The sequence below is a fragment of the Castor canadensis genome, chromosome 15, assembly GCF_047511655.1.
Source record: "Castor canadensis chromosome 15, mCasCan1.hap1v2, whole genome shotgun sequence".
Lineage (NCBI taxonomy): Eukaryota > Metazoa > Chordata > Mammalia > Rodentia > Castoridae > Castor > Castor canadensis.
In genome coordinates, this window is record NC_133400.1 from 46,616,263 (window position 1) to 46,688,351 (window position 72,089).

Sequence of the window (72,089 nt, forward strand, 5' to 3'; positions counted from 1 at the left end):
CAAATATTTCATTTTCCATTATCATTATAACTTAATTGATGTTTCCAAATTATGATTTTCATTATAGAATCATTTGATAACTTTAGGATATGTTGGCAGAAATAAGACTATTTAAAGGAAAAGAAAAATTAGGATATAGGAATGATACAATATTCTTGAATTGTTCTTGTGTTATGTTGTTCTGTTTCAAATATCTCAACCAGCAAAAACCCTTGTTCCTTCCTATTATTGCTTATACTCTCTCTACAACAAAATTAGAAATAAGGGCAAAATAGTTTCTGCTGGGTATTGAGGGGGTGGGGGGGAGAGGGAGGGGGCGGAGTGGGTGGTAACGGAAGTGGTAGGGGGCAGGGGGGAGAAATGACCCAAGCCTTGTATGCACATATGAATAATAAAAGAAAAAAAATAATAACCACAAAAAAATTTTAAAAAAATAAAATTTTGAATTAATTCTGTTATTCTGTGAATTATACAATCGCATAGGCTCCAGGAAAAGGATAATTCAGAGTGGGGTAGAAGTCATTGGCAAAGCTTTAGAATCAAGTGGCAGATGATAAACAGTTAATGGAAAATATTTCTTTAAGAATGCATCAGATGGAAATTATATCTAAAGAATTGGAATATATATGCTCTTACATAAAAGCTGAAGAATACTCTATGAAAATACAAATGTAAAAATATAACCAACAGTATGTAGAACCAGGAGAGAGTACAAAATCATTGTCAAATAAGCTAAGCAAGTAATTAAAAACAGAGTCATAGCAGATTATTAATCTTGTTTATTTGTTTATAAGCATAATTTGTATTAAAACAGGGTAATGAGATAAATAGTATATGATAACTATATAATATAATTTTGGAAAATAACGTTAGGAAATGAACTTAGAATGATAGTCTACAGAGTTTATAGTTCTTCATTTGATTTTATATAGTTAACCTACTCTAAGTTGTTTGTAAAGCTTTCCAATTGAGACAGTTGTATTGTTACAAAATTGGTTGTCAGCATTTTCTCAAATAGAAATATAAACAAACCTAGCTATGGTTTGGATGCCAGTCCCAGTTGGATTGTTTTTTGTGGTGGTCTTTTATAGTAGCTTTTGTAAATAATTGTATTTGCTAATATGCTGTGCAAAACATTAAAGTTTTGCTGATTTATTATTTTTGTAAATAACTATATTTGCAAATATGTGGTACAAAACATTAACATTTTGTTGCTTTATTATTTTACATACAAACTGTTAGGAATTTAATTGTTGAAAGCATGTTACATAGCCTCAAATCCTCAAATTACATAGCTCTACACTAAAGATATCTACAAGTGAGATTCTTAAGTGTTACAAATGTGCCTTTATGAATTAGGTTGTCTAGTAGCTGCTGAGCCCTCAGCATTGCTCTATAATGCAATTGCATCTTCCTAGTTTTTGTACCTCCCACTCCAGCCCCACCTCCTTTTCTGTCCTGGCTTCCTGTGTCAGAAGGAACTGTCTGACTCCAAGTTCTGCTGTAGGGAAGAGAGCTGCTGCCCTGTGTGCATGGAATACATTCTGTATGGTCTTTGTCTGCCATCCTTCTTTGCTCGAGGGAGACCTGGCATGGTCAATTGTCTTCTTTCTTTCTTTGTGTATATACGTCTTCAAATCTGCCATTTTCATAGCTTCATTTACCATCTAATAATGACATCTGTTGTGTCTCTATCTCTAACCCTGACTTATCTTCTGAGATCCAGACCAAGGTGTCCTCAGTTCCCAGTGGGTGACTTCCCTAGAATTCATGTAGGCATTTCACTTCCTTGTCTAATACAAATTGCATCATTTTCTCCCCTAGCTCCATTTCCTTTCCTATGATTTTTTGTGGTGCTGGGGATTGAGCCTGCAGCCTATGTACACTAGGCAAGTGCTCTGCCACTGAGCTACTTTCCTACTCACAATCCTTTACTTAAATATGGTTGTTATTCTAGGTTCCTTTTCTTCTCTCACCCTTTCTCATTCAAGCACATATCAAAGGCCAAGTAGCTCCCTCTGTTATCACTTACTTGTTTTGTTTTGTGCATTGCATACATTCTGACATGTTCCTTTTTTTCTTTTTTGAAATAGAACCACCCTATGTAGCCTAGGTTGGACTCAGACTCCTGCTTTTTTTGCTTTAGTGTCCCAAGTGCTGGAATTACAGGAATGCACCATGATACATGGCTGTTTGTCTCCTCTTGCATGAACTTTTGCAATAAATTCTCACCCCATCTTCTAAGCTCCTATCTTGCCACCCATCTTATACCTCACTATTTTCCTGCCATGAATACTTAGTCATCTTGTTATCCTACCCCAGTTTTTCTAGCTTTTCTTACAGTTTATAGGAGAGAATCTAAGTTCCTTCACCACAGAATGAGCATAAAGCTTTGTGTAACTTGGTTTCTCCAGACTGCCTGCTCTTGGTTCCTGCTGTTTCTAACTCATTATTTAAGTCTCAGAAAAACTTAAGTATTTCAAGATTATTTTTAATATTTTAAAAATAACATAATTTATACTTAGGATAGAAATTTATAAAGATAAAGTAACTTAGCTCATCAATAAGATATAACTACAAAACCTACAAATACATTTTTATCAAAGACTTTTTTCTGTAGGGGGAGAAAACATGAGACCAAGAATTCCAACTCAAGGGTGGAGGAGGCACCCGGATATATGTATCAGACATAGGATTAGAAAGTAGTCACAATTACTCCCCTCAAGTAGACTTTGGTCTAGAACAGCTTCTCTTATCTTCCTGTCTGTCTCCTACATGTCTTCAATTCTTGCTGAAAGCCTGCCATCTCCGTGAAGCCTCTGAATTTTCACAGATAGATTACTGTGTCCTCATTGCACTGTGTCCAGCCTTCAGTACAGAATCCATTACATCAGATTGCGATTGTGTTTTTATCTTTATACTATACTTAACGTTACTTGAGGCAGAAATGGTTGTATTTCCTGATATGGCACAAAAGCTGACATATCTGCCTGAGGAAGACCCCCAGAGACATAGAGAGGAAGCCAGTTGGGTCCAAGGGAGGGGATATGCTAAGAAAGAAGGGTGGAATTTGTTAAGTGCAGTTTGTGTAAAATCTTTGGTGGCAAAATTAAGAATTTCCTGAAGTTATAGCCAAGGAAATGAATGAATGCAGATAGTAAGATAAGGCCTAGAAAGAGTTCTTTTGCCGGATCAGTTCACATGCAGGTAGTGACTGTTCATTAACTGCAGTAGGTTGAGGACAGAAGAGGTGGTTAGCAAATGGAGACCAGTGTAGACAGATAGGATTAGGGTAGTATCTGAGTAGCATCCCCCCTGTTCTTTCCTCCTAATAAGTTATCTTATGTGGAATGCCATGAATAGGCAACTTCTTGGACCATTTTCTCATCATAGGAACCATCTGAGAATGGGAGCTGCCATGTCAAGGTTGTGATTGTCAGGCTGAGGAATATCTCCAGGCAAACCTGAGGATACACTGAGAAGTGCTTCCTGAGGAGGTTGTGAGTTGCAGGACTTTGGGCATCTTTCCTTACTCCACCCCTCCCCCCACATACATGAGCAGGGTTCTGGTATCTTCCAGAGACTGTCAGGAGTGATGGGGGCAGCCAGGAGACTCTCTTACCACTTTTTCACCATCTGCTGCTTGCTGCTTTCATGACCATTCGCATCTGTGTCTCCCCATCCCCATAGTTCCTTTATTCTTAATGAGTGTCAGCTCCATTTTCCCTATAGGTCTTCTTTTGATATGTGATCACCTTCTGTTGCTTCTTCATTTCCCTGAAAGCTGGCCTTTAATAAACACCACAAACCAGTGACAGCCTTTTCTGCTTTTTGTGGGAAAGTTGACATCTGTCCTTAAGCTGTTTCAGCACTGCCCTTATTCTCTCAGCTGTTCTTTAACCCTGGAGCCTTGTTTTGCCTGCTTCTTGCCTTGGCACTGTTCCAGTGTTTCAGAAGTTTTCAGAGGGTTGTTTGGCTTGTCAAGATCTATAGAAGGAGAAAGATGTCACACTACTCTAAATGGTCTAAAATCATGCAGCCTCAGAGTATTAGGAAACGTTTTGTTCCTAGTAGCTTGTACTTAGTGTGGTTCTCTGAATTGTCTAATGTTTTGAAAGACTTTTCAAGGAAGTCTAGTGTTCATTAAAGTACTCTGGATAGACACATATCAGTCCTTTTATGGGACAAATATTTGTACAGTTCACTTCGTGTGGAAACCTCTCAGATGCTCCATTTATCACAGTAATGTACTGATTTCCTCAGGAGTTTCATGTGCCACCCCCTCTACCTCACAGCTTCAGAATTAAGCACATTATTTGAATCTCTTACAATAACAGACCATAGATTTATTACTTTAAGCCTTTTACGCAGGCTTTGAAAAATGAATTGTTACCATTTCATATTTCTGTGATGCTCAGCTTTTGTCAGTCACTGGGATGAGATCTCAAGTGATCTGTAGTCTCACCATAAGCTCAAGACATGAGAGAATTTTCTGGTGCAAATCCATTTGTGAAGTAGAAAACTATGCAAATTATTCTTAGCTTTTGTCTCTGGGAAGCCAACATTGAGCAGAGGAACACAGGCTCCCAGGGGTGCTCAGATCAGACCTTAAAGCACTCTCTCAACTGTGGGAATGAGTAGCTTCTTGGGATGTAAGTCCCTGATGACAGAGGTCTTCAAAAAGAAATATTCAGTGTTAATGTGGAATTTAATCAGCTTTTTTCTTACCAAAGGAAACTTACCAAGGGAAAAATAAACTAATATAATAGTTTTCATTATGAAAGCAAAAATAATGCCTATAATTTTAGCTACTTGGGAGGCTACAATCAGGAGGACAGTAGTTTGAGGGCAGCGCAAGACCCCCATCTCCAAAATAACCAGAGCAAAATGAACTGGAGGTGTGACTCAAGTGTTGAGTGTCTGCTTATAAAGTGCAAAGCCCTGAGTTCAAACCTCAGTTCTACTCCCCTCCAAAAAAAAAAAGCAAAAATAAAAGAGTAAAACACTGTAAGAGTTTAAAAACTCCATTGTCTTTATATTGTGCATATAAGTGTCTTTCATCTGCAGGTCTGTTTGATTGCTTTATATGTTTGTATATTATTATCTTACATTTCTCTCCTGTTAATGTATACTTTGCCAGCAGAATTATTCTATATAACTTTTAATATTGCTGCATATTATTCATTTATTGGCAGTACTGGAGATTGAACCTCAGGGTCTCGCATCTGTGAAGCAGGCACTCTACCAGTTGAGTTACTGCCCAGCCATTTTGCTTTTGGTTTGAATTTTAGCTAGAGTCTTGTGCTTTTACCTTTGAAGGCCTCAGACATGATTCTTTCTACCCTGCCTCCCAAGTAAGTGATTATATGCATATGTTACCACACTTGACTCGTTTTTAAGATAGGATCTGGTACTAACTTTTGTTCCAGCTGGCCTTGAGTGCTATCCTGCAAGTGCCATGCTCTTATCTCTTCTCTCATGATTATAGGCATGGGCTGACTGCATTTTATTTTTACTTGTTTTTTGGGACGCGGTAGTGCTGTTTGAACTCAGGGCCTCACACTTGTTAGGTAGGCACTCTACCTCTTGAGCCCTCTACTCTACCAGCCCTTTTTTTGCGTTAGGTTTTTTCAAGATAGGGTCTCATGAACTATTTGCATAGGCCAGCTTTGAACAATGATCCTCCTGATCTATATGTCCTGAGTAGCTAGGATTACAGGTGTGAGCCTCTGGCACCTTTGCCCATTTTATTATTTTTATGACTGGCTAATGGTCCATAAAGTTGATGTGGTTTGATTTACCTGTTTCCTGTTACACAGGATGTTTGCCTTTTTCCAATTGTAAATGTACTAGAGTACTGAACTTAATGTGTGTCTGTGTACTACCTTTTATATTTTTAATTATTTCCTTTTATACATTGAATTTTTCCTTTACCTAGGGCAAATATCTAGTACCAAATTAAGTTAGAGGGTAGAAACATTTTTAATGGTATTTTACCCAGGCTGCCACACTATTTAGAACAATTGTACCAGTGCACAGAGCTATGAGTTGGTTTTTCTCAGCTGTGGGCTTTGTTAGGTTGGAAAGCTTTTTTTCCTCTCACTAGTTCATATTATATTATTTGAAATGATATACATTTATATATATAATATATATAATATTTTATATATAATATGGTTTATACATAAATATATATAATATATATATAATATGCTTTATATATGTGTGTGTGTGTGTGTGTGTGTGTGTGTGTGTGTGTGTGTGTGTGTAATGTTTTGACAGCTACTTAAGCTAAACCCTCTTTGGTATTCTTTCTTTCTTGAGATTAGCTCAAGCTCCCTCTAAACTTGTGATGCTCCTGCCTTCTGAGTGCTGGGATTACAGGTTCAGGATTCCATATCCTGGCCTTTTCATTTTCTATTTTTGTAGAAGGGGCAGGTACTTCTGCATAACTGTTAGGTTGGGTGCTGCTTCAAGACAGCAAATAGTTAAGTGGGAGGTTTAGCAACATGTGGTCATAGGCATTTTTGAATGCATTTGGTAAGGTATGAATTGAATTTTGAAACTCTGTGAAAACTGATTCAGAGAAGACAGTTAGTAAGCTTAATGATTAGATGTTAGTGTGGTCTATTTAATATACCACTTATGTTTTCTGTAGAGATTCTAAAACACATACCAAGACTCAAGATTCTTTCAGAGTCTTTGTAGTAGGCATTATTATTATTATTGTTGTTGTTGGTAATCCTGGAGATTGAACTCAGGGCCTCTGCTACTTACTGGAGACATGCCCCTCTAACCCTTTTCCTTTTATTTATTTATTTTTTCAGATAGGGTCTCATACTTTTGCCCAGTTTTTTTCCATCTGCCCCCTTTTACCTCTACCTCCTGGGCCCACATGGCCAGTCTTTTTTTTTTTTTTTTGAGATAGAGTGTCTCTAATTTTTATCCAGACTGGCTTCATATCTGGGGATGTGGATATGCTTCACCACAGCTATACTTTTTATGATCTGGAAAATCAACAAATTCATGGTATTTTTTCTGAAAGCCCTATACTGGTGCTGTCTCACCATGAGTAGTGATCAGTGTTCTTTCAAGCGGCTTTACAGGGCTTCATGATCAGGCTCCTGCTGTCCAGAATGAGGGTAGTGAAATGGGAGAATGACAGATTACACAAGGATTTTGAGAGTGTTGAAGTGAACAGAGAGAAGGCAAAAGCATGCAATGTACTCAGCAATTAAAGGAAATGTGTAAAATGGTGGAATTTGAACTGTTACTGTATAAAAGCAGAAACCAGGAGAAGTGGACTTTTTAGCAGATGTTCTTGCTCTTTGATAACTAAGTCTTGCAAAATGTTGGCATATGTAGATGAGCAGTGAAAATAAAGCTGAAGATCTGTTTAATCTTGTGTAAACTATGGTGCATCCATATTTGGAATCATGGTGCCCAGTTGTTCTCTACACATCTCAAAAAGTACATTGAATTAGAATTATTTCACCTTGAATGGGGGTTACCACATGCAAATGTGAAGGAAGAAACTGTAAAGAAACTATTGATAAGTTCAAATTTTGTAAAATTAGCAACATTTTGTTATCAGAACAGTATAAACAAGATGGAAAACAAAACAAAGTTTAACTTCTTTAATATGTAAAAAAATCCATTAAAAACCAATGTGAGCAAGGTACATGAATCATATGAAAATAAATAATGTTTACCAAGTTGTTTGAAATCTTGTTACATTTATGATCATTCAAAATGATAGATTCTGAGATCGTGCCTTTGAATATCATGATAAATGTTTAGGTAGATTAATAGAACCTAGTCTTTTTTATTAAAGACAAGAGAACTATGTCCTTTCATGACTTTGAGTGCCAAGGTGATCTGAAATTATCAATGTTTTTTTGAAGTAGGTCTGGTTCAGCTTGGAAATTAGGTCTGATTATTCATATATCACTTTTATGAATATCGTATCATTTGCCATTGTGATATTTTTTCATTTTTGTCTTCTGAAAGTTCAAGTGAAGTGGCTTATTTTTCTTTTTTCATGACAGGTAAAAATAAATGTTTAAAAGCAAATGTTAAATCATGTGGAGAAGGTATACAAGCAGGTCCAAATTGTGGGTGGGTGGAGCACAAATTCAGTAAATAAGATGGCTTGCATCCATTCCATTTATTCTCTGATTATTAAGTGTTGTCCAATTCTGTATCCTTGGGAAATACTGTATATGAATTTTCACTTGCATCAATTTTATTGGCTAATGTGTGATGGCTGTTGAACACATTGGCCACCAGGCACAGGTGGCTATTGAGCCCTGGAAAGGTGGATGTTACAAATTGAGAACTGCCTAAGTCACAAAAACATGCCAGATTTTAAAAACTTGCATTTAAAAAAATTAATAATGTTCAAATGAGAAATGATTATATTTTATGTAAATATGTTGATCATCAAATTAATTTTGTTTCTCTCCTTTTTTTAATTTTGAGACAGTGTCTCACTTTTATATCCCAGGCTGTCCTGAACTCAACATCCTCTTGCCTTGTCCTCCCCAGTGTTGGGATTATAGGTGTATTCCACCACACCTGGCTCAAACTTTCTTTTTTCTATTGTGCTTGAGATCAAGCATAGGGCCTTATGCATTCTAGGTCCTAGGTTGTAAACTCAGGGTTTCGAACTTGCAAAGCAGGTGCTCTACTGCTTGAATGACACCTCCAGCTCATTTTGCTCTTTTTTGTTGTTATTGGTACTGGGCCTTGAACTCAGGGCCTCAACTTGAGCCACTCCATCACTCATTTTTGTGAGGGTTTTTTCAAGATAGGGTCTTGGGAACTATTCGTCCTGGCTGGCTTCAAACTGCGATCCTCCTGATCTCTGCCTCTTGAGATCTTGAGCTATCAACACACACTGCTAGGTTCTATTTTACTCCCTTCCTCTCCTTTCTTTCAGCATGGCTGCTAGTGTATACATACGTGTATATATATATAACGTATCTTTCAGGCACTTATTAAATTTGTATTGGATAATTTTAAGAAAGCACTACTCATTTAGTTTTCACCATCATTTTTTTGGTTAGGGGAGGTATAAATTAACCTTAATTGTATTTGTTTTAAACTGATAGAGTTGATATGAAAACTACTATAAACCCCTTGAAGTTAGGGTATGAATTTTATTCACTTAAAAATACTACCTTGCCTAACATGGTACCTTATAAATAATGCTTACTAAATTTTCAATAAGTGAATATTTGAATGAATACTTCAGAGCAGGATGTGAGGAGTCACTTTGAGGTCTTAAAATTAATAAACAGAATGAATAACTTATACTAGAAATCAAAAGGTTTATTGATTATCTTTACCCAGGCTTTTGGACCCAAATTGCAAGTGTCTAAATGTAGACGCAAATGTTCAAATGTCAGAAATGGTGTCTAGTGTGACCATTGAAAGATAAAATGAGAGATTTTTATTTCAGAGTTTTTCTAATGACACTTTCTGCTGTCCTCAAATGGTACTGGGGTTAAACTAGCTACAGTGCAGAGAATGTGTGCTGCGGGTTTTTCTGAGGCAAGGCTTATCTAATGGAAGGTCTTCATTTTCTTCTGGGAAATGAGGACAACTCCTTCTTATGTGCTGTTTCAAGTAGAATTTAATAACTTTAATAATGCAGTTTTGCACACAAGGTTTCAAATAAGTGGTGGCTGCTGTTATCAACATCCATTTTATGGGGCTGCAGTTATAAACTATAACTAGTAGTTGAAGGCTATCCTAGCCAACTGTTCTTTAAATAATTTAGTCTTTGAAGCTTGGTGCATAATTCCTTAATTAATTAAGTTTTTTGAAAATGCATAGTAAAATTTTATTTGGGTTTATGACCTTAAGATTTTTTGGATTGGCTAATATTTGAAAAGAATTTAGCAGGATCTTGTGCTTTGGTAGTGATTTAGGTTTGATAATAAGTAAAAATAGTACAGTTTTGACTCAGTTATCCTTTCACTTTCTTTCTCTTCCAGCTGTTTCTGGATTGATGCTCATAAATGCTCTCACGACTTGCATTTTCCTTATAAAATTACTTACAAAAGCTATGGTGAGTTCTTTAATATCTGCATCACATCACACACACAGTGGTAAAGGTAACATCATTACGTTTTTTAATAAACTCTCACATTTCATGAAACACTTGTTCAAAATCTTTACATCTGTAACAGCAGCATTTTTTCTTTATTAGCGTACTTCTTTTTCAGATAGAATTTTTATTTTCATCTAAGTTATTTGAGGTACAGCACATTTTGACTTTATGTCATTGCTGAAAATTTATTCCCTTGCCATATGTATCTATCTGTATACCATTAGAACTTTAAAAAATTTCAAGATAAAATTTAAAAATCTTCTCTACAATAATAGAAAATACTTAAAATATTTTGAAGCTTTTGAGAATAATTACTGTTTGCCTGATTTCTTTGTCTCTGTTTTAAAAATGCCACCATTAGTTGAGATGTATTTAGGCTAATATGGTTTCCCTAAACACAGGCTGTTAAAAATACTATGAAAGGAGAGAGTACTAAGTACTACAGAAGACATGGTAAAGACTTTTTTATAAGGGAAGTTATTAGCAGAATATCATTTGATATTTGGACATTTATATTGCTAATAGCTGTTAATCTTGCTTAACAAGTAATTTCAGTGAAGAAATATAGTTAATGCTTAGGTACTCTAATAATGAACACGGAACATTAAAAATATATGCACTTAGGGCAATCCAGGGAAGGTAATACTTTCTTAGAATTGATTCTGCTTGTTTTTAACCAAAAGCACATACTATGATTTTAATGAGTAGAACATTGTGTATAAAGGCCATAAATTAAGTACACTAGAAGTCATTTGATTTTTGTAAATTACGTATTTGCAATTATAATTATGTAAAAACAGTTTGACTATTACACATTTATACTTTTATAATGATTTTATATATTATTTATACATTTTTTCAAGAAGGAATGCCTAATTCTGCATAGTATGATGATCTAGAAGCCTTAAACAAGAAGGGTTGCCATCCAAATGACATAGAAAATCCGAGAGGCTCCAAAAACATAAAGAAAAATAAAAATCTCACCAACAATAGCAAGGGAACAGCAGAGAATCTCCAGCCAGAAGATATTACTCAGATCCAGCCACAGCAGTTGGTTTTGCAATTATGATCAGGTACAGAAATACACTTCCAGCCTCGTATTTGAGTGTTTGGCATGACCTTTATGCAAGCCTTTTAATCAGCTTCTATAGAGGGCTCATTTTCACTTGTGTACTTGGCAACTCAAAGATGCAGAATAGATTCAGTTTTGGAAAGTTTTTGCAGACTTAACAATTTATAAAACATACCTTGAATAACATTAAGTGTTGCCTAATGTCAGAAGCAAATTTACTTAAAGTCAGAAAGTATTGTTGAGACTTGAGTCTAATGAGTTTTTAAAATAATTGTGTCCATCTTCTGCTATAATTTCATACTTTTAAGTAATAGTTCTTTAAGTATCTGTGATAGTCCACATAAAGAAATAGGCCCTCTTTCTGTCTTTCTTGCTTCCATCCTTTCTCTCAGGAGAATGATAAGTGCTCCCTGTCAATCTACTCTTCAGCCTGTGCAGTGAGGTGTCCACTTCACACTTGCTCCAGCAGAGTGCCACAGTCACCTGGGACCCCAGATCTACAGGATCCTCATCTGGACCATTTATTTCAGTATTTAGCTACCTACATTTAGTATTATTAAATTGATAATTTTTTTTGTCATATTGGCAGTACTGAGGTTTGAACTCAGGGCCTTTCATTGCTAGGTAGTCACTACCTCTCGAGCCACTCCCCAGTTCTTATTTTATTATTTTTAACCCTTTCTGACTCAGATGATGCTTTGAGCTTCTAAAGATGCTTTCATCTCCTGTGGCATCACTCCTACTTGTTCTTCTCATTGCTTACCATTGTTCTCCAGTTTATGTTTTGATCTTTTTTTCTCCTTTCTTTCTGAAGATCATTTAAAAGCTGGTTTTCCTCTCATGTATTTGAAAACTATTTGCTGCAACCACAGACTTCCTTGAGCTCAGTACCTGTTTCTCTAGCTGCCTAGTAGAAATCCATAAGAGAAAATCTGCACATTAAAATTAATAATTTTCATCAAAAGATCATTTTCTCCTATATTTCCTAAGTTTTTTGTTTTGTTATGTTTGTTTTGATTTAAAATGCAGGAAATCCAACCCAGGGCCTTATGTGTGCAGCAGTGCTGTAGCCTTGAACTGCATCCTCAGCCCCTATGTTTTGTAAATGTATCACATTTAACATCTCTTTTATCTTTCTTCTTCTCCTTCCTCATTGTGTTGTTCAGAGTTTCATCATCTCCTTGGATTTTTTTTTCTGTAGCTTCTTAACTAATCTCTTATTTTTAAAAAAGTTTTTGCTGCGTTTTCTTAAATAAAAATAAGATTAAGTTATTCACTTGTATATTGAAGTAGTGTTTTATACAAAGGACAGATTTCTCCCTTTAAATTTAATATGTGAAATGTCAGTTGTGCCTTATGATGTGCTGAGTCTTGCTTTCCCCGGTCAATTCGTGGTGTTTTTTGTATTTGTTTACCTGTCTCATAGTTGTCAATTTGTTAATGTTTCCATTATTGTAACAAGTACTGGAGATTACCACTTTATAAAGAGAAAAGATGTACTCTGTCTCACAGTTTTGGATGTTTCAGTCCATGATTACGTGGCTACTATTGCCTTGGGTTTGTGACAGGTGGCACACGACAGTGGTAGCACTCAGTGGAACACACTATTCACCTCATTCAGGAGATGGGTAGGGGGGAGGCACTCTCTATCTCTCTCTTCCTCCTCCACCCCACAGACCTTTCCAGTGACATAATTTCTCCCTCTAGGCACCACCTCCTAAAAAGTTCCTATCAATAGTGCCAACCTGGGCCAAGCCTATAATGTGGAAAGGCCTGGTATTACAAGTTTTGGTTGAATGAAATTGAGGACTGACCTATAGAATTATTTATAGAATTCTCAGGTTTTGTAAAAAGTGTACACTTAGTTCATTTCATTTTATAGTGCTTACTGTGTAAATCATGTCCATTTGGTTTTTCTCATCTGCTTTTGATTGCTAGCAAGCTGATTTCATTTTCTAATCTCTCTTTAATTAGGGGAGTCACATATGTTTACATTAAAATTCAATAGAGCTGAAGATTAACCCACTGATCTTCACTACTTGTGGACCCCTCATATTCAGTGAAAGATGACCTGGAGAATGTAAAAAGTCTTGGAACTGATCTGATGAATAGAATGAGGAGGATTACTTCAGACTTCTGAATCGGTATGAATGTTTGAAAAATTAATAATTTTCTTATGTACAACACTTCTCAAAGTCCTTTTGTGATTTTTTTCTTTGTTGTTTACTACATATATATGAGATAAATAGGCCACTTTTTAGTCTTTTTCTGAGAGGAAACTGATATTACTATCCTTTATCTAATATATTTTGTGACTCCTTTTTGTCTGTCAATGTATACTATATGTAATTTGACACAAATTTTGCCTCTTGGATAATGAATTGCCCAATTGTTTTCCATTCATCTCTTAGTTTATTTTACAAACCTGTCAAGTACCCCAGATTGTATTTCATTACTAATTATTATTTCATTACTAAGTAGAATTAGACATTCAATTCATAGAACTGACATAGAAACTTACATGTGATAACATACTTTTTAAAAAAATTCAAGTTTGTCTACTCATTCATCTGACCATGTACACTTTTTCTTCTCAGGTTTTGGCTCATTTGTGGAAAAAACTGTGATGCTTTGTACTAACACAACACTAGCACAGCTCGGGAACCATTGCACAAGTGAAGAGAACTGTACCAACCCATTCAACTTCAAAAATGTGCTCAGTCTTACTGATAAAAGAGAAGTAAGTATATAATGAACTTGTTGGTAAACATCACATGTCTGGGAATCTGGATTCTCCAGAAGGTGGGTTTGATGTGATCATCTAGGTTGCCATTTGTGGAATAAGTGCATTTATTTTCTACAAGTGTCCAGTTTTGTTATTTTTGTGGATTTTAAGTGGTTTTACCAAAAGTTACTAAAAACATGACCTTAATTAACACATCATTAGGCCGTCTCTGAGAAGTGTGGGGACTAAATAGAAGTGTTTTTTTAAGAAGAAGTCGCTGAGCAATGATGTGGAGGAGTTTCTTTTAACGGGATCTCTGTTGATCAGCAAGATTATAAGAAGAAAAGAGAGAGATTATGGGAAGAAAAGAGAGAGAACAGAATTAGGTAAAAGTACAATGGTAGCTTACATGAAAAGTAAAAGATTTCTTTTGAGTTATTGTGATCAGTATTTTAAAATTGAAATCTTTTCCTTATGAAGTCATGATTTGCTGGAGGAATGTCACAGTTGCTGGTGTTTTCTACAGATTCTGGGTTTCACTTTGCTGGAGATGGGAAACTTGGAGGCATTGTTTTACCAAATGATGAACAGTATCACCTTGAACACAATGTATACACAATGTGCCATTATTATGTAAGTCCTTACCTAGCTGATGGGTTAATGTTGAACTGTCTAATGTTAACAGTATTGTGGGTAACTGGTTTGTGGGTTGTTCAAGGTCAATGATTTGTTATTCAGTAAGCCTAGACCATGATCTAATGTCCAAGCAATTATTGCTGTTGGCAAAGATGTGTGTTGTGTTTGCTCCTTGCACTCAGACAAGGGTGATAGGTGGATGGAGTGGCTGAGACACCACCTTACTTCTACTTTCAACTAGCTTTCTCCTCTCTTGCATACACATTTGGTGACAAACTTGCTATTATTTCTGAACAAATTATCTAAGGTTACACTTTTACACTGCATTTCTGTTACTTATGCCTCCTACATAGCTGGAATTACAGATGTGCACCACCATGCATGGCTTCTTTGTTGAGGTGGGGTCGCCAACTTTTTGCCTGGATAGGCCTCTAATCACAATCCTCCTGAGGTGGAATTACAGGCTCAAGTCAATGTAACCAGCCTTAATCCTGTTCTTTTTCTTAAGTGGCAGATAATAGACCCTTTAATAATGAATGGTTCTTTAATTTTGTTGTCCTGACATTAATTTACAAAGACTATCTTACTACGTAATACCATTTCAATATGGAGGTTCTTATACATGCATGAAAGTAGATTAGAAAACCAGATACACCCTACCCACCACAGCAGTTATTTGCTTTTTTTATTATTTGAAAGCATTCTTGTCTAAGGAATTCAGTTATATATGCAAATCATTATTGTTTTCATAAGGTACTGTAAAATTCACATACTGTAATCCTAGCATTTGGAATGTGGAGGCCAGAGAATCACAAGTTCAAGATCAGCCTGGGTTATGTAGTAAGCCCCTGTCTCAAAAGATCAAAATACATTAGAAGGATGTTTTACATACTGAATTGTATTAATTCATTTCTTAGGATTATCCTTCCATTATTCACTTTGATCAGAAGCTCAGTGAAAATAATATTCAAAGGATTTTTGCAGTTGCTGAAAAATTGCAGCCTATTTGCAAGGTAAATATATATGAGATAATTCAGATGTTTAATGATACCCATTAAACATTGGATAATAATGTTATTAAATAATCTGCAGGCATTTATAATATTATGGTAACTATTGTGCTTTACATACACCACTATTACAGATCCCCTCCTAATACTTTGGTTGAATTTTAGATATCTTTTACCTTATGCCATGGGGTTTGGAAATGACCAAATGTTTTGGAAAGTCCCATGACAGAGAGGGATTTTGCAAAGGTTTTCATAATTCCAGTTGTTCAACGTCTTTCCATAGCTGCTGTCTGTCCTTGTTAAGAGTTGTTTGTCACTGCAACCTCCTCTGTTTGTCTTTGGACATCTGATATTTTTAAATAGGGGCCATCTTTGCAAGTGCTACCGAGCTCCACTCCAGCCCCTTGGAATTTATCAGTTTTCTTTTCTTTCCAATACTTCATTAGTTCTAAGCAAATTTGTCCTTCAACATTAGAGTAGATCATTTTCTCTGCTCTCTAGAGAGCTGAAATGGGCAGGGCCAGAGGACAGCCATTGCCAGTTGGGAAGGAAACCATCTGTTCTGCAGGAAGCCTCCTACTTAATGTCAGGCCTCTGCACTGTTTTAGTTGAAAAATTTACCAAGAAAATATTCCTGACCATGTATATGTTATTTTGAAGATTGGACTCTTATGAATTAACCTGTTAGTCTGGGTTTTCTCATTACTAAGATATATTGGACTTTAAAATATTTTCTTGCATTTTATGCATTCAGGTGATGTTTTATTTAACTTCCTTATTATGATTAGTGTCCTGCCTCTTGTATTAGCATATATTAATTGTACAAAGGGGTTTCGTTGTGATAATTCCATACCTGCATACAGTGTACCTTGATCAAATTCACCCCTTTATTACTCTTTTCTAAACAATTTTTTATAGATTGCATTATTCTATTTTCACACATGTTCCCACCCCCAAACAGTTACTGTTTTACAGTTGTGTTGTGAGTCAGTCTTTCTTTTAGTCCCTTTCCTCAGAAGTCATTTTGGAAACAGAAAATTGCCAGAAGGAGTAACAGTAAATACCAATTGTACTGTAAGAATGGTGTAAATGGGACAGGAGAAAATGGAAGAAAGTGTTCCAGTATCTCCATTGGAGATGAGGTATGTTGCATAAGCATTTTCTGTAGAAAACAAAAAACTGCTGCTTACTTATAAGCAAATTTTAGTTTAGAAAAGTTTTAGCTTTAAGAAATATTTTTTCAATAGTATGTTAAGTACATTGAGCTTTTTTTTCTTTAAGGTTCAATTTGAAATTATCATAACTTCAAATAATTCTTCAAATAGCAATTCTGAAACCATTAAAATTAAGCCTTTGGGCTTCACCAAAATAGAGATTATTCCTCAGTTCATCTGTGAATGTGAATGCCAAACCACAGGCATTCCTGTAAGTGCAAAGTGTTACAAAGGAAACGGAACTTTTGAGTGTGGAACTTGCAGGTAATCTGTGAACTGTGGAAGAACAGAAAGAGCTGTGCTGCTTTTGAAATTTATAATCACACTGTCTGTTGAGACACCTGTAGAAAATCTCAGTGTGGGACAAATAAATCATGTGTTCCATCCACTATTGCTCACATTGGAATCATTTTGAAGATGTTTTCTGTTGTTTTTTTTTTTTTAAAGAAAAACAGCTTTCTAAAATGAAAGCTTTTATAGCTATGTAAAGAGTTTATTCAACACTGTTAAAATAGTATTTGGAGGGCTGGTGGAGTAGCTCAAGTGGTAGAGCCCCTACCCATCAAGTCTAACAAGTGTGAGGTCCTGAGTTCAAGCCCCACTACTGCCAAAAAAGAGAGTATTTGGGTTTTTCTCTCATGACAGCATTCTCAGTTTTTAGGGCAAAATAAGCTTTTATGAAATATGTTTAGAAAAATGTTTTGGAAAAGTTTATTAAGCTGGTAACGGTGTTTTTTTCTGAGATGTAGCATTAGGATGTAAGTAAGCATGTTTACATTGCACTGCATTAATTTTTTATCACTGGAAATGCTGTAGATTAATTAACTGCAAAATTAAAAAGAAGATGTTATTCTCTGAATGTAGAGTCTACTAACATTTAAGTACTTTCACACTGTGGTTACTTTTCAAATTAAAAATTAAAACTTCATGCTGTTTTTTTGTTGTTGTTGTTTTGTTTTTGTTTAACACTCACCCACCTATTCTGAATAGAGCTTTCTTTTAAATGGTAGAACAGGACATTTTTAATCTAAATGTCAGCCCCAAATGACTATGCTTAGAAGGATTATTTGCCATAAGGAAAATACAAGGTGGACACTGCCTTTTTAAAGCAGCAATGTAAATATTACAGTTATTTCCATATTATAAAATCATTCTTGAAAATCTACAAAATTCTTTTCCTTTCTTCCCTTTATTTACAATATACAGAATCAGTGTATCCATAAGCATTAGGTGTTCTAAAAATATAAAGGGTTTCAGAAAGATCTGGCAGGTAGGATAAATTTATTTTAAATAATGTATTATTAATATTTTAAGTGAATTTCTCTATGTTCTTTCAGTTTTTGGGGGTTGTTTGTACCTTTGGTGTCAATGGTTGGGTTATTGCTTAAAACTTAGAGGCAGTGCATTATAACAGCAAACTAATAGCATTTCATTTGAAAATATATCTTAACATTTTCCTTAAAAATAAGCTTATTTTGTTTTTGCAAATTTTTGTTCACTTCATTTTGTCAAAATGACTACTTTCTGAAGACATTTTTCCCCTAGACCTTGCATGTTCCATAAGAACTTGAATGGCTCTCAGGCTTGCGTTGTTTCTCGGTGTACAGGAGTATTTTCACACACATCTCTGTGGCATGGACATTCCCTGATATATTGTTAGTTGAAGAGATTGTTCAATTTTGTTTCTTTTTCATGACTTGATATAATTAATTTATTTTTATTTTATATGTTGCAATTTGGAAACTTTTCCAGGTACAATGAGGGACGAGTTGGGAGACATTGTGAATGGAGCACAGATGAAGTTGACAGTGAAGAAATGGATGCTTACTGCAGGAAAAAAAAACAGTTCAGAAATCTATAGCAATGACAGATTGTGTCTGTGTACAGTGGTGTTTGTAGGAAGAGGGATAATACAACTGAAATTTCTTCTGTCAAATTCTGAGAGTGGGATAATTTCGACTGTGATAAATCCAATGGCTTAATTTGTGGAGGTGGGAAAAACATTGGAAGTGGTGATAGAATATGATTTCTGCTAGTTTGGTACAACATCTTAAGAGTAGTCATTGATCCAGTAGTGAAGGAACAGCATTTCAGGTCATTCCATTCTTTGTTAAGCTTTTTTTCTTGTTGTTGCTTATTTTTACTTTTAAATCAATACTGTGACTTTATATTTTTTCTAATTTTGAGAAATGATATTTTTGTTTGCAGGAAATGGTGTTTGCAGGTGTCATGTGTGTGAGTGCTATCCCAACTACACTGGCAGTGCGTGTGACTACTCTTTGGATACTACTCCATGCCTGGAGTAAATGGACAGATCTGCAATGACCAGGGCATCTGTGAGTGTGTCATCCCGAAGTTTCAAGGGCACCCTTGTCAGACGTGTTGGACCTGTGTTGATGTCTGTGTTGAACATTAGGAAGTTTCTCCTAATTATTTGAAATAGTATTTACTGTCTGATGACCTAAGTATGTATTATAGTTATCACTAGATCCAGCACACATGCTAATGTATAATGCTATAAATAAAAACAAAAGCCCACTTTTTAGTTCTTAAAAATTCTTACTCACTAAGTAGTGTATGTCATCTGAGACCTGTACTTTTAGTTTGATATGAAATTGGGGATTGCTATATAATTAAATTTTTGTAGTTACCTTCATTGAATTGACATTGCTATCTTTTTTGGTGTAGGACGATGGAGCTGGGAATAAACCCCAGGGCCTTGTGGACTACCACTGAGAAGTAACCCCAGCCCAATTACTATCTTTTGACTCAATAAAATTAAAGCTTTTTTTTCTTTTTTTAATTCATTTATTCACATGTGCATACAATGTTTGGGCCATTTCTCCTCCCTACTTCCCCCTCATGCCCACGCCTCCAGGCAGAACCTGTTCTGCCCTTATCTCTAATTTTGTTGAAGAGAAAACTTAAGCAATAATAAGAAAGACAAGGCATTTTGCTAGTTGAGATAAGGATAGCTATACAGAGAGATTCTTAGCATTGCTTCCATGTACAAAGGTTTTTCCTCTTGAATTTTGATTGTAACAGTAGTACATTGTTTAAATTATGGTTTACCTACATATTTAACATGTTGCAGGAATAGTATTATTACCTCTGTTTCTTTGAGATTTTAATTGGAACTTTAGTAAAATAATAAAATTTTTGTTGAGGAACTAGTGTATTTTTTGCCATCAAGAAATTTACTTGTTAAAAATTCTGAAATTGTCTAGACAAATTTATTTATAATTGTTATAAATTTGCCCTGCTAAAATTGGTTCACTGAAACATTTGGCTCTTGTTAATGCTTTATGCCTTTGCTTTCATATTAAAAATTCACACATAAATGAAAGAGAGAGAACTGCCAATTCCTGATTTCTGCACTTTTGTCCACTCCCAGTTACATACTTCAGTTCTTTTTCCTCTTACTGGAGAAAAGGACATAAAGTTCAGAACTACCAATAGTAGGAAGAAGTTTCATGTTTTTTGAGAATGAAATGCTTCCCATCAGAGTAGATTCTTAAGCCTGTTCTCCATGTTTGCTGCTTGCTACCTGGCTACCTTTAGGCTGTGTGGATAGCACATGGGTTGGTGTCTTTTAAAAGGTGGGACAGAAGTAGTCACTGGCCTCCTGCAATGTAGCAAGAGCTGTGTGCAATTTCTCACACCAGACTCTGGAAAAAGATTTGTCAATTAGTAGTTTAGTGGATTTGTGATAAGATCTAATTCTTGGAACTGGGCAGTACTAGCCTGTAAGAGGAGGCTCTTTCACACTTCAGTAGAGGGCTCACTTTTGCCAGGAAACTTGGTAGCCAGTTTCCTCTTGGGCTCTTCACACAAGTGTAATTTTTGAAGTCATGGAGGAGAGAGCTCCAGAGTGACACCTTTTCTTTTGGTTGAGGCTCCACCAGCCACCTTTGTGCTGACGTTAGTGACAGCTGTGTGGCCACAATTACTAAAAACTAGAATTTCTTGAAGTACACTCCCATCCAAAATTATACTATGCCTCTGTTCATTCAACTTCTTTTTCATTGCTTCGGGCTCAATATATCATGGATTCAGCACACAGAATACTCTTTAAGCAAAACTCATCTTAAGTAATTTATTTTAAATGTACCAATTTTGTTTCAACAGGAAATGTGTTCACTGCAGAACCTTTAATAAAGGAGAAGAGAAAGACATGTGTGCACAGGAATGTTCACATTTCAACCTTACCAAGGTAGAAAGTCGGGACAAGGTATCCCAGCCTGTCCAGGTTGATCCCATAACCCACTGTAAGGAGAAGGTTGTTGATGAGTGCTGGTTCTACTTCACCTACTCAATGAATGGGAAAAGTGAAGCCATTGTTCGTGTTGTAGAAACTCCAGGTAAAAGTCTGATAATGTCACAAATTCTTTTAATTTTCTTTTATGCCTTGTTTTTACCATGCAGGCCTATGGTCAGGTTCCATAATATCCATCAACAAATTCCAGCTCTATTATTTTAGATTCAAGTTGAGAAAATTTTCCTCTCCCAAAGCTTAAAATGCTATTTAACTAAGAAATAAGTAAAAGAGAAATCAAGTTTTAAGGTTTTTTTTTTCTTTTTGGTGGTACTAGGGTTTGGACTCAGGGCCTCACATTTGCTAGTTAAGAACTCTACTAGTTGAGCCCTTTTTGCTCTGGTTATGTTGGAGATAGGGTCTACTTTTTGCTCAGGCAGGCCTGGCTCACAATCCTCCTAGGCTTCCTGCCATTGCTGAGATGACAGGTGAATGCTAACACACCAGCCATTTTTCTGTTAAGATGGGGTCTCACCAACGTTTTTTGCCTGGGTGGCCTGGAACTGCAATCCTTCTGATCCTAATCTCCCTTGTCGCTTGGGATGACAAGCACACACCACTGTGTCCAGCTTTTGATTAAGATAGGACTTGTAAACTTTTTGCCTGGCCTGGCCTTGAACCTGGATTCTCCTGATCTCAGTCTCCCAGGTAATTAAGGTTATAGGTGTGAACTACTGGTACCTGGGCAATTGGAGTATTTTAAGATTAAATGCAATCAACTGCTTAAGACACTGAAAACCTTCCCTGACAATTAATTAAGAGGTGGTGCTCAATTAATTATGCTTAATTTTGAACATGGGGAAAGATAATTTGTTAAAAGATAGTGTTAAGTATTGAATTTGTTCAACTTCTCAGTGATGAAATATTTTGTAATCCTGGTTTACTAGTAGCTTATTTTAGGTCCTTTGGAATTTTCTACGTTCATGTAAAGGTTTTGTGTGAACATATTCATATTTTGTAGAATACATTAAGTGTATGTTTGTAGCAAACTGCTAAAATTTAAAAAAGTTTCTGTACTGTTTTGTATTGGTAGATAGGTATATGGAAATATTGTTGCCCTTGCCGTGCCTCCATATCTCTTCATTTTCTTCAAGTCTTTTGAACATCAAAAACTTTAATTTTTTTCTGGTGCTGTTTCAAACCTAGGTTCCTGGGCATGCTAGTCAAGCCCTCTACCACTGAGCTGTACCACCAGCTCTGGAAGTTTTAGTTTGATTAGGTATAGTTTCCCAAGTTTTTCTTTTATGGATCTTGATTATACTATTCTATTTAAGAAATCTTTTGCCTGATCCTAGTTGTGAAGGTTGATTTCCTGTGTTTTACACTTTCTAGTTCTACATTTCGGCCTGTAAACTATCTGAGCATATGGCATATGGTTGACTAATACAATAGTTCTAGCACTACTTGTTGAAGACTGTCCTTTTCTACTTTGGTTGAAAATAAAGTGACCTTTTTCTCAACTTTATGATCTGTCCTTTACCTTGTGTCTGTCCTTTATTCATTCATTCGGTCATAGCTGTTCAAATAGTCTTTTTTTTTCACTTAATTTCTTAATGATAAATAAAAATTGTACATATTAATGTAGTAATGTGATGTTTTGATACATGTATATGTTTTATAATGTTTAAATTATGTTAAACATAGTTACTCACACATTCATCATTTCTTTCAGCAAACTATTCCAAAGGTTTTATTTGGTTTTGAGGTGCTGGGAATTGAACCCAGGGCCCCAGTTTTTGTTTTGTGGTTTTTTTTGATACTGGGGTTTGAACTTGGAGTCCTGTGCTTTCCTAGGCAGGTACTTTATCACTTGAACTCAGCCTGTTCTTGCTTTCGGGTTTGGATAACAGCTAGTATTTTTGCTGAAGACCAGCCTCAGAGTGCTCTCTTCCTGTCTATGCCTCCATAGGCACTCACCATCATGTAGAACTTGTAGGTTGAGATGAATGTTGGTAACTGTTTGCCTGGATTGGCCTTGAACCATGATCCTTCCAGTCTCCATCTTTCCTGTAGCTGAGATCACAGGCATACACAACCATATCCAGAAGAACCCAGGGCCTTGAATATGCTAGCCAAGTGCTTTACCACTGAGCTGCTTCCCCTAGCCTTCTTAAAGCTATTTGAATGGTGCAACTCATTATTGCTATCTATAGTTGCCCTACTGTGTAATAGCACACAGGCTTCCCCTTACCTCATTGTAGCGTAGTTCATGAACCATAGCCCTTCACCTCTTCTTTATTCCCTTCCTTCTGTCCTCTGGTAACCACTATTCCACTTCAATTTCTGTGGTAGCAACTTTTTTATATTCTGCTTGCATGAGCTCATGTGGTACTTGTCTTTCTGTGCCTGGCTTATTTCACTTAACTTAATGAACACTAGCTCCATCCATACTGTTGCAAGTGACAGGATTCCATTCTTTTTGTCTGACTAGTGTACTGTGTATATGAATCACATGGTCTACCCATTCATCAGTCCTTGGACACTTAGGCTGCTTCCATTTCTCAGCTATTGTGAAGGGTGCAGATGTCTCTTTAACAGACCAGTTTCCTTCCCTTTGGATGTATATTAAGCCCATATTGTCCATGAATTTTTTACATTTGGTTTTGAACAAGTATAAAAAAAAACCCCATAAATATCAAAAGATATTTTCAAGTCAAAAATTTTTAATTTTCCTGCTTGTGTTACATACCTCTGCTGATACAGAGAAGCTCTGTCAGTCCTGCATTAGTGTCAGTTGTGTTTAAATTTTGTGATCTGTTGAGTGTTTCCCTGTCCTGAATTTTGTTAAAATGCATTTCCCACAAAGCAGATGGTACCCAAAAAAGCAACCTAAAAGCTTATGCTTTAAATTTAATTGGTAAAGTAATTTTAGATTTGTGGAAAGCAGCATGTCTTTAGCAGCAGTTGGGAGGCATTATGGGGAAAATGACTTAAGCATCTGCAGTGCAGCACTGAACTCCATGTTGGTATCAATTGTCTGCTCTCTATGCAAGGATGGGATTACTGGATCATATGGTAGTTGTGTTCTTAATTTTCTGACAATCATGTTTTCCAAAATAGCCATGTTAATTTTCTTTATCTCTAAAAACATGTACAGGTTCTCTTTTCTCCACACCCTTGGTAGCACTTGTTATCTTTTGTATTTTTGATAATAGCCACTTTGACTGTGGTGAGGTAATATCTCACTGTGGTTTTAATTTTCATTTCTCTGACGGTAATTGATGTTAAACATGTTTTCATATATCCATTGACAATTTGTCTTCTTTTGAGAAATACCTGTTTAGGTCTCCTGCCCATTTTTAAATTGGTTGCTTTGATTGTTTTCTATGCTGTTGAGTATTTTCAGTTATTTATGTATTCTAGATATTAGTCCCTGGTGAACATAGATTTGAAAATGTTTTGTCCTATGCTATAGACTGTCTCTTATCACTGGAGATTGCTTCCTTTGTTGTGCAGAAGCTTTTTAAAGTGCTCCAATTTGTCTAATTTTACTTTTATTTTTCCTGTGCTTTTGTGGTGTTTCCTAAAAAGTCTTTTCCTATTCCTGTGTCCTGAAGCATGCCACCTATGTTTTCTTTCATTTATGCTTTGATTCATTTTGAGTTAATTTTTATATATGGTGAGAGGTATCTAATTCCATTCTTTTGCATGTTGATATACCCTGCTTTCCCAGCACTGTTTATTGAAAAGACTGTCCTTTCTCCAGTGTGTTCTTAGCACCTTTCTTAAAAATCTTTGGGCTGTAGCTCTGAGGGTTAATATCTAGGCTTTGCATTCTGTTCTATTAGTCTGTCTGTTTCTATGCCAGTTATCACCTATTTCTCTGCAAAAGTCCTGCCAGGATTTTGACTGAGTTTATTGATGGAATTGATAGGAACTGACATTCTGAGAGTATTGTCCTCTAATTCTGAACATGGGTTATTTCTTTTGAAAGTCTTTTTTTTTAATTTCCTTTAGAATTGTTTAGTAATTTTTTTTCAGTACTGGGGATTGAACTCAGGGCCTTCACCTTGAGCCACTCCACCAGCCCTCTTTTTTTTTTGTGAAGGGTTTTTTGAGCTAGGGTCTTGTGAACTATTTGCCCAGGCTGGCTTCCTACTGCAATCCTCCTGATCTCTGCCTCCTGAGTAGCTAGGATTATAGGCATAAGCTTGGTGGAAAATCCTTTCAATGGAAAACCTTGTACATATTTTGTTAATAGTATACATAAGGCTTTGCTTGTTTTGTATGATTATGTTTTATTTAAACTTGCAATCTAGAAATAAATGTATGACTGTGTTGGGAAATACCTGACTTTTTATTGATCATGTATCCTACAACCTTTGTAAACTCACTTGTTAGTTCTAGTAGCTTTTTAATAGTGTCTTTGGAATAGTGTGCATTGACTTATCTTGAGTATTAAGTGCTGTTAATGTTATAAGATTTTGTGGTTGTGATATTGGACCTTGTGCCTGTTAGATTGTTTTTGCTTGTTATTAATCTTCCTGTTTTCTAGTTGTCCACTGGTGCAGACCTCACTCCAATTGTGCTGGTGTAGTTGGTGGACTTGTGCTTATTGGCCTTGCATTATTGCTGGTTTGGAAGCTTTTAATGGTAATTCATGACAGGTGGGAATTTGCTAAATTTGAAAAGGAGAAAATGAATGCCAAGTGGGACACGGTAAGTTGCAAAACATCTAAGAAGTAAGGCAGCTCATAAAGTAATTGCAACTCTTGTTTATTAATGGTAATGCTGATTATTGATTGTTAAATGTCTCTTTAAACATTACACTCCCCAAATATTAAGTATTCAAAGAATTTGCATTTCAAGTATATCCATTGAAATAAAACATTATAAGAATGTTGCTCTGTTGGCGGTGGCCATTGTTTTTAGTTCTCTAGTAAATTTCATCCTAAATGTAGTGTTCTTCCCTTTTGTCTATTGTAAAGTAGAATTTAAAATACAATCACCTTTCTCTATTTGCATTTATTTGGCTTTCTAGAAAAGGCACAAGTATAGGGGCAGGAATCAGAACAGTGTTTGCTAGGGCTGGAGTGGGGAAGGGGATTGTCCAGAAAGGAACTACCATGGTTCTTCTTAGGATTATCTGGGTTGTGGGTGTGTTGATGGATTTGAAAACTCATAAAACTCTTATAGTATGTTTTATCTTATACAAATTATACCTCAGTACACCTTGCCATATAAAAATAATATACGAGCTGTGACTAGAAGATTATGCTAGCATTTAATGTTTTCTGGTATGGAACCTGGTGGGGTGATTAAATGTTTGACCCTCCTGTATTTATCTTTTGATACAAGAATGTGATTTTTCAGTATTGATAATTGTTAATTTTTTGAATGAGTTTTGTAAAACTAAGAATTTCAGAAGTGTAGAAATAGTAAAATTTCTTTTACTGTGTTTAAACACTATGTCACTTTTCTTTGTGATGAAATCATTAGAAACTATTTCTTTTACTTTAGCAAGAAAATCTGATTTACAAGAGTCATATAAATAATGTCAAGAATCTAAGCTATGGATGTAAAGTTGGTCTCTAAGTTGCCTTTCTTATTTTCTTTCACTTCTGTCTTTGCATACGAACTTTTATCTTTTTGGTGCTGCACTGAGTCTCTTTTATCATTGTTGCTATTTTTTTTAAAGTCTGGCTTTATGTATATAGCTGTGTGTGGCATTCCTTTTTGCTTGTTAACTTGATGCTTAGAAGGACTTTTCATTATAAGACATAGAAGCAACAGCTGTGATGTGCTTTGCAGTCAGACAGACCTAAGGTCTAAGTAGAGCATCTCTGACTCACTCACTTCCCAGAGTTGCATTTCTCATACAGGTAGCAGGACATGGACACTAACAATCACATAGCCTTGCTGTAATCCTCACAACACTCCATTTTTATGTAAGGAATTACTTGGTGTAAACATTAGGGTTGAGCACTGAAAGATGTGAAATATAAATGCAAAGTACAAACATGTAGCATGGTGTAACGCATTAATCTAATGTGTAATATCATTGTTATTCGTTCTAGAAAGAATTTGAGATTCTTTAGTTGCCATTTGCAACTTGAAATTTCATTAAAAAAACTAGTAAGACTAGTCAAGTGTGGTGGCACACATCTATAATCTCAGCTACTTGGGAGGCAGAGACAGGAAGATAGCAGTTCAAGAGCCTGGGAAAAGCTAGCTAAACACCCCATCTCAAAAACAAACTAAAAATTGAAAAGGACTGTGAGCATGCTTTGAGTTGTAGAGTGCTTGTCTAGCTAACATGAGGCCTGAGTTCAATCCTCTTACTTCAAGGGGGGGAATATCAGATTGGGGTGTGTGTGTGTGTGTGTGTGTGTGTGTGTGTGTGTGTGTGTGTGTTTGTGTAATAGTTCTGATTTCAAGGCTAAGATTGGAATTCTTTTATATAACAAAACTTTAAAGGGAAAAATCTTATTACAGTCTGAGTTGAAAGTTTTGCAGTTGTACATGTTGTAGTGTTGCACATCTGTTATCCCAGCACTCAGGAGGCTGAGGCAGGAGGAACATGAGTTCCAGCACAGCCTGGGCTGCATGGTGGGATACTATGTCTCAAGGAAACAAAACAAAGACGCTATAATGACAGTAAGGCTTGCTTCTTCTTGTTTCCAAGTGTGGGTGTTTCATTATGGAGAATGTAACTGGAGTTCACACTTACCATTTTCTCTTTTATTGGTTAGTGGGCAGAGTTCTTCTTTAGATAGTTTCAAACTGTTTATATCTAAATTTTTATGAAATGCTTCCACTGTATTTTAATGTAGTCATATAACCCCCTGAAATTCTCTCATAAAAAGTAGTGTTTAGTACCAAAGTATCCTGACTATTGACACAGAACTCTGCTTTCTTCTGTCAAATGATTAAATGTGAGAGCCTGGGAGGATTCAGCTTTTCTCACCTCCCACCTTATTGCATAGAGCTCTTATAATAATGGTAGGTAGTATTTGCAAATGTTCCTTGTTTCTCAGGTCTGGTAAGCAATTCTTAATCTCCATTTATTGTTAGTAGTGAAAATAGTAGGAACTTCTTTTATTACTGTATCACACATGAGAAAACTGAGTGTTAGGTAACTTGACCAAGTTTACATAGCCAGTCATTGGGAGAAGTGAGATTCAAACCCAGGCTGGTGAACTCCAGGGTCCACTCTCCTACTCTCCACAATGCACTATCAGCAGGCCCATACTTCAAGAGCTGCTGTGCTGTTACCTGGTCAGGGAGACGTAGATCTTTTTATACTGTTGAAGATTTTGACAGCTTATTGTAACTCAGGGAAACACTATTGCTACAGCAAATGTCATAATGGAAAATCATTTTATTACATAGAACTCAGCACAGTGGTTATACTTATTTACTCTGATGGGAGTGAACTTAAAAAATGATACTGGTGGGTTTGAAGATGGAGCTCAGCAATAAAGTTCTTGCCTAACATGCATGAGGCCCTGGTTTTGGTATATGATAAAAACCAAAAATATGGAAATGTTTGATATTTTAAGGGATATAAGAAGCATCAGTAATACTTGGAATCATGGTTTGGCAGATCTTCATTGCTAAGTAGCAATAAAACTTTCTCACAAAGTTAAACTTCTTTTTTTATTGTTTATACATTTATTCATATATATCTGGGCCATCTCTCTTCCCTGCCCCACACCCCTGTCCACCTCCACCCCTTCTTCCAGACAGAACCTGTTTTGTCCTCTTTTCCAATTTTGTTGGAGAGAAAACATAAGAGGTAATAATAAAGACATAGCATTTTTGCTAGTTTGAGATAAAGATATCTGTACAGAGAGATTCCTAGTATTTCTTCCCTGCACACTTGTATTACAACCTGCATTGGTTCATCTCTACCAGACCTCTTCACTACTTCCCAGTCACCTTCCCATAGTGGCCTCTGTCAGTTTAAGATTACTTTATTAGCTCCTCTACAGTGGGCACATCAAACACTTCAAGTTTTAGGTTTCCTTCCCTTTGCCTAGTCCTCCTGTATGCATTCTCCCCTTAGTGTGTGACCCATATCCACTAATATTACTGCATTTCTTTTAGGTCTATAATTTGCATATAAGGGAGAAAGAACATATGATTTTTGACCTTCTGAGCCTGGCTAACTTTGCTTAGATGAAGTTCTCCAGTTCCATCCATTTACTTGTGAATGACAAAATTTCATTCTTCTTAGTGGCCGAGTAAAATTCCATTGTGTATAAATACCACATCTTCTTAATCCATTTGTCAATAGTGGGGCATCTTGGTTGTTTCTATAAGTTGGCTATTGTGAATCGTGCTGCAATAAACATGGGTGTGCAGGTACCCAAAAGAATGCAACTCAGGTTATTCCAAAGTTAAATTTCTTGAAATAGAAATATCATCAAGTTCATATATTGGTAGATTTATTCAGCTTTATATTCATTTGAAAGTTCTGATTCTCACCTTATACTTCTCAGAAAGTCAAATTTGGAGGAAAACTAGCTACAAAAATCAGTGGGAATTTTTCTTTGTAGATTAGAAGCAATCTAATAGTGACAGTGTCATGCAGTTATTTCTCACATGAGAAAAAGTTTCACTTGTTTTATCCGTTCTTTATGTTCCTTTGTGTCTTTGAAGGAAATCATCAATAAATAATTATTGTTTATACCTGATGTTTATATTGTTGATATCAATTTTGGCTAAAATGTTCCTTCTTCAGCCAAAGTAATCATTTCTTATAATTCAAGAACCAAATATCTTGTAAAAATGTCTTTATGTATTAGTGAAGTTCATACAAATTCTAAGAGATGTTTTCTCAAAAAATTACAATAGAAATTATTAATAGATATTAATGGTTGAAAAATTCAAACAAGTCGTGGCTCATAAAGCACTTTTCTGATAATGAGACCAAGGTTTGCTAGTTAATTATGTCCTTAGCAGGCACTGATTATTTTGGCATAGAAACTACTGAGTAGGTACATTGGAAAAATTAGCCTACCCTCCCCTGATACATTGCAAGTTAAAATGTGGCCCCCAGATCTCCCATAGTTTGCATTAGATACCTAAGCTTGTACATTACAGAAATGATTATACAGTCACCACTGTCAGCCAATCCAGAGTGAGGCTGACCATCTTCAGAGGACAGAGTCTCACCTCAGAATATAACCCTGCTTGCTAGGCCTAAATAAGCTTTGGGTTTTTGTGGAGTGTGGTTGCACTCTGATGATGGAGACTAATCTGAATTACTGTAGTTTATCTCCAATTAAACTGCTGCCTAATACAGTTAGTTTAATTTTACTTCTAGCCTTTTATGCTAAACTTTGGATGGTTTTGAAATAATAAATGAAAGTATTTGTATGTATGGCAAAATAAACTTCTCCAAAGGTAACTTCTATATAAATTATACTGTGTACATTTCTTTCTTTATTTTTTGCTTTCTGTTTTTGTCCCTTCCTCATAATTCTTATGTACTGAATATTAGATTTACCCAATATGTTTTTTTCAAAAGAAAATTGTACTTTATTATCTCAACCTATTTAGAAGAGTTGACAGTGCTAGCCTCATGTGCAGAGAGAAGGATGGAAATAATGAAACACTGTGCAGTCTGACTTTCTAAGAAGATAGTTGCTAGGATCCGGTATTTTTGAGTCTCCTTTTGAAATGTCTGTATCATAATACATTAGCTCCAGTTGGGCTTACAGCTTAGAATTTGATATTCTGATGATTTTTTTCATCCAGATGATATGATATTTGACTGAAGGACCCTGCCTTTCTCCATGCTCAGAAATAACTGATTAAGTTGTATATTTGAAGGGTGAAAGTTATGGTGTATTCTCTTGATCCAACTGGTATACACACAACAGCTGATCTGAAACCACAGTGGAGCATTTGGTGCCTCACAGGACCCAGGCTTTAGCTGCTGTACTTTCCCTTAGAGATAAATTGGCACTGCCTTCCTTTCTTGTCTCTTTTTCCTTTTTGACACCTCAAAACACCCCCCCACATACCTACCTAAAAACTGGTGAAATATTTATATATATTTCTATATGATGTGCTGCTATTTCCCTGTACCTTGTGTTTATGTATATTCATCTACATTTTGCTAATTAACCTGAAATGAATTTCAATGTGAAAGTATTCCTAATTTTTTCAAAGTTACTCTTTTTTTCTATTACTGTTCCCATATAATTCTACTTTGTACTCTATCAAAGTACCTTATTTTCATGTCTGTCATCCACCAAACTATGCCTTCCATGAGGGCAGAAATACGGTTGTATGTTATTTTTCTGTTTAAAACATAGCTGTCAGTGCATTTTTGGATCTTGAAAGACCTCTTGTGTTTATGGCTTGGAGTCACTTCTGTGCCTGCAGTTTTCTTTATAAAGTATGTTATTGCACAAAAACATTGCCTTTATGATCCTAAATGTTAACAATTTGAGGAAGAATGGTAATTAGTTAACATTCTAAGCAAATTTGGCAATGTAACTTGGTGGGGACACAGTACTTCCGGTGGCACTACCCAGAAATCTAAATCAGTACCAGTCCAGGGTCTTACCTCCTTTATATGAGCAAAGCCAAGGATTCCCGTTTTGGTTTTCAAGCACCTTCTGTGCCTATGAGTGGATCTGAGTCAGGAAGTTAGTTAATTCTTCCTTAGCAGGCATTAAAACTCATTCAAAGGAGAATCTGATGGTTACAGCCTTATCTCTGCTCTGGAAAACACTCTTAAAGTTCCCTTCCAGTGCAGGAAGGGCTCATCTAAACCTGTGCCAGATGACAGGGTTAGTTTTACATGTACAGAGCTGTCATTTTCATCTTTGTGTGAGCCATTATTAACACCATGTAAAAATTGTGATAGCTGGGTAGATAATATGGAAATAAATGATTTCTTAAATTGTCTGTAACTTTTACTTTATCAAATAATACTACAGGATTTTAGTAGAGTAATAATTTTTCTTATTTTTTGTTGTTTTTGGGTAAAATCCTATTTACAAGAGTGCTGTGACAGCAGTGGTCAATCCAAAGTATGAGGGAAAATGAGTCCTACATGCAAATTCCACAACACTGAACAGAAAGTAGCAATTTTCATAGTCACAGTACAGTCATGTTAGGACACTATTGCCATGGTTTTATTCAGAAGGAGGTTTTGACATGAACAATGACAATTATGACAATATGTATAATTTTTAATTTTTGTATTATTTTGAAAACAGTATTATAATCTATGCCAGGGACTGAAAAGAGTCTTGAGACAGGATTGTTATCCTTGGCAGATAAGGTCACTGTGTGCTTTTTTTCACCTTTTCTTCCTGAAATTAGCTCTGATTGGATTACCTGACATTTCTAGAGTGATTGGAAGGACAATAATTGAAGTTATGAAATGATGAAAGTTTCTGCCAATCATGTATTAAAACTGATTTTCAGATATATCAGTTTTCAGTTACACAGAATCCAAAGTACAAGTCCTGTTTGCTAGTTTTGGGTTGTTTTCAGCCTGTTATGCAGTTTGCCTATTGTACATGACTGAAGACATACCTGGAAGACAAGTATGTTGAGAGTTCCTGGGGTACAATAGTTTGAATCAGTTGATGCACAAAGGTCGTGGGAAGAATTCAGAGAGTTAGGAAGGAAAAGCAGATACCTGCAAAAACCTGTGTGCCATTTTCAGAGTTGCTTAATCTTGGTAACTTTTATGCCTTCTCTTTGTGAATTCAAGCCTTGGATAAAAGTACTGGGAACTTTTCTGCTACAGAGTCCTTGATTTATCACTATTGTAAGTGCCATAACTTAGGTAGCATTTACTGAATGAGGATTTTTGGATTGAGTCTATTTTATTATTTTTATTTTGTTTGATTCTGGTGCTTCTTATCACCTCCTAATCTCTTAATGTATTTGTTTGTGATTTGATGTTTCTTTGAATTTTTAGCTGTAAATTTGCCATTTTCATGAACATCTGAAATCATACTGTTGTTTATGCAGCAGCCATCACTGCAAGATTCATTTTCACCTGACCCCTTAACAGACCTCTGTGTGCTTCCCGCTCACTGCTGGAGTTGCTTGTCTGTTTCATACTATTCATGTTCCTGTTTTAAGTGTCTTTTAATTTTAACAGTTCACTTTTTACAATGCTGTTAACTGAAGTTATTTATTAAATAAAAATGGCTAAAATACTTATTTGAAAGTTTTGGCTCTATGTTCATGTTTCTTGTCAGTTTTTGTGCATGAAATTTTTAGGAGTTGAAGTTGAGGTAACATTTTTGGTTGACTGGTATTCTACTTGTGGTAGACCAGATCTTTTGGGGTCTCAGGGAGTGGTGTGATAAAATACCATCTTAACGCCTGTTTCCCTGTATTGAGAGGTAAGTTTTAACCCTACAGTAAGCAGAACTAACTATGAACATCATCTTAGAGCTGTTACCGGAAGATATAAATTACATCATTTTATAAAACAGAAAGAATTATCATTCTTAAAAACTAGGGAAAATTTTATTTTCATTTGGTTTTGGTTTTTTTTTGAAGACTATGTATCAAAAAATACTTGTGTAAAGCTTATTAAAAGAAACTTATTTCCTCTTTGGTCAGAAGAGTCAGGAAGACTCTTCTGAGAACTCTGAGATAGGTAGAAGTGACTTCTGAGTGAACAGTGTTCAAGCTGGATTAGATCGGGATTGAATATCCATTAGCCTCCACCATGGTGAGGGTGATACATCATCTACAGTAGAACCTCTGCAGTACAGAAATGCTTGTAGGAAGCATGAAACAAAAATGACTCAGTGTGCTATGTATTCATTTTCTTCCAGCATCTCTGAGTGTTCAGTGAATCTTTACTATATTAAGGCCTTACATGAATATTTTAGGGGTGTAGTTTTCATAAAAAGCCAGTGATTTGCTACTTAACTTCTAGTCTACTGACATATTAAAAAGGAATCCTTATGAAAAGGGGACCAAGAACTAGAGAAAATGCTAGTTCGAGAAGAATCAATTTAGAATGTAACACATATGTATAGGAAAGCAATGTGAGTAAACTCCCTGTATAGCTGGTCCTTCCTATTATTGCTTATACTCTCTCTTCAACAAAATTAGAGATAAGGGCAAAATAGTTTCTGCCTGGTAGAAAGGGGGTAAGGGGGGAGAGGGAGGGGGGTGTGGAAAAGGGAGGGGGGTGGAGGGAAGGGGGGTGAAATAACCCAAACATTGTATGCACATATGAATAAAAGAAATTAAAAAAGGAATCTTTATATGAAACACTGTTCAGAAGATTAAAAACCAATAATTTAATTCATTTCTTTATTGTAAGTTTACAGAAGACACTGCAGTGTTCAATTTCATCTGTCAAAGTTGATATATAGGAGTTTTTACCCATTCATATTTGTATTAATGTTGCTTACTGAGAAAATTATGTTAGTTTAATTAAGATAAGAGATAAGATAGTTTTCAGGTCTCCTGCAACAACCGTCACCTTAGCAGCCATTTGAAAGACAATTTTATCATATTGTAACAGCCCCATTGCAGTCTGACGTTGATTCCCAAGCCTTCCACATATTCTTTGTATTTCATCTTTCTGTTTTGTCCTCAGAGTTGACAGCTTCATGGGAATAGGAATCTGTGAGTTTGTATTAATTTCTGTCCTTAGAACAAAATTTGTCACAGAGTAGGTGGCTTACCAATAAGTATCTGTTGAATGGATGGATTAGCTTCCGTACTTTCCTCCCACTATTACCAACCTGTCAGCATCTGCAGTGATATCCTCTGCCTTCCCACCTGCTCCCACATTGCACTCTGCTTCCTAGGCCAGACTTTCCACTGGTTCCTTGCAAAGATGCCATTCTTTCAAAGAGAAGCAGTTCTGTCCTTTCCTGCATCATCAGCTTTCCCTCTTCTGGATCACTCCTGACAGTCAGAAGCATGTTGGAATTACCATCTCTTATTCTTTCTTCCCTTTTGCAACTCAAAGGAGTTACGTAAACCACACATGTTTGGCCAACTGAGTTTTGACAAAGGTGGCAACTCTTTTCAGCGGGGAAAGGAAGGTCTCTTCCACAGATAGTGCTGGGACTTCCACATGTAAAAGAATAAAGCTGAGTTCCTTCCTCTCATCAGAATACAAAAATCAACTCCAAGGGGAGTAATGACTTAAATATAAGAGCCAAAACTGTATGCTTTTTCAAAGAATCATGAGTAATGTCTTCATGTTTTGGATGTGGCAAAGTGTTTGCACACATGTCAAAAAATCAGCAACAAAGGAAATAAAAGCAGATAAACAGGACTTTATCAAAAATTTAAATTTATGTATTAGGCTTTAAGTTTGCATGACCCCATCTGAACCAACAGCTCTAGACACAATGGCATGTGACTCATCCCTGACAGGTACAAAGCCTAAAATATGATCATGGTTCATGCTAGCCCAGGTAAAAAATTGGACATGCATTTTTAAAAATAATGAAAGCAGAAAGGGCTGGTGTATGGCTCAATGGTAGAACACTTGAGTAGTAAATGCAAGACCGTGAGTTCACCCACCTCCTATCCAAAAAAGAAAGCAGGGACTCAAACAAATGTTCCTAAAACAGTATTCATTGCAGGATTATTCACAATTCCCAAACAATTCAAGTGTTCATCGGCAAATAAATGCATAAGTAAAAAGTAATATGTGCAATGTAATGTTATTTAGTCATAAAAAGAATGAAGATCAGAGACATGCTACCACATGGATGGCCTTTGAAGATCTAAGACCCCAAATCAAAAGATTTAAATTTGGCAAAAAATTTGAACATACTTTACCATGAAGGAAATGCCAACCAAACTACACCAAGATTCTAACTTGACCCAGTCACATTTGCAATTATCATAAAAATGAAAAGAAATGCTGGCAAAGATAGGGAGAGAAAAAATAAACCTCATACATTGTTGGTGGGAATGTAAACTTGTTCAACCACTATGGAAGCAACTATGGAGGGTCCTCAAAAAATAAATATAGACCTTCTTATGTCTCTGTCATACCACTCTTGGACATGCATTCAAAGGAATATACATCAATATATAAAAGCAATACCTGCAAACCCATGCTAATTGCAGCTCTTTTCACCATAACTGATTGGGTTATTAACACAATTGGACTGGGCGTCCCAATTGATGAATGGACAAAATATGAATAAATGTATGCTGTGGAATATTACTCAGCCATAAAGAAAATTAAATTATGTCATTTGCAAGAAAATTGATGAAGCTTCACATAATAATGTTGAGAGATAAGCCAAACTCAAAAAGCCAGATAGGCATGTTCTTGTGCATTTGTGGGATCTAGACCTAAAATGATGATACTAATGATGGGACATTATTATGTAAGATAATGTGAAGGGGGAGTGTTTAGAGGGATCAGCAGGAGGGGGTGGGGCAAAGAAGAACACTGAGGGATGAAGTGTGCTTCATGTAAATGAAGACAGCATAATGAAGCCCACCAACACTGTTTGAGAAGGGGAGGAGGAAAATGGGCCAAATGGAAATATAAAGGAGGGAGTGAGCTTGTTAAATACTGTATGAGTATATGAAATTACACAGTGAACCCCCCTTGTATTTATAACTGTATGCTAACTCAAAATGAAAAAGCTACTGGAAATAGAAATCGCAATTAGATACCACTATACCCTCATTAGAATGGCTGAATGTTGGCAGAGACTTGGAGCAAGTAGAACTCTGATACAGTAAGAATATAAATTGTACAACTTTGGGAAACAAGTTGTTAATTCTTAAAAGGTTGATCATTTAATTTAAGATTCAGAATTTTTATTTTAGGCATTTACCCAAGAGAAATGAAGATTTGCACAGAAATAGTTATTATTCTAATGTTAATAGCCATTAACTAGCTATAACCCAAGTTTATCCACAGGTGAATGAATAAACAAATGATTGTATATTCAAACAATGAAATGTAACTTAATGTCAGGAAGGGATAAACTGTACATGCTTGCAATATGGTAGATTGATCTCAAAAGCATTATCTCAGTCACAGAAGCCAGACACAAACATGTATGTTCTGTATGATTATATTTGCAAGGAACTGTGGAAGGGACAAACTTAACCCCTAGTGACCAAACCTAGGGTCAGGGGTATAAGAAATGGGGTACAAGAAGTTCTTTGTTAGGATTAATGTGTTCTTGTGTGTTGATTGGGTTAGTATTTCCACAGAACACATTTGTCAAAACTTTTTCCATTTTGGTGGTGGTGGTATGGAGTTTGAACTCAGGGACTCACACTTGCTATGTAGGTGTTTATACTTCTCAATGCCTATTCAAATGTTTGCTTAGTGCATTTCATTGATTGTAAACAGCATCAACAAAATTGATCAGAAGGAGGAGGTGCTATGTCTTTGATTATTCCTGTTCTCTCTTGAATCTATTTAAAGTCCCTAGCATCCCCAACAAAATTCTTTTCAAGGTCACAAGTCACATCCATAGGTTAACTCTAGTGGAAAATTGTATTATATTTTGCCATTCAGCAGCATTTAATGCATTTTGTAACTCTGCCCTTCTTAAAACACTTTCTTGACTTGGAGTCAAAGATAAAGCCCTCTTTTGATTTTCTTTTCCCCCAAAGACTGCTTGTAAGTCTCCTTCATTCTTGTTAATCCAAATTCAAGGTGGGTGGGGTAAGCTTTGTCTCTGGGGTCACTTCTCTGCTAAACTAATTCCCTTAGAGATCTCATCTATTTCGTGACTTGCAATACATTCTCTAAGCTGATGATTCCCTAATTGATATTCCAGCTGAAATCTCTCTTCCAAAATGTGTGGTAATTCAACTGTATTAGAGCAGGAGGTATAGATTCTCAGAGGTTAATGACAATAGCAAGGACTTAGAGAAGCAATCTTTAATAAACAGAATTTCAGTGTGAGAGGTGAGATGAGAGGCTCCATGTGAATTTAATGTGATTTCCTGGACAGAGGCACATGAGGAACAGGGTGTGTGGGGGCGGGGAGGAAGGAGATAAACAAAAAATAAGAGTGTCCAGAAGATCTATCTTTGAGAAGGAATGAAAGGAAGAGGACCAAGCTCAGTATACACCCAATTAAAGATATTGTTATCTTAAGACTTGGGAGTTTTGTCATCTGCTTTAGAGAAACTAATGGACTGATATTGAAAACTAATTCTAATATTTGACATGCTAAAAAAGTGAAAAGTCTAAAGCATGGGCATCAATTCTAGTTATTAAAAACAGTAAAGTATGACTCAACACTCATAACTTACTTTTGTTATTTATTTTAAATATAATTCACATTTAATGCAGGACTAGTGAAATATACTACCGTATGGCAAAATTTTACAATAAAGTTATGAAAATATAACCAACTCATTAAAAGTGGAGCTGTTTGTGGAATTTGTATAGTAGAAATTACTGGCTGATGTCATAAAATTGCAAAGTAACTCAATCAATTTTGTTTGTTTTTGTCATGATATGTTGAAATTTCAAAAACTGTAAGGTGACATGCTACTTATATTTTCATTAATCTAGAAAATGTAATTGGGTGGTTTTATACTAAATGTAAACCTTAAAGCCACTGCTATCTTAGGATCAGGATCACCATGGCAACCTCTTCAACACATGTCCTTGGAGGACTCCTATCAGAGGAAAACAGTGTTTACTCCTGAGCTAATGTCACCTATCATAGTAACAGATGAGAAGAGGATCTGTTCAAGACCATACAACCATTCAGCGACAAAGCCACACTAAACCAATTTACTTGGTTCCCAGACTAGTTCTTCACTCTGAACTCAAATCTGTTCAGAAAAATGAAATTGAACAGAAAGGAGTGACAGTTTCTTAGAGGGGACCAGATTTCACTCCTTTCTACAGTCATAATAGTGAGCTTTATCCATTCTGAAATATGAAATGAGGGCCTAAAAGTAGACATTAACTGTCTGAAGTCAGAGTGGATCTCCTCTGCTCAGTCCCTGGCTATGCATCTTATCCTCAGCTGGTTGTATTTGTAGCATGATGTGTAATAGCAAATGATTGGAAACACTGTAAATATTTAACCATAATTAACTCATTATATCTCTAACTTCAATTTTCTGGGGTAGGCAGGATTTAGTGCATGTGATCTATATGCATTATATTGCATGGCCAAAGGAATTAACATTGCTAAGTGGATGGCTGAAAATAGGGATTATCTGGGTTGGCCAGATGAAATTGCATTGCCCCTTCAGAGCAGAGGAGGAAGGAAATAGAGTCAGTCAGAGTGAGGAAAACCAAGAAAGCTGACAGTTCTCCCCACCCAGTTGTTGGCTTCGAAGATGAAAAAAGTAATCTCTAAGCCAAGAAATACAGATAGCCTGTAAAAATTGGGAACAGCCCTCCTAGAATTGCTAGCCAGGGAAAGGGACCTCAGTTCTCTATCCTCAACTGTAACAATGTACTTTCTGCCAACAACTTGAAAGAGCAAAGAAATAAGAATATCTCCTAAACCTTCCAGAAAGGAACAACATCCTTCTAACAGCAATGTCTTCTGAGATTAAAAAGAGGAAGGCCAGGTTAACTGACTTGTCACCTGACTTTTGAAAACTGTAAGCTAATAAACTTATGTTGTTTTAGGCAGCCAACCTGTAGTAATGAGACAGCTGCAGAAAATTACACATTAAATGGAATTACATTACCTGGGAAACTGTGCAGCCAATTTGGATGAGTGAATATTAAGTGTCAGAAATATGATTAAGACACATTGTCAAGAAAACAGTTACAGAATAATTAAGGGAGTATCTGTACATTCTTGTAAGTATAGGATACATAGCATAGAAACAGAAAGTTGTAAATGGAGGGCAAGGTGTCAGTGACATCACCAGGCATTCTTCCTTGGGGATACATTGTACTGAACACATTTTATTTCTCACAGAACTACTGAGAAGGTTAGAGCTGGTGGCAAAATAGTTTTGAATCCATCAACATCTCATGTGTGCACCTATAAATGCCAATAATGTTGATCCATGGTTAGGGGGTGGGGAAGTGGCAGTGGACTGCCACTGAAATAGAGATGGGTCACCTAGGGTCAGGTGGAAAGATGCTGTGTGGCCAAAGTTGGAAGAGCCACAAGGGCTCTGGGCAAGGTCAGGGGCAGCTGGGGGGAGAGGAATGCAGGCAGCAGACTCCTCTGAATTCAAGCTCCCCTCCACCTCAACTCCTGTTAGGACCGTTGTATATCATGGCTGCCAGTCACAGCTCCATCTAAGGCATCCCTGCAGTGGGCATCTTTGACACCTTTGTTGGGAGCTGCTGTGCTGCGCTTCCCTTCCTACTGCAAAGGGTGCAGCTGGAGCAGATTATCTGGCAAAGGACTGTGTCCAGATTGCAACAGACTGTGAGAAATCAGGGACTTAGGAAAGGAAGAAATTTGAGGGGGCTGATGAGACCTGCCAGATGAGAGTCTAACTTCAGAAGCCTTCACCTGAGATTATATTCACATTTTCATGTTCTCCCCACCTGCTCTGAAAAAGGAGCACAAGGCTGTGAACAGATGTCATTCCAGAGTCTGTTTCTGATTAGACTGCCATCTAGTGGATGAAAAGACTCCTGCACATGGATAAAAGAATACCCACTCAGTAGAGCAATACAAAAGTCTGAATTTTTATGCTACTTTGTTTTTGTTGGGATGTTTAAATTTTTCATTAGTTTGTATTTTTTTTGGTACATTTGAGTTGGGTAATTTTTTACTTTTACTTTTTCTCTTGAATTCTGCTTCCCACCCCCTTCCTTTTCTCTGCAGTCATCGCATATAAGCCATGAATTGTGCCTTTGAGTATTCAATCTTAAACCATATTTTCTCCTTCCCCTTCATAGCACCCTTCCCCATTTATCCTTTCCTCCCAATTTATAACTAGAACTGTTCTCTAGCTCATATTTTCTTCTAGCACTATTTACCTACCAATAGTCCTCCATGGTGACTTATACTTTTAGCTGGTAAATAGATTGCCAGATCTTTTTTAAATTTCATTTTTGTCTGCTTTGTTAATCTGTCTCCTCAAATTTCTCCATTTCTCTTTCTCCTTTCTTCCTCAACACAATATTAACTAGATCTCCCATTTTCTCATTAATCTCTTCTATAAAACTTAGAATATACCATTTTCTGCTTTTTAAAACCATATACCTTGTTTTATTTGTTAGAGTTATCCCTCTATGTCCTTCCCACTATTATCCTTATTACTTTGGGTCTTCCTAGATTACAAAGAGTCATCTTTGCTCCTTTTTACTTCTAATGTTTTTGGGCAATAGTTATTGTTATTCTTTAGGGATTGCTATAATCTCAAAGCTCTGGATTATCAACTATTTTTAGCAGCTAAGCTTCTTCCCTTGTGTGGAATAGTGGGTGGAACCCAGCATCTTAATAACTGAAGCTGAATGTTTCCCTCCTCTCAGTCTGTTGACAAGAAAATATAAAATGACCCAGTCACTACTCTGTCTTAAATAAACATTTTTGTAGTTGCTGCTTTTTTTTTGACAGTACTGGAGGCTCAAATCAGAACCTTGCACTTTTCAGGCAGGCACTCTAGTCATGCCTCTATCTCTAAATAATCTTTGAGAAATCCTCAACTAAATAGACACAAGGGATTGGATCTTCCAACAAAAATGACCTGAGATAAATAAATCCTAATGCAGAAACATGAAGCAGCAAGGCAACAACTCTCATTTGAAAGTCAACAACTCCAAAACAAACAATTTAAACAACAGTGAAGAGGAAGAAATATCAAACAAAAAAATCAGAAAAATAAGAATGATCAATGAAATCAAAAAGCTGTACAAAGCACAGAATGAATTCAAGGATACAAAAACAACTAACTGAGCTCAAGGAATTCAGACAGCTGAAAGAAAGGAAGAAGATGATGCACAATCTGAGAGATGAATTCAATAAAGACAGATGAATCCTAAGAAAAAAAATCAATTGAAATCTTGGAAATAATAAACTCAATATCACATATAAAATCTCAGTTGAAAACCTTAGCAATAGAGTGGAGCAGGTTGAAAATAGAATATTATGAACTGAAAATAAAATAGAAGAATTAGATCAAAGACAATGTAAAATACAAAGAAAACATGAATGGAGCATGCAATACCTCTGGAACACCAGAAAAGACCAAAGCTGTGAATCATGGGTGAAGAAGAAGGAAAAGAGACACAAACCAAAGGCATAGACAATTTATTCAATAACATAATAGCTGAAATTTCCTCCAATGTTGAGAAAGGGAGAGACAACCAGTTACAGGAGGCTTTCCGAATACCAAACAGGCAGGGTCAAAAAAGAAATACACCCAGATATATTATAATTAAAGTACTAAACACATGGAAAAATGAAAGAGTATTGAAAGCTTCAAAAGAGAAGCAACAAGTCACATATAAAGGAAAACTCATCAAATTAATAGCAGATTTCTCAACATAATATGCAAACAAGGTATGGAATGATAAATTTTGAGCTCTGAAAGAAAACAACTGTCAACCCTATCTAGTCCATCCAGGAAAACTATTATTCATAATTGAGGGAGTAATAAAAATATTTCAGAATAATAAAAGCTAAGGAGTTAGTAACCACTAAGCCATAACTGCAGAAAATACTTAAAGGACTCCTATACACATGAAGAACATAGACACAACCAGAAAAATGCAAGAAAAAATAAGCTCCACTATCCACGTAGATTAGTAAACAAGAAATAGGGGGAAGTAACTATCAGAACTATCAACAAAATGACAGGAACTACTACTACCTTTCAAGATTATGCTGAATATTAAGAGCATCAATTTCCCAAACAAAAGGCAAAGAATGGCAAGTTGAATTAAAAACCAAGACACAACATTTGTTGTTTACAAGAAATGCATCTCACTGGCAAAGACAAATATTGATACTATTTTAGGACACAAAGCAAGTCTTAGCAAATGTAAGAATGTTGAAATCATTCATTGTATTCTATCAGATCATAGAAGAATAGAACTAGAACTCAACAGCAAAAGAAACTACAGAAAATATTCAAACACATGAAGACTGAACAACACATTGTTGAATGATTCTTGGATCATTGAAGAAATAAAGGAGGAAATCCAAACATTCCTAAAATCTAATGAAAATGAAAACAATCTACCAGAACCTCTGGGGTGTAGCAAAAGCAGAACTGAGCACCTATATAAAAAATATTGGACTCATAAATAACATAATGATGCACATCAAGAGCTAATAAAAATAAGAGTAAGAAAACCCCAAACAAGCAGATAGAAAGAAATAATAAAAATTAGGCCAGAAATTCATGAAATAGAGACAAAGAATTATAGAAACAATCAATGAAACAAAAAGTTTGTTCTTTGAAAAGGTAAATAACGTTGATAAACCCTCAATAAATCAGACTAGAATGAGGAGGAAGAAGACCTTAAATAATAAAATTTGAGCTGAAAAATGGAATATCAGAACAAATATCAATGAAATCCAAAGGATCATGAGGGAATATTTTAAAAATTATATATAAATAAATGGAAAATTTAGAGGAAATGGATAAATTCCTAGATGCATTGGGACTATTAAAAATTATATATAAATAAATGGAAAATTTAGAGGAAATGGATAAATTCCTAGATGCATTGGGACTACTAAAATTGAACCAAGAGAATATAAATCACCTAAATTAATCTATGAGATCTATTTAGTAATGGATTAAAGCAGTAATATCCTTCAAGAAAGAAAAGCCCAGGACTGGATAGGTTTACTACCAAATTCTATGAAACCTTTGAAAAAGAACTAATACTAATACTCCTCAAACTTCATCTAGAACTACAAAGGGAAAAAATACTGTCAAACACATTCTATGATGCCATATTGTACTCATTCCAAAACCAGACAAGGAGACAACAAAAAAAGAATTACAGACCCATCCCTTTGATGAACTTGCAAACTGAATTAAACAACACATACAAAAATCATATACCATTATCAAGTTGGTTTTATCACAGGGATTCAAAACCTGCTCAGCACATGCCAATCAATAAATGTAATACTGCATATAAACAGAATCCTACATGAAGATCACATGATCATCTCAGAAGATGCAAAAATAGGCTTTCACAAAATTCAACATCCTTTTACAATGTTCATTCTAAAGAAACCAGGAATAGAAGGAATGTACTTCAACATACAAAAGACTACATATGACAGACCTGTAAACTACATTATACTAAATGGGGGAAAACAGATCATTTCCTCTAAAATCAGGAACACAAGGATGTCTACTCTTCCCACTCTTATTCAGAATAGTACTGGAATTATTAGCCAGTACAATAAAACAGGAGAAAGAATAAAAGGGATTCAATTAGGGAAGAAGTCAAATTATCTCTATTTGCAGGTGATATGATTTCAAACCTAAAAGACCTTAAAAATTCCACTAACAAACTCTTAGATCTCATAAACACCTTTTGGCAAGTAGCAGGATACAAAATCAACATACAAAAATATCAGCTTTTCAATACATTAACAATGAACAGACTGAGAAATAAATCAGGAAAACCATTCGCAGTAACCTCAAAAATAATAAAATACTCAAGTGTTGTTGGCTCATGTTTATAATCAGAAAGCAGAGATCAGGAGGATCTCAGCCAGGGCAAATAGTTCTCAAGACCCTATCTCATAAATACTCATCAAGAAATAGGTCTTGGAGAGTGTTTGAAGTGGCAGAGTGCCTGCCAAACAAGCATGAGACCCTGAGTTCTAACCCCCAAAGTACCAAATAAATAATAAAATAAAATAGCCAGTAATAAATTTAACAAAGGAAGCAAAATAAAAAGTATAAATCACTAAAGAAAGAAATTAAAAAAAAGATATTCAAAGATGGAAAGATATCCTATGCTCACAGAAAGGCAGAATCAATATCGTGACAAGGATTATAGTATCAAAAGAAATCCCCATCAAAATTCAAATGACATTCTTCACAAAGATAGAAAAATCAATCCTAAATTTCATATGGAAGCACAAAAGACCTCAAGTAGCCAAAGGAATCTCGAGCAAAAACAGAAATGCTGGAGCTATCACAATACTCGACTTCAAACTATACTACAGAGTCATAGTTGTAAAAACAGCTTGGTATTGGCACAAGAACAGGCACAAAGATTGATGGAACAGAGTAGAATACCTAGAAATAAATCCACACATCTACAGCCATCTGATTTTTTTACAAAGGAACCCAAAACATACATTGGAGAAAAGACATCCTCTTCAACAAATGGTGCTGGGAAAAGTGGATATTGACAGGCAGAATACTGAAACAATATCCCTGTCTTTCACTCTTTATCTATGAATTCACGATGGATCAAAGATATTAACATAGGACCTGAAGATTTGAACCTATTACTGGAAAAAAATAAGGAAAACACTGGAACATGTAGTCCTAGATAATAACTTCCTGAATAGACCTCCAATAGCTCAGCAAATAAGAGAAAGAATTGACAAATGGTTCTGCAGAAAACTAAAAAGCTTCTGCACATTTACTAGACTAAAGAGACAGAGTTTGGATTGGGGAAAATTTTGCCTCCTACACATTGACCAAGGGATTAATAACCAGGATGTACAGGGAGCTCAAAAAGCTAAGCTCCCAGAGTATCAATAACTCAATGAGAAAATTTATAAATAAGCAGAACAGGTGATTCTGAAAAGGAGTATAAATAGCTAATAAATACACAGAGAAAGGCTCATTATCCCTGGCTATAAAGGAAATGCAAATAAAATCAAAATGACATTGAAATTTTACCTTACTTGAGTTAGAATGGCTATTTTCAAGAACACAACACAAATACTGGCAAGGATATGGGAGAAAGGAACCTTTATAAACTGTTGGGTGGAATGTAAATTAGTACAGTCACTATGGAAAATAGTATAGATGTTCCTCAAAAATCTAAAACCAAAACTGCCATGTAATCCAATGTCACCACTCTTGGTCATATACCTCAGGGATGTGAGTCAGGCTCCAGTAGAGAAACTTGCATATCCATGTGTATTGCAGATCTATTCACCTACATCAATGTATGGAAATAGCTCAGATGCCTTCAATGGCTGAATGGATTCAGAAAATGTAGTTTATATATACAATGGATCATTATTCAGTCATAAGCAAGAATAGCATTTACAGGTAAATGGATGGGACTGCCAATCATTATGTTAAACAAAGTCACCCAGATGCAGAAAGATGAAGGTTGCCTGCTATCTCTCATACATGGAAGTTAGCCATACAAGGTAAATGTATACAGAAGCACATACATGATTACATAAAAATATATTGAATATATTTGTTATAGGGGAACTGTATGAGAGGACTAGGGGGAGGGAGGAGAAAAAAACAGAATGACTGAGAGTGAACAATATTGAAATATACTGCATCTCTGTATGAAGATGACATAACAAAATGCACTGAAAGCTTTTGAATAAGGATTTGTTCACGGAGGTCCGTGTTCCATCAGTATTTTTGTATATTGGGTAAAACCTATTAAAGTCATATTAAAGGATCATTCATATACTAAATTAGGAATTGGTAAACATTTTCTAATTGCTTATATATTTGACTAGCATAAGATATCCAAGAATTAGATTTCTTTTATCAAGCACGAAATATTGCCCTAAAAAATGTATGGTCTTTCTGTGGTTTTTATTTATAATTATGAGCAAAGCAGACAATCAGTTTATGTAATATAAAACTAAGACCTTTCCAATGTGTTCTTTAGTTTGTAATTTTATGAAGTCATTATTAATACATTGGTCTGTTTTTAGTGCCACATAAATGTAATTCAATAAATTCTGAAAGAAAATGCTGTGAATATAGTACATTATCATTACATAAGAATTGAAAAATAATCAGATAAGAAGAAGATAGGTCATTCCTGATTATGCAACTTAGCTATGATGCCTTTGAAAGAAGGGTCTCTACTCATGGACTCAAATTTATTTTCCATTCATGTGTGTGTGTGTATGTGTGTGTGTGTTGCCAAGGATCAAGCTTAGGGCCTTGACCATGCTAAGAAAGCTCTTTGCCACTGACCTACACCCCCAGTCCTCCATTCACTACTGAACTCACTCCAGTAACTCTCATTCCCACCATGCCTGCAGCACATAAGAATGTCATTTTCATGCTTTAACTTTCCTGCTCTAGCATACTATGTATTTTGCTTGTCAGTCTTTACTTCCATTGTGTGTACACTTCCCTCTCATAAGTACGATTTTTTTTGTCTGTTTACCAGCTCAAAGCCAACAAAAGGGACGAAATATTCATGAAACATTTATTAAATGAGTGAATGCAGTTTACTCTGCACATACTGTTTTAAACATTAAAATAACTGTCACTTTTTAAACGTTCAGTGTAGGTCCATTCTGACACACATACATCCATTTTTGGATACTTTGGGCTCTTTCTATTAAGTTACATTAGCTATTTTTGTTCTAAAGAGACAGATTATTCCTGTCTTATCTTTTCCTGTATTCATTGATAGTTTTAACTGTGACTAACATTGATCAAAAGAATTGCAAATTTCACTTGTATTTTATTAATAAAAATAAAATAAAGGATAATACCTTTGTTGAACTTAAACATTTTACAGATGGAGAATGTATAAGTAATCCCTATGTTAGCCCTATTATATGCTTATAAATGAAATAACACCAAGAAAGTTGAAATGATAAATTCAAATATCCAAAGGGGCATTACCAAGCATTCTATAGCATCAAAAGAGATGAAATGATTCCATAATGTGGGATCAGATAAATTACCAGATAAATCAATCAACCTATTCAAATTAAAAGTGTAACTTTGTCAAAGTAATTTAATGTATTATGGGTGATAGCAAGCTTAACATACTTTTACTTTTAAGGAACATCTCTTGAATTTTCCTGTCATTATGTATTTTCCATTCCATTCTTTTTTAGTTCCAAATACTTCCAAGTATTTGCTAGTCTTTTGATATTTATCAAAATAAAAGAAAATACCTAGTAATAACTTTATAAAAAAGTATCTTCTGAACAACTTTCCATATAAAATGATAACAGACTCTAAATTTTAAAAGTAAATATTCCATAAAACACAGTTCAGAACAAGAATATTAACTTCACACAGGTATTTTACCTCTGAATCAACATTATAGCCATCTTCTTTGGATGTAGGACCAGAATAATGGGCAGCAGGATTGTTGGAAAACCTTCCTAATAAAAGTGCAGAACAAAATAGGTGAGTGCATTTCATTAAAAAGAAATCTGATGGAAGATCAAGCCTCTTCAAGTGAAATGATCTTTCTTGATTGATATAGTTAAATTTTGTGCCCCTATCTTCTACCTACCTATTAAATGTTCAATGGAAACTCATTCACTGTTCCATCACATAGACAGTCAATATATTGCCAGAATCTGAGAATAATTTGTCACTACAAATTGCCTGTCCTGAATGCTGAACAGAAAATCCTATAGTAGCTTACACAAATTTGCTACCTGAAGTGAAACAAACCTGGTAATGTAAAATAAGGCAGAAAGATACATTGTCCCCCCTACCCCACCCATCCATTGCCTATTCCTGGCTAAAGGTTAAGCTTTGTAACTCAAAAATAGCAATCTTGGGTCTTCAGTATGGAAGCCATCTGTTTAAAAAATGTTTTCCTTCACCCTAAAGCATTATAAGATGTCCTTTGAAACATTTAAAATGCTTGAATGCTAAATGTAGAAAAATCAAACAACAAATGTATATATTGTTGGGAATATTCTTCCAGGAGAGATAAAAAAATGGGCAACTGAACTAAACAGAACTTTCTCAAAAGAAGAAATTCAAATAGCCAAAAACACATGAAAAAAATGTTCACCATCTCTGGTCATATAGGAAATGCAAATCAAAACCAAACTAAGATTCTACCTCACCCCAGTTAGAATAGCTATCATAAAAACACCATCACCAACAGGTATTGGCGTGGATGTGGGGAAAAAGGAACCCTTGTACACTGCTGGTGGGAATGCAAGCTAGTGCAACCACTCTGGAAAACAATATGGAGACTTCTTAAAAATTTAAACATAGATCTGCCATAGAATCTAGCAATCCCACTCTTAGGGATATACCCAAAGGAATGTGACTCAGGTTACTCCAGAGGCACCTGCACACCTATGTTTATTGCAGCACTATTTACAATAGCCAAGTTATGGAAACAACCAAGATGCCCCACGACTGACAAAGGGATTAAGAAAATGTGGTATTTATACATGATGGAGTTTTACTCAGCCATGAAGAAGATACAATCTTATCATTCGCAAGCAAATGGATGGAACTGCAGAACATCATCCTGAGTGAGGTTAGCCAGGCTCAGAAGACCAAAAATCATATGTTTTCCCTCATATGTGGACTTTAGATCTAGAGAAAATGCAGCTATGTTGTTGGACTTGGGTCACATGCTAAGGGGAGAGCACATACGGAAAGAATGGGGGTAGGTAGGAAACCCAAAACTTGAAAGTGTTTGATGTTCCCACTGCAGAGGAACTAATATAGTAACCTTAAAATGACAGAAGTCAATATGGGAAGGTGACAGGAAGTAGTGAAGAGGTCAGGTAGAGATGAATCAATTTGGGTTGTAATACACTTGTGCATGGAAGCAATGCTAGGACTCTCACAGTATAGCTATTCTTATTGCAACTAGCAAAAACACTATGTCATTCTTATTATTGCTTATGTTTTCTCTTCAACAAAATTGGAGAAAAGGGAAGAACAGGTTTTGTTTGGAAGTGAGGGGGTAAGGGGGAAGAGAGAGGGGGCGGGGACAAGGTGGAGAAATGGCCCAAACAATGTATGCACATATGAATAAATGAATTAAAAAAATAGTTACAAACTAAAATAAAATCCAATTACTTTTCTTATATAGGTCCTGCCATATGCAGGTCTACATAAGCTAGTAAGCACTTAACAACCTCCATAGGAGGCCCAACTGTGACAGGCTATTGCTGTAATCCCAACTCTGTAGAAGGCATAGGAGGATCACAGTTCAAGGCCAGTGCCAGGCAAAAAGCATGAAAAATAACTAAAACAAAAAGGGCTAGGGGAATGGCTCAAGTGGCAGAGTGCCTGCCTAGAAAGCATGAAGTCCTGAGTTAAAAAATTTCATTACCACTAAAATAATAAAAGTAATAACCAACCCTATCCTCTCAGATACTCATCAGGAGAGACTGCTGGAAAAGCAGTTCTGGTAGTTGTACCTCTGTTTCCCTAAGTCCTATTTAAATTTCTTTTTGCCATGGGGCTCCACCTCCTAGGTCCCTCTTCTACAGAGTTCAAAGGAAGTCTCCAACCTTTAGATTTTCAGCATAGATTTCTGAAATAAACAGGCTCAAATGACCAAGAAGGGATAAAAGAAGCTAAATGGAGTCTCAATCACCTGACCTCAGCATAGGCTTGTTTCCAGCTATTCTGCTGAACCCCTGTGACTGCTTTGCCAGCCAGTCCTAACACTGCCCTAACCTGTATGCATACACGAAGAACAGGGATGAGTTGGGAAAAGAGGTGGTGCTAAGGGAAGTCCTCACAGCTCCATGTCATTCAGCAACTTTGATTCCCCTTTTCAGTGTTAATTTCTTTCTATTAGGTTATATACATTTACAGAGAAAGATGAGTCTTCCTGTTCTGGTTTCACTACAGGTTTTTCTCCATTTTCAGTGCCTAATAACTAGGTTTGTTCTGAAGTAGAAATAACCTGTGAGAAATGCAAAGTAAATTAACTATAACCATAGTTTAAAACTAACTATACAATAAGCATAAAATGTAAAAGCCATCATGCTAAGACCTTGCTAGCAGTAAGACTTATTTCTGCCTGTGCCATAAACTTAAACTTTCTGCCCCTTGCCCATCATACATCATCAAGAAGAAGGCATAAGCAATGATCCTTGACCTTACTGCCCAGTAATGGATGCCCATGACTCCACCATTTCTGTGGTGATTGGCATTTAACAGAGGAATGGTGTGTTCACGTAATGGTTGAAGCATAGTGTAGAGTCTTCTTCACATCTACCTTGAATTTTAATAGGGAAAGTAGAAATGTAAAGCCAAGAAAACAATATGATTTAAAGAAAATTCTCTGAGGTAATCCTTCAAATTTTGAGCCAACTTGTATTTTGGCAGTTTGATGAATTATATTTTTATATATGTGTACTGTTTCATTTTTATAATTTAACATTTGGTATTTGCAATTCAATTCTGTATAAGTATGAAAAAAGGAACTCAGAGAAAAGAGAGTTTGTTTTCTAACATGAACAGCTAAATTTTCCAAGATGCAGAGAGGAGTTAATAGCAGGCATGAAACTTAGAAGGGCCTGTCCCCAGAAAGTCCTGCTGCAAAGTTGTTCTTAACCTGGCATCTGAGAAGCTGGCTTTTGAGAGGGTTCCCACCATTCACTGCTGAGTAGCTTATATCCCTAAACTGTTTATGTAAAATGTTTCATGCAGAACACCTGCTTTTCTTATGAGAGTCTGGAATTTTGGAACATGCAAGGCAGAGGGTACCTAGAGACCAGCCTTCAATAAAACTCTGGGTACCAAGTTTCTACTGATTTCCCCTGGTAGACATTTTACTCATGTTGTCACAATTCATTAGGAATTGTGGAATGTCACATGTGACTGCAAAGGGAGAAGACTCTTGTAAGCTTGGACGAAGATTCCTGCAGATATCCCTCCCCATGACTGCTGTAATAAATCTTGACGTCAGTATAAGTGTGTGCTGAGCCCTGTGCATCCTGACACCAGATCACCAAACATGAGGACCATCACGGGGACTCCTCCACTATGGTGACCAGGAAATACCTTACCATCATCAGGCATGTGGTAATCTTTCTGATCATTTCATCTCTGCAATCTATTCCTTTGTCTCACTTGATGAACAGGCAATTCTGCTGTTGATGGGAATTTTAGGACGGCTGTCTCAATTTTATCACATGCTGTCTTGGCACCATGTTTTCATTTTGGCTTAAGTGACAATGGTGAATGGAACAATCATTTTTTAAATGAGATATTCCTAGAACACTTGCCGATTTGTCACTAGTTTCTGACAGCTGCTTTGCTGGCTTTATTTTGCTATAAACGTAGCTCTCAAATTATACATGAAAGTTTTAATTCCTCCCTGTGCAAGTAAAATATTAAGAGATACAGAGAAACCCACACAACATTTAATTAACAAAAATGAAGCTATTTTTGTTAAATTTATGGACTCTATCTGTTTTATTTTGATATTTTAGCAATTTGCTCAGAGCACATCAAGTAACTTCTGGAAGCTACAATTATAATTTTGACTCATTTGAGTTACAATTACTTAAAACAATGAAAATTGCACTAAGTTATTTAAACTCAAAAAAGATAAGCATAATGGTAAAGGATCCACTGTTAAAATGTCATTTGTATATACCATTATTCCCATATTACATGTAATTAAACTGAGCTGAGAGAAGTGAGTCACAAAACAATTCATAAAGGTAATTAGTGTTCAGAATTTTGACATAGATCAATTAGGTACAAATCTTGCTTTAATTTTATATTATTTGTTCTCCAAGTGTTGGCATTTTTAATTATGGGAGTTATAACATAAAAGTGATTTTAGCAATAAATAAGAAGATTGCCCATTTAAATGGGGGGATTATCAATTGCTATCAAGATGGTGAATCCCAAAATCAACTCTCTGAATATTAAAAAATGAAGAAGGAAACATTTCTCATAATAAATAATGATATTTTAAAAACTGAGAAATTCCTAATTGGAGGCTGAATTATGGGACATTTATAATGGGGGTGTAGGGGAATTAAAAGGCTGAAGCAACAGTGGACAATTTATTTAGAAAAAAATTTAAATCCTGTCCTTACTTTCCTCCATATTAAAATAATACAAGCCCTTAAAACACATCCTCCTCCCCAAAGCCATGCCAGAATAAAGGCTGGCATAGGCTTTTGTTCCCCTATGTCTTTCTCCTTCCAAGGCTGACTAAGATCCAGGACAATGCTCTGTCCCAAAGAATATAAAAGTTTATGCCTGACCATGGGAATTGTGGATGGAGCAGTAAAATTAAGATGGAATAACATTTGTTCCCTGTTGCCTGAGGCTCACCATACTTCTTTGGGTAGTGGGTTAAACTGCATCTCCTTGAAAGAAATGTACAAGTGGTAACCCATGATATCTGTAACTGTGATATCATTTGAAAATTGGATCTTTTCAGACCCTTAACAATTGATAATAACTGAGTTAAGATGGATTCATATTGGACTAGTGTGTCTCCCAAATCTTATCACTGGTGGTGATGTAGGAAGGACACATAGCAACAGAGGCCTTTTGGACTGGTGCACATGAATGAGGTATTTAAGATAGGGATTTGGCATGGGAACAGGCAGAGAAACAGTGAGATAATGTATTTAGAAAAATTTATATTCCGTTCTCACTTTCCCCAATATTAAGCTAATACATGTCTTTGATATTTGGGAGACATGATTGAGTTATTCTGCCAGAACACAACAGAAAAGATGAAGGAGAAGTGATAAAGAGAAGAGAGAGAATGAAAAACAAAAGTAAAGAATGTGTAGAAAAATTATGTAAATGCCAACAGCCAGATAACTGGAAGTCTAGAGGGAAAAAATAAAATGGACAGGAGGAAATATTTGAAAACATAATAAATAACCATTTCTCAGAATTAAAGTGTAATGGGACACATAGATGGAAAGTGTCCTCAAAATACTAAAAAGGATAAAAATAAGCAATACAAATCAGGTAAGTAAAATATAATGAAATTTGAGAACCTCAGAAAAATTGAAAAGGTTTTCAGAAAGTGTTTGTAACCTAGGAAGGTGGAAGAATTGATTTGATTACAGCTTTTAATAACCTTTATCCACATAGGGTTGTATTTTTTGCCTAAATTTCATAGGGTTGTATATTTTGCCTAAACTTCATACCCTGGTAGCTGCAGAAAAAAATGGTGGAAAGAGTAAAAGCAATCCAGGAAAGGAATAAAATGCATGCAAAGGCTGCAGTATTCACCATATGTCCTTGAACATGACTAACGTGAGATGCACATCAATATTGTTGAGCATGAAGAGCTAATACCAAATTTGGAAAATATGAATAATCAGTAATTCTACAGAACATAAGGAGACATAGGTCTGCAGCTATTTATAATGTCATCAAAATCCAACCTTTGAAATGCAGAGACCATCCAATAAATTTTAAGAGCTTGATAACAAAATTTTTTAATTTAGCAGAAATCGTGGAAAAAGTTCATGACATCTTGCTAGCACATTTATGTAAAATATACACCAAATAATATAACAGACTCAAGAAATTAAAAAAAAAATACATTGAAATTGTACCTTAAATGAGTTTTCACAAGGTTGTTAAATGTTAATTATTTCTCAATTATTTTGGACACAATCACTATTTCTAGCAGATAATAATTACTGATATTATTGTGTATTTCCATAGTGCACATATTTCTGCGTGTGAGCATTTTTTAGGATTTTTGCTAGTAGGGGGCTCTGCTGGTAAAGGATCATACACTTGTTTAAGAGAATCTTCACAAAAAAATTTAAACATACACACACAGAGGCAGGGATAATGTCTCAAATATGTAAGAAAAACAAAGTTCTCAAAAATAAAACGTTTAAGATACTTTATGCAACTTGTGAACACATTCTTTAAATTTGATTGTGAGGTAATACAGCAAAGATATCTTTTGGTAACACTGAAATTTTTACTTCACCTAAGAACTATACAACTACATTATTGCTTCAATTAAAGAAGAAGTTAGTTGAAAACATGTTTTAACTCATAGTTAAATATGAGTTAGAAAAGAGAATTTGAGGCCAATGTCACTAAAATTCATTTCAAGGAAGAACGCAATGGGCTTTTGGGAACTGTTGGTGAAATAGTCAATATATACATTATAAAAATTAGAAATTACTATGGGGTATACACCTGTAATTCCAGCACAGGGGAGGTGAAGGCAGGAGGATTGGGAGTTTGAGGCCAGCTTTGTACGTAGCTAAATCCTGTCTCAATCCCCCATCACCACAAAAACAATATTTGAACTAAAGGCCCCATTACAGATTAAATTGTATTTCATGATAATTGTGGCTTACTGTTTTAAGTAAAATTAATGTTAAGAAAAATGATTCCAAAACTACAATGAAATTTGTAAAATTGAAATGCATCAAAAGTAGGTTGAGGAAACTATATTTCTAAAGAAATTCCATGAAACCATCCAGCTGAAGAGAGGACATGCATACAAGAGGATGTCATGTGAAGACGGGCAGATGTTGGAGTGATGAGTGTGTAAGCCAAGGACACCAAGGGCTGCCAGCACCCAGCAGGAGCTGGGAGAAGAGTCCACATTCTCCCTAAAGCCTCCAGAAGGGCCAACCCTGCAACTTCAGCCTCCAGAACTGTGAGATAAATTTCTCTTTCAAGCTACCAAGTTTGCCCTATTTTGTTTCTATAATTTATGAAACGCATACATGTGTGGATAGAAATGACCTAATGGACAACAAAACGTTTTACTGTCAGAGGTAAAATTACTGGAATAATAGTCTTGAGCAAGCAAGAAAGCGTTTTTAAAACAAATGCAGCACCTTGCTTCAGATAGGTACAACAATTTTCTTTATGGTGACAGTGACAGACAGGAGGGCAGAGATTGTGCTACATCAAGAAGCCAGTAAGAAAAGGACACAACACTCACTTGATACTCACTACACCTGTAAACAGCCTAAAAAATGCACCCATGAAGTTTACAAAAGGAGAAAAATAATAGTCCCAAGCAATCAGAACTGCCGGGAGAAGAAGTGTGATGAGGTATTTCTTGTTAACACCAAGGAAATGGTGAAGGATTTTACTCATTTACTGAACTCACTCCACTTTGGCCCTGGGACATTAGCCATGACCTCAGGGCGCTGATGGCGTGGCAGGCTCAGAGAAGCCAGGCTGCAGTTGTCAAACCGGGAAACCGCAGAAACCGCAGAAACCGCAGAAACCGCCAACAGGGCGGGGCTGGAGGTGAAGGTCAAGCCGGCCAAGAGAAGCTGGTGTCCCAGAATGGAAGAGATAAAGCAGCAGAGGCTGTGGGGTCTCTGAGAGAAAAACAACGGGAAATGGCTGAGAGGACCCCAGAGGAGAGCTGTGTCCTGAGGCAGTCACGATCATGACTTTACAAGGCACTCTAAAATATCAGGTGTATCAGTTTAATGGTTGTGAGTATTCTGGGGATGAAGGGAGGACGTGGTGTATGTGTAACAGAAAGTAAACTCCTGGCAATCTAGGTCTGATTAATACTTTTGGGTTATAAAGTCAACGAACCAACAGTGTCATTGACATGAGTTTTGTGCTGAAGAAGTGTTTTTTGATGAAAGAATAAACAGCTAAATACCTGAATGGTGTCTACTGAGGAATTCCTTTAGAAAAAATAAAGCTTTGGTTTATTGAAAGTAGGTTTCCAAAACTGACTAGCTATAAAGTATTTTTAACAGATTTTCAAGATTCAGAAATTATTATTAATAATTATAGCCAGAAATGGAATAACACGGGTTCACCTGTTATATCACATAGAAACACTTGAGGATAAATGTTACTTTCACAGCATGTGAAATCACACGTGTGGAGCCAGAATTCATGGGTTTGAATTCTGGGTCTGTCACTGAGCAGCTGTGTGGGCCGGGTAAGTTATCTGGCCTTTTTTGGTTTTTTGGCTTGGTGTCTTCTTTTGTAAAACATAGTATGTTTGTAACCTAACAGAATTATTGTGAGGTTCAAATGAGCTAAGCACATGCACAGTGCTTAGAATAATGCATAGAATTTGTGTGGTAGGTTTTGAGAAAGCTAACTCCCATCCTCACTTAAACAGGGCCGCACTGTTTAAGTAATAGCTTCAAAATGGTTTGAGTGTCCATAAAAATGTGTTTTAATTGAACATGACAATAACAACAACAAAAACCCTGGTATATATTTTTTTCTATCAAGTAATGCAAGTAACAATATGTTTTTCCTTTTGCTTTGACCGATAGAAAGTTTGGTTTAAATTGAACTCTTTGTTAGGATATTATTAGTAATGGTTTAGTTTGTCCCCTTTTGTTACAATTCAATCTTCTTATGGAAAACTATTATATTTTAAATTGTTTATAAAGTTTGTGATTAGGAGAAATCAATTACAAGTGTAGAGATTTTTGCAGGAAAAGATAAGAGTGGCAGATATTCTTCAAATTCATGTATTCAATATTTGCTTGGAAGGACTTTATGGGTTAGTTTTTGGACCATAAATAAATCAATAAGAGAACAAGGTATTGTATAAAATAAGCAAAAATAATATTTTATAGAAAAGTCATTACAAAAGACTAAGTGACATAAATACAAGTTAAAAATACACCATAAAAGGAAAAGTTAAAACTATAGAGTCTTTGGTTATGTAATGACGTTTACTTTGAAAAATGAATTAAGAAACACTAGTAATGGTTAAAGTTATCCTTTTGACACAAATCAGTTTTTTTCAGAAATATTTGTGCTTCTGCTTCTATAAAAAGATGGATAATTGAGCCTATATGTTTAGCATGTGATATAAATATTAGAGGGACACTTTGAAATTGTATTTTTTTATAGGTCAAAAAAGAAACATTCTTTGGAAGACCATGATGACTTAATTCTGTCATGTGAAACAACATCAGAGAACTGTGAGATTACACAGGCTATGAGAATGTTTTAGTTCTATGAGAGCAACTTGGAATGGAGTGTAAAGGTAGGGCTGTTGCATACATATAAGGTTTTTATGTATATTAGAGAAATGGATGCACATTGTTCAGCACTGCACGACATAACAGTGATGGGTTATAGTACTGTTCACATCAGATATGAGCTTTATCTTAAAGCAGAATAAGAGAGAGGCCTGGAGATGCAGCTCAGTGGTGCTAGCATGTGCTAGAAAGTCCTGGGTTTTCTACTCAGCACTGCAAAAACAAACAATAACAACAATACACCTATTGATTCTCAGTCAAAGAGAAATGATCATTCCCACTGAACTTTTCACAGTGTGAGCAAAACTCCCAGGCTTTTTGTGGACTCTGCTTCTCACCCATGCCTTTACCATGATCAGGTCAGTCATCTACCTACATGGTTACTATCATCTCTACCTAGAATCCTGTAGAAATCTTAAAACTGTTTTCCCCACTACCTCTCCTCCTGGAATCATGATCTACCCTGCAATTCTAATTTCATATCTGATCATACTAACCCTTTGCTAAAACCCCAGCTATCATTTCTCATTGCTATAATCCTGCTTTATCTTGCATCTCTGTGTCCCAGCCTCTGTCTTATGTGTGTTCTTGCAAGAGAGCTTTTTGTTTTTAATAGCTTTAACTGAGACATAACTGATGTACAATAAACTACACATGTATAAAGTGTGCAATTTGGAAAGTTTTGACAATGTGCTAAACACATATTTAATCACCATGATTAAGATAGTTAACAAATCCACCATCCACATCGTCTCTTCATGCTCCTTTTCCCCATTATTAACAATTGAAGACTTGTTTTCCAAAGAATGTGTACAAATTTCCATTGCTATCAACAGTATGCCAGAGTTCCAGTCCCCACTATCTTTACAAACACATAGTATCATCGGCTTTTTAAATAGCCATTCTAATTGGTGTGTGTTGTGCACACAAGTATGGTTTTAAAAAACAATACATTAATCACTAGTATTATTGATCATATTTCCATGTGCTTATTTTCCATTGATATCTTCTTTGAGAATTGTGTTTTCAAATATTCTGACATTTAAAAATTAGCTTGTTTGTGATTTGCTAAGTTTTTAGAGTTTGTTATATAATCTGGGTACCATTTCTTTTCTTCTTTTCTTTTTTTTTTACTGTTGTGCAGGGTGGATGTAGTTGTGGCATCCACAAAAGTTCTTACAATGTACCCCTCTTCCCTCCATTCCAGGAATTATTTCAAAAGGTATCATTTTTCCATTTACATGCTCATGTATACTGTATTTGCACTCTATTCACCCTCACACACCCTTTCCCCAACTTCTACCCCATCCCACTGGTACCAAAAGTGGATACCATTTCTTATCAGCTATATTTTTGCAAGGAACTTTCCCAAGGTTTTGGATAGACTCCTTTTTTGAAAGTAAGAGTTGTGAACTCAAAACTTTATGCTTGCTAGTTATACATTGTAGCACTTGAGCTACACCCAAGCCCTTGACTATCTTGTTAATATTATATTTTTTAATCAATGTTTTTCTCCCCTAGTGACAGGGATTGAACCTAGGGTATTATTCATGCTAGTCAAGTACACTTCCATTGAGATACATGCATAACTTTAATTATATCTTATGAAGAGGAGTTTTAAATTTTGATGAAGTCCAATTTAATATTTGTTCAATTATGAATTTTGATTTTTGTGCCATGTCAAGGAAACCTTCACCTAAAACAAGGTCAGGAAGATTTTCTCATGGATATTTAATAGTTTCAGACTATGTATTTAAATCTGTGATGCAGTTTGAGCTCATTTTTATGTATAGTATAATGTATTGATGTATGGATCCAAGTTCACTTTGTGGAGACAATCCATCTGTTCCAGTACAAAAGGTGGAAAAAAGTATCCTTTTACTACTGCACTGAACTGCCCTCAAGACTTCGTCAAAAATAACTTCACTATTTATGTGTTGGGTCTCTTTCTGCATTTTCTGACTGAGTTTTCTTTCATTTTACCAGTATTATGATGTTTTCAGTATCATAGATTTATAATATTTCAAATAAACCCCTCATCCATCCTATTTTGTTCTTTTTCAACAGTTATTTTGGGATTCTAACTCCTTTGAATTCCGTAAGTTTTTTGTTTTGTTTTTGTGTTTTCTGTGGTGCTGAGGATTGAACCGGAGGACATGTCCACACTCCTCAAGTGCTCTCCCACCGAGGGAAATCCCCAGACCATCATATGAATTTTAGAATCATATTATCAATTAAAAATAGGAAACTTGGTGGGCCATGAGGAATTAGATTGGGGAGAATTAACCTCTTAATAATGACTTTTTGAACTCCTGAACAAAGAATATACATGTATTTACATACGTTGCATTTAATTTTCTCAACAATACTTTGTACTCTGTAGTATGTTTGGGGTGGTTCTGTGCTATAGAATATTAGACATGATTCTTCCTATCCAACTGCCACCATGTGCCCTTTAGTCATCCTCTCTTCATCCCCCCTGTGCCACATTTCTCTTATGCTATGATAATCATTATTATGTTCTCTACTTCTATGAGATCTTCCTGCATGAAATCTAGACAGCGGTTTATCACTTCTGTAAATATTCCCAAAGTGTTGGATTTCTGTATCTTTATTTTCTGCTTAATTGATTCTATGTTTGATACTGCTGTATGTTTGGATTCCTGTAAACAAAATACCATAATCTAGGTAGCTAATAAATGGCCTAATTTTTCCCAAAAGCCTACGGACCAAGAAGTCCAAAACGAAAGCACAAGAAGATTTGATGTCTGGTTAGGATCTGCTTTCTGGTTGACAGGTGATTAACTTCCTGTTTCCTCACATGGCAGAAGGAATGAATGAGCTTTGTAGGGTCCTTGTTTTTTGGCAATCATTATTCATATTTATTGATTATCACATAGTCAAATATTTTCAAATAATTTCCAATACTACACTTGACAAATGTGTCTGTTTTTAAGAGCACTGGACTTATTCAGGAGGGATCTAATCTCATTACATAATCACTTTCTAAATGCCTCACCTTTTAATACCATCAGCTCTGAGATTAGATTTCAGCATATGAATTTTGAGGGAGCACAAACATATAGACTATAAAAATGTTTATTATTTCCTTGATCTGCTATATTTAGGTTCAATTTTCTCTTTTATGTTTTAGTTTTTACTTAGGCTATGAATTAGCATACAATAATAATACAAGGGGGTTTCATTTTGATAGCTCCATAGATGTGTACAGTGTATTTTAAACAAATTCACCCCATCCATTATAATCCCATCCTCCCTTCTCTCCTCTCACCCTTTTCAAACATTGTGTGGTAGGTTTGATTATGCTGTCTTCATAGGTCTGTATGTAATGTAATCAATCCTTCTCACCCCTCATTGTCCTTTTAATTCTCTGTCTTCCTGCTGATTCCCCCACAGACAGTCCCTCTTTTACATTCATGGCACATTATTATTCTTATTTTCATCATATTGGGTCTAGGTTACACAAATGAGCAAAAAGGAATTTGGCTTTCTGAGCTTGTCTTATCTCACTTAGCATGGTTATTTCCAGTTCCATCCATTATTTCTTCATATTTTTCTTAGCCATCCATTGGTTTTAGACACCTTGGCTGATTCCCCAGTTTGCATATTGTGAACAGAACTACAATAATCAAGAGTATGCAAGTATCTCTCTTTAATATCTCTTTTTTATTTATACTCTTTTAGATATATACCCTGGAGTGATATGTCCTTGATTATCTTTGTGTGATGTATTGCATATTTATTGAAATATGTTGAAACATATTCACCTCCATAGAATGAAACCGATCATGGTGCAAGATCTTTTTTTTCCCCAACCAATGGCGTCTGATCTTTTATGATCTTGTTAAACTTGGTTCAAAATTATTTTACTGAGAATTTTTACAGCTACATTCATCAATGATATTGGTCTATAATTCTTTCTGTTGTTATTTTGTCCTTGTCCTGTTATGGAGTGAATGTAATGCTGCCATCACAGAATATTTTGATAGTGTTCCATCCCTTTCTGTTTCATGGAAAAGTTTGAAGAATATTGTTGGTTTTCCTTCAAAGGTCTGGTAGAATTCTTCATCAAAACCATTAGGTCCTAGGCTTCCTTTGCTTGGAGAATCCTTATTACTGTTTCAATCTTTTTGCTTCTTATAGATAAATTTAAGTGAATTGTGTCCTCTTGGTTCAGTTTTGTAGGGCAAATGCATTTAGAAGGTTATCCATTTCTTTTTAGATTTTTCAGTTTATTTAGGTATATATAGGGTTTCAAAATATTACCACACAATATTAGGAATTTCATTGGCATTTTTTGTAATATCCCTCTTTCATATCTCATTTTACTAATTTGGGTCTTTTCCCACCTCCTTTTAGTCGCATTCACTTAGGGTTTATCATTATTATTTGTTGTTTCAAAGAACCAACTTTTCGTGGGTTTTTTTGTCCTCATTTAATTAATTTCTTCATCAATCTTTATGATTACTTTCCTCCTACTTGGTTTGGAATTGGCTTATTTTAGCTTTGCAAAGAGCTTAAGGTGCATGATTAGGTTACTTGTGGTGTCTCTGTTTTATATCTATCTACAGGTGTATGGAGGCTCAAAGCTATTCACTTTCTTATGAGCAAAAGCTTTGCTGTATCCCAAAAGTTCTGTTAGGTTGTGCTTTCCTTCTCACTAGATTCTAAGAATTTTTTGATATCTCCCCTTATTTTTTTTAATGATCCAGTGGTGATTCACCAGTGCTTTATTCAGTCTGCATGTGTTTGTAAATATTCTTGGTAATTTGTTTTGCTGTTGAGTTCTAATTTTGTTCCATTATGGTCTGACAGAATGCAGTGGGTTATTTCTGTTTTCTTTAATTTATTAAGACTTTTTTAATGACCTAAATATGTTCTATATTGGAGAAGTTACAATGGCCGCTTAGAAGAATATGTATTGTGTAGCTATTGGATGAAATATTCTAAAGATATCTGATAAATCCTTTCAGTCGATAGTGTTACTTCTGTAGTTTCTTTGTGTCTTTGTTTTTGTCTGGATGACCTATCTATTGGTGAAAGTTGAGGATTGAAGTCTCACACTAATTGTGTAGTGGTCTGTCTCTGCTTTTAATTCTAGTAGTGTTTAGTGAAGTTAGGTACACCAGCATTTAGCAAATATTGCTAAAACATATGGTAGCCATTGTTATTTCCTCTTGATTGTTTTCTTTATTGATATAAAGTGACTTTCTTTGTCCCTTCTGATTAGTTGTGATTTGAAATCTACTTTAGCAGATATTAGTATTGCCACTCCTGTCTCTTTTAGGGGTCCATTTGCTTAGAACTTTTTCCACCCTTTCACTAATTTTCACCTTTCCAATGTTGTTTTGTCAGTGAGATGCATTTCTTATAGGTAACAAATGGGTGGATCTTGCATTTTTAGAAAAAATATACTACATTATAATATACCATAATATAATATAATCTTTATTTTTATCCTTGGATCTTGCTTCTTAATCCTACTCATCATTATGTGTCTTTGATTAGATAATTGGGACCACTAACATTCAGTGTTATTATTGAAAGTTATGTAGCATTTTCTGTCATTGTGTTTTTCTGGTGTTTACTTTCCCTATTCCTTGTTTGCTAATCTAGTTGTCTAGTGAGGTTTATGCTTTCTTGTGTTTTCCTTTTTCTGTTAATCTTCCTCTTCTCTGCATAGAATTTCTTTATGTATCTTCTTTAGTGTCAATTTGGTAGTCATAAACTCCTTTAGTTTTTGTTTATTATGGAAGGTTTTTATTTCTTTTTCAATTATGAAGGATAGTTTTGTTGGATACACTTACCTAGGAGAATCACTGTTTACTCTCAGTGCTTTTCAGGGATTTTCATAAATCATTCCATGCCCTCCTTGCTTTTAGAATTTGTGTTGAGAAATCTGCTGCTTTTTCTGATGGGTTTGTCTTTATATGCAAATTTTTGCTTCTCATTTCCTGTTTTCAATATTTTTCTTTGCATGTTTAGTGATTTAATTATAACATGTGTGGGTCTATTTCTTTTCTGATCTTGTTTGTTTGGTGTTCTAAAAGCCTCCTTTACCTGGATGACCCTGTTTTCCATTAGATTGGGGAAATTTTCTGTTATGATATTATTGAATAAGTTATCTATGCCCATGATTTGTATCACTTCTTCTTCTATCCCCATAATCCATAGATTTTGTCTTTTACTAGTGTCATGGTGGCCTTATATTTTCTAATCATATTTTGTGAAATTTTTTCATTGTGTTTGACTGATTTATCTAATTCCTATACTTTGTCTTCAGTACCTGATACTCTTATTTTCAACATGATCCATTATGTTAGCCAAACATTTTATGGAGTATTTTATTTGCAATGTTAAGTTTTTCATTTCCAAGATTTCGATTTGCTATTTTTTCAGTATTTCTGTATCTTTATTGAATTCCTTTTTCCTATGCTGAATTGTCTCTTTATTTCATTCATCTATTCTTTGAATTCAGCTTGAGTTCAGTTAGTTGTTTATTTATGTACTCTGAATTCATTAAGCTGCTTATACATCCCTCTTTAGTATCATTGATCATTGTTGTCATTCCTCTTTTCAGTTTGAGTTCAATACTTAAGACCCTGAGTGAAGTCCCCTACTGCACTCAGAATGAGAAAGGTTAGCTGCAAAAGCTATCACAACTTTGAGATTATGGCAAATCCTAATGCCAGGCAGTCACCACTTCTGATCCAGTATGTTTAGAGGAATATAGGAACAAAGCTGAATCTTCATGATCTAGGAAATCCTTAGAGAATGAGGGTAGTAATAGGGAGGGGAGGGGAGAGTTAATACTAATGAATAATACAAAGTATATGGTTTTATGAGGCAGGAGAGTGTGGTGGGTTACCTTTCCAACTGGAGTTAATGAGAAAGCTGCATTCAATAAAATTTGGTGTCTTGTATTTTTATTTTTGTTCAGGTTTAAAATGTTTTCTAGATTCTATTTTTAACTGTTTGACCTAGGGCTATTTAAATATGATTTAAGTTGATTTCTAGTTTTATTGATTTTTTTTGATCAGGAAACATAAGCTGCAGGCTTAAATGATTTTGACTTAATCCATCTTATTAAGATTGATTTTGTGGTGGTAGATTGTGTTCTGTTTTGGTAAGAGGAAAGGTGTTCAAGTCTAATGTACACTTACTGATTTTGGGCTTATATGTCTTATCACTTATTGTATAAGTGGTAGTGAAGTCTCAGATTGTACTTTCATTTTTTTTTGTACTTCTTGCAGTTCTGTCAATTTTTGGCTCATGTTGTGAACTGTTATTGAATGCATAAACAAAAGCTATTGTGCATTGTTTTGATTAATTGATCCTTTTATGACCACAAAATGACCTTGTTTATTGCTGGCGTGGTCTCTGCTAAGATATCAGCTTTATGTTAATGCAGCTAATCCAGCTCAGTGTTCTTTCATCAGGTGTTGGCATGATAATGTTTCCCATATTTTTAACTAATCTGCATCTTTACATTCAGTGCATTTATTTTAGGCAGTGTGTAGTTGTATCTTTTTTTATGCAGTCTGTCCACCAGTCTTTCCCTTGAAATTTTAAGATCATTTTCATTTCACACGCTTTTTAAGAAAATTTTTTAAAAGATATTTATTTATCTCATAGACGTGGAAGCTACAAAACCAAAGAACATGAACGGGACCCCTGGCTGTGTCACATCATGGAGGGGACGTGTGCAAGAGGTAGAGATCACATGGTGAGACAGTTGAGAGAGGTTCAAGGGTTGGGTTCACCCTTTTCTAACAATTTGTTTTGATTCTCAGCAGTCAACCAGCAAATAATTCATTGTGCAAGACATGTGCAAATGCTTTCTCAGAGCAGGGCCTCCAGTAACCTCCAACAAGTCTCTGCCCCTTAAGGATGCACGCCCTCTCTCTCACACCAGCCTGACACCCAAACTTCTAACAAGTGAACATTTGGAGACATGATCAAAATATATCTAAAACACAGCACATAATTACAGGGGTTCTGCATTTTGGTTTTTTGTGAAATATAAATAAAATACTTATTCCTATGCACTAGAGATTTATTGAGTAAATAAATTAAAACAGGTAAAGATTTTGAGGTATCATATTACATGTATTTTCTAATTTGAAGAATTGTAATTTTTTTTTAATGATTCCAGGCAAACTATTTTTTGAAGGTACTTGTGATTGAACTCGCAGTCTGGTACTTGCCAGGCAGGTGCTGTATCTCTTGAGCTATGACTCTAGCCCATCCAGACAAACTATTTTAGTTTGAAGTAGAATTTTTATTACCCAAAGCTATAAAGTCAAACTGATTGGCACAGACTGTGGCTTGCCATTTGACTATTCACTGATCAAGTCTCAGTTAACTCAATTATAAAATAGGAGTCATCATTCATATGATTTTTGGGTTGGGATGGGTGGCCCTGTAGTTTAGCCACAAGTCTCTGTATTTTCGCTCTCCAAAAACTTGATTGCTAATAATTTGCTAATGGCTAGAAACATTAGGAATAACATAAACTGCTGATTAAGACACATTTATGATTTTGTACGTATTATAAATGTAAAGGTATATAAAATATGTGAGATTAGTTTTTCCTGTGATAGTAAATATATGGGAGAAATGAACTGTGAGCAGGAAGGTGATTAACACCCCATCGTGTTTCAAGTGAGGATCATCCTAACACTGAGCTCGCCACAATGGCAACTGGTAGGTGGCTATGAAATACTACAGTAGTGCTGTTATGTCATATGACATCTTCATCGTTGTTTACATTCTCTAGAGTTTGAATCACTCCACAGACTATTAGGTATTGATGGCTTCCACTTTACTGAATTATAACATTCTAAAATAGCTTTGCATGTATTTTATGATAACAAATGATAAAAATAGACTTATTTACATTTATCTTAGGCATTTGTAACATACATTTTATTAAGGTTTTGACATTTCCAGGCAACATGGTTCATGTACAATTTTTTTTTCGTGGCACTGGAGTTTCAACTCCAGTTTCACAATTGCTAGGCAGGTGCTCTACCACTTGAGGTACTCTGCCTTTGTCAGCTTTTTTTTTTTATGTTGTCATTTTTGAGATAGGGTCTTGTGAACTATTTGCCAGTGCTGATTTCAAACTGTGATCCTTCTGTTCTCTGCCTCCTGAGTAGCTATGAATATAGGTGTGAGCCACCAACACCTGGCAAATTTTTTTAATTGTCTTGAATATCCAAAAAAAATGATACGCATATAAGTGGACCTTCACAGTTCAAAGTTCAACTGTAGTTAATTTTGTCTGTTAAACATGCAGTTTGATTTGCATCTCCACAAGTTCAGTCTGGTTTTCAAAATATCTTTCATTTCTCAACTCCTCTTTTAAAATTTCATTTTGGGATATGGTTCAGGTATTTATAAAGAGGTTAATTATATTTGGTCTTGTTCTTCTGATTTTTTAGGCATATCAGAACAGTGGTGAGCCTAGGACTCATTCCCCATTGCTGAGGTAAGAACATTCTGATTACCCTGTCCACTGTTACGTGAATTATGAGCTTGTCCAGGTTGGCTAATGGGAATGGACACTGTGTGGGCACCAGGCACAGTGTTTTATACACTTTTCAGGTTATTTCCCCCTTCAGCCTCAAGTAATTTTTTATAGGATGCATGTGTTTTCATTACTGTTCCAAATATTCTCTCAAGATCTTCAGGGTTCTCTCTCTGTATCCCTCTATGCTCTCCAGGATCCTGTGTTATGATCTTGTTTCAGCACGCTCTCAATTTCATCACATCAGCTCTGGGCATCCTGTATCATGGCCTGAAATTTGGTTCACAGCAGGAAACTGTCTTTCAAGAATCATTCATTGCCTAAAGTCCATTGCCTTGAAATTTGTCATTTCATGTATTTTGACAGTCTTGTTTGGGGATATTTCAGAGAGTAACATAAACTGGTACCTGTTACTTCATCCTGGCTAGAAGCAGATTACAATAGAGCCTCAGCACATGCTTCAAATTGGCTAGAATTCTCCTTGTCATTCTTTGCCTAACTGCTTACAGTTCATCCCTCATTTCTCAGTGCTGCCTTTTCTTCCTCTGAGAAACCTTCCTGGTCCTAGTTTAGGTCAAATTCTCTTAGGTGTTCACAGAACTTCATTGTTCTTACAGCATCTATACTTTTATAATGGTTATTTTATTTGTCTTCCTTCTCCACTAGACTTTAAGCACCATAGAGTTTTAATCTTTCTTACTCTAGAGCTTACTACAATGTGTTACACAGTATGCAATATGTTATAAACGTACACTTAGTCTGCATTTGCTCAATGTAAGAAGTAGTGAATGTGAAAATATAGTACTGCATATACAAAAAAGTATTCATATATTTTATTTCTGTCTTAGTTTCTCCTTCATACAGAATCTTATAGTCTTTTGAATATTTAGGATATAGTTCATTCATATAAAAATAATGTGAGTTAAAATTAGTCACTGCGATGTACTTATGAGGAAAACCGAAAACATGAAAAATTATCAGTATATTACAAAAGGAGCTTAAGAAACAAAGGATGATAAAATAGAGCAGGAATAGGAAGTCAGCAATTTGAGGTATGATATCCAAGTTTTAAATAAAGTTTGAGGGCTACAGTGCAGGTCAGTGGTAGAGTGCTTGCCTAGCCTGTGTATGTCCTTGGTATTGATGGACAATGGTGGAAATCAAAATTCAAATTTTGAGCCAGGCCTGGTGGTGCTTGCTTGTAATCCCAGCACTCAGAATTCCCACTGAGGTCATGAGTTTGAGACCAACATGGTCTACATAGTGAGGTACTATCTCAAAAAAACAAGCAAACAAAACCAACAAAAGGATGTGTTTGAAGTATGTACTTAATAGTACAAACATAGAGTAGAATTTCTGCAATTGCTTACTTGCATTCTGGGGCTTAGGAGGGGAGAAAAATTCTTATTATTGTAGTTTGAAATTCTTGGGAATAATATAAAAGGTTGTTAGTGTGAATACCTCTAATAATTAAAATATACTCTTTTAATCAGTGTTAATGGTATAGAAATCTGATGATTTTATATTATCAAATATAATCTTTTTTCATATTGTGATTAATGATGCAAGGAACATTTCTTATATAAATCATTTTGTATATTCCTTATTATTTATTTTGAATAAATTATCCCAAATAGAATCATTATTCTAAAGTATAGAAACATTATAAATTTTGGGTGTCAATTTTTCTAAGTCGTTCTCAAGAAAGTTTATAGTAATGCAGTTTCCACCAACAGATTATGAAATGGCCATTTATATGTGTTGATAACAATGGATTTACTATATGAGAAGTGTGTTTAGAAATTTTGTGGTTGTGCAAACATCACAAGTGTGTACTTGCACAGACTTAAGGCATCTCTCCCATCAGTAGGCAATACAATCTTATAAAACCATCACTGTATGTGCAGGCTGTTGTTGATTGAACTTTGTTATGCCATATATCATTGTATTATTTAGGCTTAAATAAAAATATTTTACCACCCTAAAAATAAATTAGAATATTTGTAGCTAAAATAATTAGTTGTAAGTCTTGGTAATTAATAGATGCTCCTGATTTGTTTTTTGAATTAAAGAATGGAAACCAACTGGGATTTAATCACTAACACAATTATTAATGTATGCTTTTGTGTATTAAAATGTGGTTAACTAGCTTTGAAAATTTAATGAAACAGGCTAAATGCTTTGTAAAAACCTTTTAACTCACAATTCTCTGTATTCAAGAACACTTTTTGCTTTTGACAAATTTAGCCATCATTTATACAATGAAAATTTGACTAATTCATGTGGGCTCAAGTTTCTTGTGCTGTTAAAGCATACTATAGTTCAACAGTTTTGTTTTAAAGTGTTCTTCTCTTAATAACCTTCTATTCCTTCTAATGGTGTGAGACTGAAAATTCTATGTATCTTTAGGTTAGAGGAAGGCTTTCCCGAAAACAGAATGCTAAAATATTACAAGGTGAGATTCTAGCAAATCACCTCTGCAAGACACACAAGAAAAAGTGATGACAGAGAAAATGAATTTTTTTTCTGTTATTTTCAAATATGTGTGTTTGCATTTCTGTGTGCATGATTTCAAATCCTACTAAATGTACCAAGGAGGTTATGGATGAATTAAAACCCTATATGCATATACACACTGTGCATACTTCAGGGATGATTCTAACAGTATTTCTCCATTGGAGAAAGTAATGTTTTTACCCCAAGTCCATTTCACCCCAGCAGTTCAGTAGAGTCATTCTCAATGGCCTCATCCAAGGAGAAGACTTCGAACATTTTTGACCGAAATTGATTTTTCCAGGATCTCATTTTCCATAGGAATTGATTTTTCCAGGATCCTAAAACCCTAGCTAATAACAGTCTATGTTCAAGTTCTAGGGAGTGATTTCATGCCCTTCATATGTTAATGTGGAGGCTTGCTTATTATTTCCAGTGCTAGGTAAGGAGTATAAATTTAGACAGCGCAGACCATAATTTGTTTGTCATTTTGTACTTTTTGAGAATGGTTACTATTTGTTCCTTGTTATCCCCTATTTCAGAACAAAGAGCTCCTAAAAATAATGACATGCTATAACATATTCTTAGGTAAGTTTGCTACCACCATTCTTCATCCCATCAATGAAGGCTTTTGTTTTTATGTTATGGTTTTCTGGGGATGGACCCCAGGCCTAATAGATGTTATGCAGGTGCTCCACCAGTGAGACATGTCCACAGCCCAGGATCTGTGAACATACAGTTCATACATTTCCAGATAGCTTGTAAAGAAAGGTCATTATTCCTTCCTTGTAAAACCAAATGCTTCAGTTTATCTTATAAAGTGTTTGAAAACATAGGCAATTATTTTTCATTTTTAAAAATAATTTATAATAATAATTATTAATATTAATTATTTTGTCCATACTGGGATTTGCTCTGGTTATTTTTGAGAAAAATTCTTGCATTTTTCCCAGACCATCCTGGACCACACCCCTCCCATGTAGTGCTTCCCACTCTCAGAGATGACAGGTATGCACCACCATGCCCAACTTTTTTCCACAGATAGGGTCTTGTAAATTTTTCATCTAGCTGGCCTGGGACCACAATCCTCCCAATTTCAGTAGGCTAAGTAGCTAGAATTATAGGTGTGAGCGATTGTGTTCTAGCAATCATCAGTACCTGGCTTCTTTCTATGGATTAGTAATCTGCAATTGTGTGGCTGTTTCACTTACCTACTAGTCCGTGGATGGGGCTGAGGTTGATCCTCCTTCCTGACTGTTATCAATAATGCTGCCATTCACATTCTTTCGCAAGGTATTTTTGAACATGTGTGTTTCCTGTCTCTAGGAGTTTAACCTCTTAGTTACTTGAGCTGATTTTTCCATCTCTCTGCCTTTATTCATGGTGTCCTTTCTGTCTTTTCAGTTTTTATTGATCTGATTTCATTTATTCAGAATTGGCTCACAATTTACTTTTTGACAAAGCATTGGCTGACTCTTCTGAGTCTTCTTGACCTAACTCTTGTCAACCCTCTCTTGTCTTTGCAGAGCAGTTTATTCCTTGTTTTTACATTGCTATTAGTCTTTTCGAAAGGGAAATAATCTAGTCTTTGTCTACCTTTATCTAAGGTGGGATTATATCTACAAATATTAATAGCTCCTGTTATTGAATAAATTGAAAATATTTGTGCTTTACACTTGGTAGGTTAAAATTAAACCCTTTATAACTAGATTATGCAACCAGAACAGGGATTTGTAGTAATTAACCAAGTAAAAATCTCTGACTAGAGCTTTCCTGATGTGCCATTCCACACAACCTTCATCTCCTCATCAGAACACTAGCCAAGGCAGCCCAGCTTGAATTCCTGCTGTGAATGAACTGATTCAGTAATCTTGATTGCACAAAAGAGTCCACTGTTTTCAGGTGAGTAGCTGAGCCTGCTGATGTTCATCTATGTGACATACTACTCAATCCAGGAGGTACCATTGCACTGAGCCCCATGATCATTGGCACTAAGTAGTACTGCAAGAAAATCAGCCTTAAATTATTGTAAGTCCACAAAAGTACTGTTGGTTAGTGGAACTGGTAAGAGTTTCATGAAATTCTGGGATGTGCTCTTTGATTTATGCTCCTATTTGCTGCCATTTTTTCCTTTGGTATGACCCTGTCTAAAAGATCAAATTTTATTAGAGTATAAAATTTAATCATAATACTAATGTTGGTAACAGTTTTATATATTGGTCACTATGTGCCCTC